The sequence below is a fragment of the Salvelinus alpinus genome, chromosome 30 (genome assembly GCF_045679555.1).
Source record: "Salvelinus alpinus chromosome 30, SLU_Salpinus.1, whole genome shotgun sequence".
In the NCBI taxonomy this organism is placed as follows: Eukaryota; Metazoa; Chordata; class Actinopteri; order Salmoniformes; family Salmonidae; genus Salvelinus; species Salvelinus alpinus.
Window position 1 is genome coordinate 41756794 of NC_092115.1, and position 63793 is coordinate 41820586.

At 41.8% G+C, this 63793-nt stretch overlaps 2 protein-coding genes across 3 annotated transcripts; one reads left to right on the plus strand and one right to left on the minus strand.

The window, feature by feature from the left end:
- Positions 1-26238: 26238 nt before the first annotated feature.
- On the minus strand, positions 26239-35558 carry LOC139559607 (E3 ubiquitin-protein ligase RNF114-like). The gene is made up of 6 exons (XM_071375751.1): positions 35246-35558; positions 34445-34595; positions 34177-34283; positions 31987-32101; positions 26743-26850; positions 26239-26637 (listed from the first exon to the last, which is right to left on the minus strand). Exons 1-6 carry the CDS (start codon positions 35380-35382, stop codon positions 26572-26574), a joined length of 684 nt encoding a protein of 227 aa, XP_071231852.1. The 5' UTR covers positions 35383-35558; the 3' UTR covers positions 26239-26571.
- Positions 35559-41031: 5473 nt separating this feature from the next.
- Positions 41032-46799, plus strand: LOC139559774 (spermatogenesis-associated protein 2-like). Of its 2 annotated transcripts, none has more exons than XM_071376123.1 (3): positions 41032-41145; positions 43580-44424; positions 44605-46799. In XM_071376123.1, exons 2-3 carry the CDS (start codon positions 44089-44091, stop codon positions 45940-45942), a joined length of 1674 nt encoding a protein of 557 aa, XP_071232224.1. In that variant the 5' UTR covers positions 41032-41145; positions 43580-44088; the 3' UTR covers positions 45943-46799. The 2 variants fall into 2 exon arrangements, with proteins under 2 accessions (XP_071232224.1, XP_071232226.1); XM_071376125.1 differs by having other exon boundaries at positions 41058-41145; positions 43971-44424.
- The last annotated feature ends 16994 nt before the right edge of the window (positions 46800-63793 follow it).

Below are 63793 nucleotides of genomic sequence, written 5' to 3' on the forward strand. Positions count from 1 at the left end.
GTCTTTTTTCACTTCAGTGGATAAGCTTATATATTTTTTTCTATGAGGTGGTGGGAATCCAAGAATACGTAAAGCATTCCTCCAGAGAGATAGAACACACGGAGGACTAGCCCTTCCTAACTTTATGTATTATTACTGGGCAGCGAATATACAAAATATTATTTACTGGCTTTGCACCCCAGAAACTGACTGGTGTCAAACAGAAGCCAACTCCTGTTTCTCCTCCTCTTTGTCCGCCTTAGTCACTTCCAATCTCCCTCTTTCTGCTTCGCGCTACACATCCAATCCAATTGTTGTCAATAGTCTAAAATGTGTACTCAATTCCGTCTACATTTTAAATTCTGTGATTTCTCTAGTCAAGGTCCTATATGTAATAGCCTGGTTCCTCTCTAAGTTTCTTCCTAGGTTCCTGCCTTTCTTGGGAGTTTTTCCTAGCCGCATTGCTTGCTGTTTGTGGTTTTAGGCAGGGTATAGTACTTTGTGACAATGGCTGATGTAAAAAGGGCTTTATAAATACATTTGATTGATAATAATCACCTCTTCCTTCCAAGCAAACTGGATTCAGCTTTCAGGCTGTGGCAGAGGAATGGCCTTACTAAGTTTATGTTGATGGCATCTTTGCCAATTTCGAAGACCTCGCTATCAAATTGAATCTACCCCATTCAAGTTTATTTAGGTATTTCCAAATCCGACAGTTTATTTCCACTCAAAGCCCAACCTTTTCAATTATATCACCCGGATCGGGTCTGGATGCCCTTTTGAAAACACCTTTTCAAATAAAGGGATTCATATCCCGTATTTTTTAGATAATCATGTCCCTTGATAACCCGTCACTCAATAAAATCTGATCTGAGTGTGAAAGGGAACTTGGTGGAGGGATCTCTGATGAAGTCTGGAATGGTGCCTTACTCTGGGTAAATGGAAGCTCCTCTTGTGCCCAACTCAGCCTAATACAGTTTAATGAACTTTACTGTATCCAATTCAGTAAGGCCAGATTGTGAAAATTCTACCCAAATATTGATGGTACATGTAACAGGTGTAAAGGCCCCTTGGCGGACCTGACCCACATGTTCTGGTCCTGTCTCTGTCTGGCCGATTATTGGTCAACTATATTTAAAACCCTTTCTGAAGAATTTGATATGAAGTTGCAGCCTAGTGCAGAAATTTGTGGAGTATCAAACAACAATTGTTCTCTTACCAATAGACAGCTGGATGCCATTGCCTTTGCCTCCCTGTTAGCCCACAGAAGGATTTCATTGAATTGGAAATCTATCAATCCTCCCTTCGCCTCTCTTTGGCTCAAAGATCTGATGCTGTTCCTAAAATTATAAAAAATTAAGTATACCATTTGATGGTCAACCAACTCATTTTATTCCACAGGGGACCAGATGATATCCTATTTTGAACAGCTCCAAACACTTCCTCCAGATTAGTACTCTTGGCCCCAACCCCACCCCTTGAGATTACTGCTGTAGGCCTATAGGATCACCTAATCACCAGAAATTGTTAGGCTATTACATGTTTGCTTGTATTGAAGTAACATTGTTGTATACTTTTGTTTTGTTTTCTGACATGTAACTCAATGTCTTTGCCTTTCTTTTAAAATGTGTAATGAGGCATTCTTGGGGGGGGGGGGGGGGTGATTCAACAGAATTGGCTGAATGAATACACCCCTGATCACGCGTAATCACAGTTCACTTTCGTAGCAGCCACGTTGTATTCCTTCTTGCATCTATGCTCTCTCCTCCTCTCACCTCTTCCCTTTGCTTGTGGACTTTAATGCACAACACATCAGCTGTATGTGAGCAGGCGAAAAAACCTTTCCAAGTCAAACCGCTACACACAACCTACATTGTTGTCACCATATTAGCTAAAGTGATGTCATAGTCAGAATAGCAACTAGAACTATTGGTTACTAAGGGGTACAATCATGCAGTGGCATTACAGTGTACAGTCAGCAAGCAGTTACAACGGCAGACCCCAGTGGCAATAAATTAGTAATACCAAAGCTTACCTTGACTTGGAAGAGTTCCAGTGTTGTGTTGGAAAGTCAGAGCTGCTAGCATCCTTCTGTTTGAGCAAGGTGTTTCAGTAGGCTAAACTTGCTAACTGCATTTGCTAGCTAAGTAAGTGAAACCAAAAAATTATAATAATCTCTCTTTCTCTCTTGCTTCTCCTTCATTTTGGAAGAAATTAATTTCTTCAAAACTGTTCAACTATTGTCTTTATCTTTGAGTTAACTACTCACCACATTTAATACACTGCAGTGCTAGCTATGCTTTCAGTACTAGGTTCATTATCTGATCCTTTGATTGGGTGTACAACATGTCAGTTCATGCAGCAAGAACTCTGATAGGCTGGAGGACGTCCTCCGGAAGTTGTCATGATTACTGTGTAAGTCTATGGAAGGGGGTGAGAACCATGAGCCTCCTAGATTTTGTATTGAAGTCAATGTACTCAGAGGAGGACGGAAGCTAGATGTCCTCCGGCTACACCGCGGTGCTACCCTACAGAGTGCTGTTTAGGCTACTGTAGACCTTCTTTGCAAAATAGTGTGTTATAATCCATTATTTGGTGACGTGATTATATTTACTATAGTTTTATCTAAAAAATGATCACTTTTTCAATGTTTTAAGTTTTTTATTTTTATGAAATTCACTGAGGAGGATGGTCCTCTACTTCCTCATCTGAGGAGCCTCCACTGATGAAGACATAAGTTATGTCAAGGCATCTGAGCTGTCATTAATCAAAAGAGAATACAGACTTTGTGCTGTTTAGGCACATACTGTACACACACACACAGACACACGCACATACAGAGCCCTGTCTTTTACGCTGACCACTTTCTTTGCTTTATTCTCTGATGACAAGGACATTCACAACTGGGGCTGCTGAAACTGATCCAGGTCCAGGTCAGGTCAGACAAAACCCTGCCAAGCCACATCAGTCCAAAAATGGCTTGAGCGTACACTCCTCTTTGCTAATATATGCGACCAATATCAAGAAAACAAAACAGATAACACACAAAGAACACAATTGAAGTGCAAATATTGTGTGTGTGTGTGTATGCACGTGCTTGCATGTGTATGAGTGTGTGTTTGAATTTGTGTTTGAGTTTTTGTTTGTGTGTCACAATAAGTTAGAGAATTCTCCATTGGGAAGCAGTGGGATAGCAAACAAGAATAGAAGGGGAAGAAGGGAAAAATGACAGAGAGAGAGAGAAGGAAAGGAAAAATATTATGATGCGTAATGAGCAACTCTTTTGAAAGCTAAATCGCTCCCCTTGTTGGACATTAAAGCAGTTGTAGTCCCCATTTGAGTCCCCCAAATCCTTGCTCATCCACCCTGTTTCCCACTTGCATGCCTGTGGAGGCTCGGTTTCAAATGGAAAAAGTAATAGCTCTCTTCCCTAGGGTGGCGTCTCACGTTGTCTACTGTAAGGAAGGGGGGAACAAAATGTAGTTCTATTCAAGAATGAGACCGGGAGGGGGACAAAGGTTCCGACACCGAGTCAAGACCGAGACCAGAAAAGTGTGAGTCCAATTCAAGACCATGAGTTTTTGTTTGGAAAGGAAAGGGTTAACGCTGAAGAGAAAAAACGATCCAATCAGGATTTTTCTTTGCTGGTCTCTGGGGAGATAAATCTATCTAGCTAAGTCAGCCATTGGCTAGGCCATCAGAAGCTAGATAAAGGCATCTGACATTCAACTGTAACAGGGCAAAATTTTGAAGTGACAGTGTAATCCAACAATCAGATTTTGACTTAAACTTCTTGTGGCTGCAGGGGCAGTATTGAGTAGCTTGGATGAAAGGTGCACAGAGGTGCCCAGAGTAAACGGCCTGCTCCTCAGTCATAGTTGCTAATATATGCATATTATTATTAGCATTGGATAGAAAACACTCCGAAGTTTCTAAGTTTGAATTATGTCTGTGAGTATAACATAACTCATATGGCAGGCAAAAACCTGAGAAAAAATCCAAACAGGAAGTGGAAATTATTAGGCTGGTCAATTTTCAACCAAGATTCAATTGAAATCACAGCGAGATATGAATGAGTTTTCCACTAGATGTCAACAGTCTGGAGAACTTTGTCTGATGCCTCTACTGTGAAAGGGGGCCAAATGAGAGAGGAATTAGTCAAGTCTGCCATGACTTGACCATGCTTTCACCATGCGCGTTCACATAAGAGGGAGCTCTGTTCCATCGCTCATCTGAAGTCAATGTAATTCTTCGGTTGGAACGTTATTCAAGATTTTATGTTAACAACATTCTAAAGATTGATTCAATACATCGTTTGACATGTTTCTACTGACTGTTACTGAACTTTTGGACATTTCGTCAGCTTTTAGGGAACACGCTTCGTGACTTTGGAATTGTTTACCAAACGCGCAAACAAAAGTAGCTAATTGGAGATAAATAACGGACATTATCGAACAAATCAAGCATTTATTGTGGACCTGGGATTCCTGGGAGTGCATTCTGATGAAGATCATCAAAGGTAAGGAAACATTTATCATGTAATTTCTGGTTTCTGTTGACTCCAACATGGCGGCTAATTTGACTATTGTTCTGAGCGCCGTCTCAGATTATTGCATGGTTTGCTTTTTCCATAACGTTTTTTGGAAATCTGACACAGCGGTTGCATTAAGGAGAGGTATATCTATAATTCCATGTGTATAACTTGTATTATCATCTACATTTATGATCAGTATTTCTGTTGAAACGATGTGGCTATGCAAAATCAATGGATGTTTTTGGAACTAGTGAATGTAACGCGCCAATGTAAACTCCGATTTTTTTATATAAATATGAACTTTATCAAACAAAACATACATGTATTGTGTAACATGAAGACATCTGATGAAGATCATCAAAGGTTAGTGACACATTTTATCTCTATTTGTGCTTTTTGTGACTCCTATCTTTGGCTGGAAAAATGTCTGTGCTTATTATGGTTTGGTGTGACCTAACATAATCGTTTGTGCTGCTTTCGCTGAAAAGCATATTTGAAATCGGACACTTTGGTGGGATTAACAACAAGATTACCTTTAAAATGGTATAAAACACATGTATGTCTGAGGAATTTTAATTATGAGATTTCAGTTTTTTTTATTTGGAGCCCTGCACTTTCACTGGCTGTTGTCATATCGATCCCGTTACCGGGATTGCAGCCCTAAGAAGTTTTAAACTTCTTATGGCTGCAAGGCAAAGTGTTGAGTAGCCAGTGAAATCGTGCCCATTTCAAACGGCCTCCTACTCAAATCTTGCTCGTACAATATGAATATTATTATTCTTTTTGGATAGAAAACACTTTCTAGTTTCTAAAAGAGTTGGAATTATTTCTCTGAGTGAAACAGAAGTCCTTCTGCAGCACTTTTCCTGACCAGGAAGTGAAATGTCAGAAATCGATGCTCTTTTCAACTTGATGCCTATACATGGTCTTAACACTTAGGAGTCTGCTGACACTCTATACTTCTTCCTATTGGTGTAAGGAGGATGTCAGAGAAGAAATTTTTGTGCTCCTCTTGGTCTGTGGTGGAAAAAAACCTATTTCTTTGACGTGACCGTCCACTTCCGGTACTCTGAAGGAAGTGGGATTGACTTCTGTTTTGCCTTGGTAACGAACGGCTAACGTCTCCGGCTCAATTTTTTTTTGATACATGTGACCATATCATCGTAATGTATGTTTTTTCAATATAGTTTAATCAGATTATTGAAACTTTATTCGGGAGTTTTGCCGTGTTCCGTCCTCTGACTGTGTTTACGTTGGAGAAATTTATGCCACTCGGCTAGTGCCAATGCTAATTGAAGAGGGAAATTTGCCATTCTGAATCGAAACAACGACTCATCTGGACAGAGGACACGTTCTTCAACATTCTGATGAAAGATCAGCAAAAGTAAGACCCATTTTATGATGTTATTTCATATATCTGTCGTGCATGTGAACTGGCCGTGGGCGCCCAATTATTTCTGTCTATTGTAGCTACGCTAATATAGCGATACATTTTGTTTTCGCTGTAAAACATTTAATAAATCGGAAATATTGTTTGGAATCACAAGATGCCTGTCTTTCAATTGCTGCAGACTATGTATTTTTCAGAAATGTTTTATGATGAGTAATTAGCTATTTGACGTTGGTGTCTGTAAATATTATGGCTGCTTTCGTTGCAATTTCGGATTGTAGCTGAAATGTAAACTATGGTTTATACATGAAATATGCAAATTTTTCGAACAAAACATATGCTATACAATAAATATGTTATCAGACTGTCATCTGATGAATTTGTTTCTTGGTTAGTGGCTATTTATATCTTTATTTGGTCAAATTTGTGATAGCACCTGATGGAGTAAGAAACTGATGGAGTTAGAAAAGTTGTGTCTTTTGCTAACGTGGTTAGCTAATAGATTTACATATTTTGTCTTCCCTGTAAAACATTTTAAAAATCAGACATGTTGGCTTGATTCACAAGATGTGCACCTTTCATCTGGTGTCTTGGACTTGTTAATGTGTGAAAGTTAAATATTTTTTAAAAATAGATTTTGAATTTCGCGCCCTGCACTTTGAGCTGGATGTTGTCATAAGTGTACCGGTGTCGGGCTGCCCCCGTAAAAGGTTAACAAGTCCAATACAGCAAATGAAAGATACACATCTTGTGAATCCAGGCAATATGTCCGATTTTTTTAATGTTTTACAGCGAAAACACCACGTATATTTATGTTAGTCCCCCACCAAATACAAAAAAGGACAGACATTTTTCACAGCACAGGTAGCATGCACAAAACCAACATAACTAACCAAGATCCAACCAAACTAACCAAGAAACAACTTCATCAGATGACAGTCCTATAACATGTTACACAATAAATCTATGTTTTGTTCGAAAAATTTGCATATTTGAGGTATAAATCAGTTTTACATTGCAGCTACCATCACAGCTACCGTCAAAAATAGCACCGAAGCAGCCAGAGTAATTATAGAGACCAACGTGAAATACCTAAATACTCGTCATAAAACATTTCTGAAAAATCGATGGTGTACAGCAAATTAAAGACAAACATCTTGTGAATCCAGCCAATATTTCCGATTTTTTAAAGTGTTTTACAGCGAAAACACAATATAGCATTATATTAGCTTACTACAATAGCCTACCACACTACCGCATTCATTCATCAAGGCACGTTAGCGATAGCAATAGGCACGTTAGCGATAGCGAATAAACCAGCAAAATATATTAATTTTCACTAACCTTCATAAACCTTCATCAGATGACAGTCCTATAACATCAGGTTATACATACACTTATGTTTTGTTCGAAAATGTGCATATTTAGAGCTGAAATCAGTGGTTATACATTGTGCTAACGTAGCATCTTTTTCCCAGAATGTGCGGATATTTTTCTAAAACTCACCTATTCTGACCAAATAACTATTCATAAACATGACTAAAAAATACATGTTGTATAGGAAATGATAGATACACTAGTTCTTAATGCAATCGCCGTGTTAGAATTCTAAAAATAACTTCATTACGACATCCAGCTTATGTTATAGCGAGAGCGTGCCCAAAATCTGGGCGCTACCTAATAGTACACATGTTCGACAGATATATGAAATAGCATCATAAAATGGGTCCTACTTTTGATGATCTTCCATCAGAATGTTGTACAAGGGGTCCTTTGTCGTGAACAATCGTGGTTTGGTTTTAGAACGTCCTCTTCTCCAGTCAATTAGCACGGAAAGCTAGCAAAGTAGCGCAAAGCTCTCCTTCCTGAACAAAGGCACACAACGCAACACGCCTAACGTCACGAAAAATGTTCAATAATCTAATAAAACTATATTGAAAAAACATACTTTACGATGATATTGTCACATTTATCAAATAAAATCAAAGCCGGAGATATTAGTGGTCTATAACGACAGCTTTCCAGAAGGCAATCCCAGGCTCCTTCTCGCACTTTCCAGAAAACAGGAAATGGGTGACACGTCATGCCAAGAGCTTTTATTCCACCTCAGACCAAGATAAACACTCAATTTCTTCTCTCACTGCCTATTGGCATCTAGTGGAAGGTGTATGACGTGCATGTATAGTAATACGTATCAAGCCCATTTATAGGCAAGCCTTAGAACAGAGCATCGTTTTCAGATTTTCCACTTCCTGATCAGGAAGTTTGCTGCAAAATGAGTTCTGTTTTACTCACAGATATAATTCAAACGGTTTTTAGAAACTAGAGAGTGTTTTCTATCCCATAGTAATAATAATATGCATATTGTACGAGCAAGAATTGAGTACAAGGCCGTTTAAACTGGGCACGATTTCCCCAAAGTGAAAACAGCGCCCTCTGTCCTCAACAGGTTAATCGGCACCTTATTCAGTCTCATCTGAACATCGTAAACTCTTGGTTATCTTCACGAACCCTGGCTAACAAGTTGAATCAGCAATACAAAATGCGGTTTAATTATTTATTTACCAAATACCTAAATAATCACACAGAATTACATATACATAGGATGGATCATACCGTGATTACTAATGAGGTCAAACAAAACTTCCCTAGCGGACGGAACAGATATGACGGCTGGTTCCACAAGGGAAGGGGGGTAGGGTGAAATTAAAGCGCGGGAAGACTGAGGAACCAAAGTTTTGGGTTTCTAATCGGACCTTGTGAAGCTATGCTATCGTAAATACAGAATCTTATACATTCTAAATAACCGCCCATTTGGACAAGGAAAATGCAAGAAATATTTACTCTGATCTGCGCTTCAATAGATCGGTCGTAGATGGAAGGCCGGGTTGCCCAGCAGGGATCTCTTGTCCTCTGAAGAATGTCTGGTGGTGGAGTGGATACATTGTAGTACAGTCGTCGTGTGGTAGAATAGGTACTTTGTCCGTCCTTTCCTAGCCCACGTTTACAGCTGCTGCTGCTAACTCAACGGCTAGGAGGTATCACTTCTTTAGTGAATAAGAGTTCAAAGTTAGAAGGACGGAGACACCGAATGCCTGAGCTGGACAGGAGGGGGAGCAAAAGCTAAGACTGGTGTGACAAGCTCCTTAACCACCAACTGTTGGTACTGCACGTCTCCTGGAAAGACATGGTTGTCTTCTTAGCATTTTAGACTTTTTGTGGAAGGCGACACAGCTTTGTTGGCAAAGGTATCAACCGAATGGGATCGGCTAGCGTATTGTTAACCTCTAACGAGTCACAAACCCGGATCCGGGATCCCCCCCATCAAAAAAGCTGACTAGCATAGCCTAGCCTAAAGCCACAGGGATATCATATAATAAAATGTTCATGAAATCACAAGTCCAAGACACCAAATGAAGGATACACATCTTGTGAATCCAGCCATCATTTCTGATTTTTAAAATGTTTTACAGGGAAGACACAATATGTATTTCTATTAGCTAACCACCATAGCAAAAGACAACTTTTTTTTCCCACCATTTTTTTTCTGCATAGGTAGCTATCACAAATTCGACCAAATAAAGATATAAATAGTCACTAACCAAGAAACAACTTCATCAGATGACAGTCTGATAACATATTTATTGTATATTTATTGTATATTTCAGGTATAAATCATAGTTTTACATTGCAGCCACCATCACAACTCTCACCAAAGCAACTAGAATAACTACAGAGAGCAACGTGAATTACCTAAATACTCATCATAAAACATTTATGAAAAATACACAGCGTACAGCAAATGAAAGACAAAGATCTTGTGAATCCAGCCAATATTTCAGATTCTTTAAGTGTTTTACAGCGAAAACACAATTTAGCATTATATTAGCTTACTACAATAGCCAACCACACAGCAGCATTGATTCATGCACGTTAGCGAAAGCGAATAAACCAGCAAAAGATATTAAATTTTTCACTAACCTTCTCAAAACTTCATCAGATGACAGTCCTATAACATCATATTACACAATACATATATTGTTTGTTCGAAAATGTGCATATTTAGCGGCATAAAATCAGAGCCGGATATATCTCAGGCCTATAACGAGAGCTTTTCAGAATGCCATCCTGAGGTCTGTCTTGCGCCATGACGAACGTTGAAAAGAGTGCACCCCCGGTTCCAAGAGCCTTTATACGGCCTCACATCTACCTAGCAACACCATTCCAATTCTCACTGCTTATTGACATCTAGGGGAAATCGTATGCAGTGCATGTCGACTCATAGATTACATGCAAATTAATAAACTGACCCTGGAACAGAGTGCCCGATTTCAGATTTCTCACTTCCTGACAGGAAGTTAGCTGCAACTTGAGTTCTGTTTTACTCACAGATATAATTCAAACGGTTTTAGAAACTAGAGAGTGTTTTCCATCCAATAGTAATAATAATATGCATATTGTACGAGCAAGAATTGAGTACGAGGCAGTTTAATTTGGGAACGAATTTTTACAAAGTGAAAACAGCACCCCCATATTGACAAGAAGTTTTAAGGGACAATGAGGGGACATTGGGAGCTGCTTTTGAGAGAAAAGATCAGTCAACAATGGGAATGGGCTAGGGGGCTAAAGAAGGTGTGAAAGGTCTTAGGAAGGCAGTTCTTACACAGTATAAATTGTTGTGTATGTAAGATTGAGGAGAAATGGCACCTCAATCACTCTCATACACAACAATACATTTACTTTCTAAGTAAATCCTGCACAACCAAAAACCCTTCCTCATCTCAAAGTACTGTCTGTAACCCTCCCTCGGCCCCTTGACCTTGATCATTCTTGTCATTAGTAGTTCTTTGCAGGGGAATTTTGTAGACATGTCTTTGTATTGTGTTTGGAGAATCTGCAGAGAGAATAATGCAGTGGTTTTGTCATTACTGTTGTAGTCTTGATTTTATATGTTTCAGTGTCCCTTGCTGGTTTCTATCCCACAATCTTGTTGTGCTCCAAAACCGAAAGGTGTGTTAGCTCCCTCAAGCTTGTGTACCCACAGCAGGGCACTGTGGAATGACTCCAGATAACCTGAGTTTTACAAAAAGAAAAGGCAAAAAGAGAGGGGTAGACTAAATTGTTTACATGGTCTGGAAGATACTCTGTGGTCCTCAGGCTACCTCTAACCCACTGTAACCCCATAACACAAACAAACATACAAACACTACCCAATTAAAGTTTATACCATGCTTACTGTAAATTGTAAATATTTTGTGTGTATATATATATATATATATATATTTATTTATTTATTTACCTTCACCTTGTGCAGAGCTAGGGGTTGGAAGCACACGTTAGTGAAATCATATTCTGTACCACATACAACAAAATACACAACAATACACAATTTAACCATGCCACTAATTGTATTGATCTCTATTAGACTGGCTAGCTAAGCATGCCTAACATGGACATGTCAATATTGTCAGCTTGGTGTTAGCTAAGTAGCGTCACTAAATTGGCAGCAAGATTGCTAGCCAGCTTAGACTGGTTGAGAACTAACTAACCAACCATAGACGATTTATACATGTTCATCATTGCTACCAACCCACAAACAGAGAGTGAGTTAGCTATATAGACAATTCTATTTTTAGTAACTGAGTGTTTTCCAGACAAGGGTGGAATAGATGGCTACCAAATTTGGTAACATTCGCTAGCTTATGTTAGCTAATGTCAGTCTAAGATAGAACGAACAAACAAACATGTTTACTCTGCTGAAGATTGCTACTAGTCTAGCAGTGACTACAATGGCATAGGCTAAATTTATTCACAGTGTGTATACCAAAAGATAGCTACATGATTTAGCTGATGGCTTTCAAAGTTCCATATAGGACTGAAACGTTAATTACACCGCTAGGCTAGCAAGCTAGCTAATGTTAGGTTACCTCTAATTGAGAATCTTAAGTTTTGTTGTGAAAGAAAAAAATATATGTTATCGTATCACTTCTCAGCTGTCGTCGAAATGGATTCCCCCATCATTTCAGCCAGAAATTCCCTCTGATAATCTTTGGTCACGCATCAATCTTGATAGCTGCAAAGCACTGGCAGAATCGGGGTGAATCTCTTGCCTAAGAGAATATGTGAGATTACTGTGTTGGCCGTTCGAAGTAAACAACGCCATTATTCTAGTTTGTGGGCACGGCCCATTTACTGTACCTAGGGGGCTGTATCAGCATTCACTATGAATACCGGACTTTATGGTTCACTATGAGCAGTCAAATACACAGGGAGTCAAAACTTCCCCATTCTACCAGTAAAATTAAAATGGGCAAGTTCTAGCTTGTGGTTTGGATAATTGTGATGTTTATGATAAAAACAGAACGTTGTTTATATAGTAAAGACTATATACCGTGGCAGAGCCAGGGTGAAAGCCCCCCTTAAAGTACATTTCCTGCAATTATACACATTTTTCCAAGGGGCAGAGAGAACATTTTGTAATTTTATAACTAACTTCATGCAATCCTACTCATTTTGCAATGGGGCGGAGAGATACATTTGCAGTTTCACAGTTCATTTCCTGTAATTTTACGCATTTTGACGTGGGATGGGGCCCGGGGACGTCCTAGCGGCCAGGGTCCCTAAGCGACCGCTTATGCCCAGGGTCGGCCCTGTTTACAAGTATGCACAGTACTAGACATAAAGAATCCAGGCTCGTGATACTGCTGCCTGCTTAGACTTGCTCTCTAAACACATAATAGGTGGAGGATGACATAAAGGACCAGCGAAATAGAGCACATGATGAAACGTAAGGCCATCTTTGACTTTGGCCCTGCTTGCCAAACCACCCCCTTGAAGTGGCTTACACATTACACAGTGCTACAGACAGAGGTGACACCTCAGGTGAACACTACGTTTTTCAAGTCTCTTATCACAGGTTGAAATCTTTTTAGAAAATAAAAGAACGAGAGAAAATGGAGGAGAGGTAAAATAAAAGGAAATTGGGTGGAAGTGCGTCTGGGGCGGCAAGTGATGTTGCGACACAATTCTGAAATAAACCAACGCCCTCTCTCTCTCCTCCTCTTTTGCAGTGTGCCCGCGGGACATTTTAACATGAACGACTGCCTCTACACAGCCCTAGACTGCCACACACAATCCAATGCTCGCATTAAAGAAACCATGCGCACAACTTTCTGAAATTTGTATTCAATATGTTCACTTCTCTTCCCTTAAATTCCTATTCCCCACCTTGGCCTCTCTCTCCCTTTCCACTGCTACCAAACGGACAAGAAAGAGTCTCCCTGACACGTTTCCAGCTCCAGCTTCCTTCCTGCCCAGAAGCGCTGCCGGCGTATCTCGTTAGTTCTCACACAGCCAACTTCTCCTCGCCTCTCTGCCAGGAGAAAAGGGGATAAAAGGAGATAAAGGAAATAGAAGAAGAGAGGGGAGGAGAAGAAAGGAGGGCAGGGAAATGAGAAAGTTAGGCTTAACTAATTGCATCCATGAGAAAGGCGATGCGGAGAAGGACACAAAGGAAAAAGGAGATATGAGAGGGTTATTCGCTCCCTATGGACAGAGTCAATACGTGCTGTGCTACAAGGCTGTTTCATCATGCTGACTGTTTTATTTGGATCCACAATGGAACATTGTGACTCTTAAATAACCTATTCTAATCTACTATATTTATGCTTTTTGTAGGACAAGAGTCCATATGAGTACTTGATACAACAATCTCTTCAGTGTTCCTTGTCTTCACATACATTAGCCTAGGTTCTTAGCAATTATAGGTTTTCGCTTAAAGCACAACTACCCCCCATAAAAAAAACTACTAATTTAGAAAAGAGCCTATGTCACAAGCATTTATTCTGTCAAAATTAATTTTGGTCATGAAGTCAGTCTCATCCAAAACTGAGTTTTGTACCTGAATATCTCACAACTAAGGTTTGGTTTACTTCAATCCTGCCCACAGCTGGTAGCACACAAGTAATCATCAATCCTGAGTGCAGCTGCACGTGATCTGATCGTAATGCCCGTGTTAAATGTGGTTTCACTTTGGATATCCGTATGGGGCTAGTTGGTAAATTGGTAAATTACACAGTGTAAGTGAGACAATATGTTAAAATTCCAATAACTTCAAATTTCAATTACTTGAAAACCTCAAACCAACTACAAATTCATATACAAACATTGAAAGATTTTAATAAGAAAACTAAAAGGTGTGCAACATGTACATGTTGTCTCCTTTACATTGTGTAATTTATTGACGGTCCCTAACTAACCCCGGCGCTAGGCTATCCAATGTAAAACTAACTTTGCCACGTTCGCCCACCAGCCGGCTGAAGCTAATGGGCTAAATAACTTTTCCCACTTGCGAACTTCCCACCTGCGAACACCCACATCAAACAACACCCCGAAACCAACTAACATTTTAATTCAGTCATGGCCGCTAGAATTTCTTAATTAACCAAATCTGAAGTGAGGCCAAATCAGGAAGTGAAGTTGTCCTTTAAACTATCCAGATTTGACTATCATCTCTCTTCCCTTTGTGGATGCCTTACAAGTTACCACTTTACTTCAAATCTCCCACCTCAAGTAAAGACAGTCGGGCACAATAATTGTTGGTCCCAAGATTGATGTACCTTACATACAACGCCTTCACACCTCTTAACTTTTTCTACATTTTGTTGTATTACAGCCTGAATTGAAAATGGTTTAAATAGAACAATTGTGTCATTGGCCTACACACAATACCCCATAATGTCAAAGTGAAATTTCCCTCAGTCGAGCAGTGAAATTCAAACACAGATTCAACCACAAAGACCAGGGAGCTTTTCCAATGCCTTGCAAAGAAGGGCAGCTATTGGTAGATGGATAAAAATAGAAAAAAAGCAGACATTGGATATCCCTTTAAGCATGGTGAAGTTATTAATTACCCTTTGGGTGGTGTAACAATACACCTAGTCACTACAAAGATACAGTCGTCCTTCCTAACTCAGCTGCCGAAGAAGAAGGTAACCACTCAGGGATTTAACCATGAGGCCAATGGTGACTTTAAAACATCTAATGGCTGTGATAAAAAAAAACTGAGGATGGATCAACAACATTGTAGTTACTCCACAATACTGAAAAGAAGGAAGACTGTACAGAAAATAAATATTCAAAAAAATGCATCCTGTTTGCAATAAGGCACTAAAGTAAAACTACAAAAAAGGTGGCAAAGAAATTAACTTTATGTCCTGAATACAAAGCGTTATGTTTGGGGCAAATCCAACACAACACCTCACTGAGTACACTCTTCATATTTTCAAGCATGGTGGTGGCTGCATCATGTTATGGATATGCTTGTCATCGGCAAGGACTAGGGAGTTTTTTTAGATAAAAAAAATTCGGAATAGAGCTAAGCACAGGTAAAATCCTAGAGGAAAACCTGCTTCAGTCTGCTTTCCAACAGACACTGGAAGACAAATTCACCTTTCAGCAGGACAATAACCCAAAACAGAAGGCCAAATATACACTGGAATTGCTTACCAAGACAACATTGAATGTTCCTGAGTGGTCTAGTTCCAGTTTTGATGTCTGTCTAGCAATGATCAACAACCAACTTGACAGAGCTTGAATAATGTTTTCAAGACTAATGCACAAAACTGTACAATCCATGTGTGCAAAGCTCTAAGAGACTTACCCAGGAAGACTCACAGCTGTAAACGCTACCAAAGATGATTCTAACATGGGTGTGAATACTTATGTAGTTGAGATATTTCTGTTTTTAATTTTCATTACATTTGTAAAAATGTGAAACAACATGTTTTCACTTTGTCATCATTATGGGGTATTGTGTGTAGATGGGTCCAAAAAATGTATTTTAATCCATTTTGAATTCAGGCTGTAACACAACAAAATGTGGAATAAGTCAAGGGGTATGAATACTCTCTGAAGATATGGTATTACCAACTCCTCTCTCACTATAACACATACACACTGACACACATGTAGTCATCCATCAGAGCACTGTGTTGTTTCTGCCCCAAATCACACACTTAGTTATATATCAAAAAGGCTGACTTCAGGGTTCAGTGTTTAAATAATTTAATACTTTCATTTATCAGGATCTAGCACCTTCAGACAGCACATCTGACAGAGAGAGAGAGAGAGAGAGAGAGAGAGAGAGATAGAAAGCGGGCAAAAATGCTAATCAAAAATGGGATAGGGGAAGAGGGATAAAAAAAGATCCTCAAATAGTTACCAGAGAAAATATTTAGAGACAACAAAAAAAAACAAGACGTCCAAATTTATCACACGTGTAAAAGGTTTTTGGGATGAAATATTTAAAAAAATACGGTATAAAGTACTACTATGAAAAAACATATTTAGGCTTTGAACCAGTGCTACCTCAGCTGAGCATGATTTATCCTAACTTCCACAGGTTAGTAATAACCAGGAGTGCAACTTTCACTGCGGACGAGGGGGAGATGACGCCCCCACATTCTGAAATTGCATTTTTGTCCCCCCAGTTTTATCATTGCACTGTGATACCAAAAGAGGCATCATAGCGGTCGGGTAGGCTGTTTGGCGGGTTCAGCTGGCTGGATTTAGGACCGCACAGCCACCACATGCTGTGTGAAGGTAAATCATCTGAAAGGCTGGCTTCACTTATAGCACTGGCAAGGCGGGTCACAAAAGAAGGAAACATTTAAGAAAGTGGAACATATGAATAAATATGGAGTGGGGGATTGCACAAGCCTAAAGGAAAACCTGGTAAAATAAGTAGGCAGATAAGGAACAAATTTGAAAAGTGTCAAATGTTTTAAGGGAATATGGAATGGAGGATCACACAGAACTTTTGGAAGAGCTCGAGAAGGAAAGTGAACGTGATGAGTGAGGGTGAATGAATTGTGGTGGCAGGTGCAGTGATGACCGCTGAGAAGGAGCTGAGTGTAGAGGGAAGGGCTGGGATGAGGAGGGTTGGAGTCGAGTGCAAAAAAGAGGGGTACGTGCTCTAGTAGCTCAGTGATGGAACCTCATGAGAGTATGAATGTAGTACCTGCGGTGAGTACCTCTAAATTCGGGCCTAATCCCAAGGAGGAAAAGGATGATTCTGATCCAGTGGGTGTGAGATTTGTGGAGTGAATGGATCATTGCATTTGACTGATCCATATGTGGTGTCAGGTTGGTTGGAGAAGAGGTTGGGGACTGTTGAGTTGGTGAAAGTAACTTGGAAGTGAACTAGTGTGATTTATTGTGTTTCTTCAGTCCAGAGGGAGCGGGCACTTCGGATCACGCGATTAAGGAGAAGAAATGTGACTTGCTTTGCTCTCCGGAGCAGGGCGCCATTGAAAGTAGTGATAACAGGGGTGGCATTAAGTGTTGAGGAGGATCCTTTGAAATTGAAGATTCCCGGTGTCTGTGATGCCCGCCGTTTGGTGCGACGCAGATCCGGTGGAGAGCGTGGGGAAACGGAAAAGACATTGTCTGTCCTGCTGAGTTTTGAGGGAGAGTCTTTGCCCGACAAGGTCAAGTTAGGAAGTGTAAGTTATCCCTTGAGAACTTTTGTTGTGAAAATACTACTGTGTTTTAGGTCACAAGTTGCAGCAGTATGTAGGAGGAAGATTCTTAGATGTGAGAAGTGTGCAGGAGGGCATGAGACAAAGGAATGTGTAGTATCGGTGGAGAAAGTTGTGTGTGTTAGATGTGGGGGTGCCCATGGGACTGGAGATCAGAGGTGTCTGGTGAGAGAGGCACAGCTTGAGGTTGCCAGGGTTAGATTGGTACAGAAAGTGTCAGTATGCCAAAGCAGTGAAGAGAATGGTAGGGTGTGTACAGGGTAAGGGATACTGAGAGTATTCCTGTGAGTAGGCAGAGACCAAGAGAGTGATGGGAAGAATACTGCATGTGCTTCAGTAAGGTGGGCTTTTTAGCATTCATAGCCATGGTTGTCAATTGTCTGCAGAAATGGATCGGAAGTCACAGAAAATAGTTGTGGTGGCAGCGGCAGAGAAGTACTTGGGATTGCGAGGATTTATTGCAGAACAGCTGCAGAGGGTGTTGAGTGGTAATGTTCTATCCTCTCAGACAATACCGACAACCGCCGAAGCATCTATGAGAACATTCTATGAGAACATTTCCGAATGGTACTCTGAAGTATCCATTCTAACCGCCTACAACTACGACAGACTGTGACTTCTGGGGAACACAACCAGAGACTTTTCTGTTGACTCTCTCCAGCAGATGGACCGGCGACCACAGAGAGAAACAACAAGACATACACTCGTAAATATGTCAATTGCAATTTATTTTCTAATGAGCTGTCGTTCATGTAAAGTATTAGCAATTTCTATGAGTGTAGTTATCAGCTATGATACTAACTCCCTTTGTCTACCAAGCCGTCATATCGGCTTAGCCCACTAGTGACTTTTCTATCATTGTTAGTAACCAATATCTACTGTTTGTTTGTTCTGTAATTCTGTGTGATTATTTAGTTAGTAAATAAATAATTAAGCCAATCTGTATATTGCTGATTCATTATGGAAACTAGACGTTCGTGCAGATAACCAAGAATTGTACGACGTTTTGAATGAGACTGACAGAAGTTAACAATTAATAACCATTAATTGAAGACTAATTGATAAGATATAAATATATCTGAATAGTCGATTCGAGAAATAGAGACTCTATAAAAAAAAATCTGTGGTGCCCCGAATTCCTAGTTAATTAAGGTTTACATGATTAGTTTAATTACGTGATAATAATTACACATAGAGAATTGATTTGATGAAATAAGTCTTCACGTTTACTGATACTAAAGACACGACACGATACATAGCTGTACATTTCGATGAAACATGGTGAAGCCCCAAAATTGCCCTCCCTGGAAGCCTGTGTTTCTGACATAATGAAGTGGACGGCGTCAAATTGTTTACTTTTAAACTCGGATAGAGATGCTGGTTCTAGGTCCCAAGAAACAAAGAGATCTTCTGTTGGCTCTGACAATTAATCTGGATGGTTGTACAGTCATCTCAAATAAAACTGACGGACCTTGGCATTACTCTGGACCCTGATCTCTCTTCTGAAGAACATATCAAGACTGTTTCAAGGACAGCATTTTTCCATCTACGTAACATTGCAAAAATCAGAAACTTTCTGTCCAAAAGTGATGCAGAAAAATGACTCCATGCTTTTTTCACTTCTAGATTAGACTACTGCAATGCTCTACTTTCCTGCTACCTGGATAAAGCACTAAATAAACTTCAGTTAGTGCTTAACACGGCTGCTAGAATCTTGACTAGAACCAAAACATTTGATCATATTACTCCAGTGCTAGCCTCTCTACACTGTCTTCCTGTTAAGGCAAGGGCTGATTTCAAGGTTTTACTGCTAACCTACAAAGCATTACATGGGCTTGCTCCTACCTATCGTTCCGATTTGGTCCTGCCGTACATACCTACACGTACGCTACGGTCACAAGACGCAGGCCTCCTTACTGTCCTTAGAATTTCTAAGCAAACAGCTGGAGGCAGGGCTTTCTCCTATAGAGCTTAATTTTTATGGAATAGTTTGCCTAACAATGTGAGAGACGCAGACTCGTTCTCAACCTTTAAATCTTTATTGAAGACTCATCTCTTCAGTAGGTCCTATGATTGACCATAGTCTGGCCCAGGGGTGTGAAGGTGAACGGAAAGGCACTGGAGCGACAAACCGCCCTTGATGTCTCTTCCTGGCCAGTTCCCCTCTCTCCATTGGGATTCTCTGCCTCTAACCCTATTATGGGGGCTGAGTCACTGGCTTACTGGTGCTCGTCCATGCCATCCCTGCGAGGGGTGCGTCACTTGAGTGGGCCGAGTCACTGACGTGATTTTCCTGTCCAGGTTGGCGCCCCCCCTTGTTCGTGCCGTGGGGGAGATCTTTGTGGGCTATACTCGGCCTTGTCTCAGGATGGTAAGTTGGTGATTGAAGATATCCCTCTAGTGGTGTAGGGGCTGTGCTTTGGCAAAGTGGGTGGGGTTATATCCTACCTGGTTGGTCCTGTCCGGGGGTATCGTCGGATGGGGCCACAGTGTCTCCTGACCCCTCCTGTCTCAGCCTCCAGTATTTATGCTGCAATAGTTTGTGTTGGGGGGCTAGGGTCAGTCTGTTATATGTTTAGTATTTCTACTGTCTTATCCATTGTCCTGTGTGAATTTTAGTATGCTCCCTCTAAGTTCTCTCTCTCTCTTCTCTCTTTCTCTCTTTCTCTCGGAGGACCTAAAGCCCTAGGACCATGCCTCAGGACTACCTCGCCTGATGACTCCTTGCTGTCCCCAGTCCACCTGGTCGTGCTGCTGCTCCAGTTTCAACTGTTCTGCCTGCGGCTATGGAAACCTGACCTTTTCACCGGACGTGCTACCTTGTCCCAGGCCTGCTGTTTTCGACTCTCTCTTTCTCTACTGCACCTGCTGTCTCTAACTGAATGATCGGCTATGAAAAGCCAAATTACATTTTCTCCTGAGGTGCTGACCTGTTGCACCCTCTACAACCAATGTAAATATTATTATTTGACCCTGCTGGTCATCTATGAATGTTTGAACATCTTGGCCATGTACTGTTATAATCTCCCCCCGGCACAGACAGAAGAGGACAGGCAACCGCTCGTAGCCTGGTTCCTCTCTAGGTTTCTTCCTAGGTTCCTGCCTTTCGATGGAGTTTTTCCTAGCCACCGTGCTTCTACATCTGCATTGCTTGCTGTTTGGGGTTTTAGGCTGTTTCTGTATAGCACTTTGTGACATCGGCTGATGTAAAAAAGGCTTCATAAATACATTTGATTGATTGAAGAAGTAGAAATGCTTCACTGTCCCAATAATCACGGAGGGCACTGTATATGACGGTTGTGCTGTTTCTGCATGTCAATGTATATGTGTAGTTGTTTGTGTGTTTTTGATCAAACTTTTGTTTTCCAAAACTTTCCCTTGAGACATAAAAAAAAAAGTAGAAAGTAAAATGTGTTGGGGAGAGTTGCGTTATTGACCAGACTGGTGGGGGTTGGGCGTGTAGGCAGCTCGGGTTGGCTGGGTGGTGGGCTGAAATTTGATATAGAGGATTTTTTAATAAAGACAAGTCTTTGTACATTGTTATGAAAAGTTAATTTGTTAGGCAATTGGTTTAAGGCGCAACAATATTGATTATTGAATTATCTTTGATCTAGTTCAGTCTTATCAATCACTTAAAAGATACTTAATAATGATATTTTACATAGCTTGATAACTGTGGGCATTTTTGCTTTTTGTTGTTCTAGAGATGGCTAGAAGGGCCATGGGTCATATTAGATTGTACTTTTTGTTGTTCTAGAGATGGCTAGCAGGGCCATGGGTCATATTAGATTGTACTTTTTGTTGTTCTAGAGATGGCTAGAAGGGCCATGGGTCATATTAGATTGTACTTTGTGTTGTTCTAGAGATGGCTAGAAGGGCCATGGGTCATATTAGATTGTACTTTGTGTTGTTCTAGAGATGGCTAGAAGGGCCATAGGTCATATTAGATTGTACTTTGTGTTGTTCTAGTGATGGCTAGAAGGGCCATGGGTCATATTAGATTGTACTTTGTGTTGTTCTAGAGATGGCTAGAAGGGCCATGGGTCATATTAGATTGTACTTTTTGTTGTTCTAGGGATGGCTAGAAGGGCCATGGGTCATATTAGATTGTACTTTTTGTTGTTCTAGGGATGGCTAGAAGGGCCATGGGTCATATTAGATTGTACTTTTTGTTGTTCTAGAGATGGCTAGAAGGGCCATGGGTCATATTAGATTGTACTTTGTGTTGTTCTAGAGATGGCTAGAAGGGCCATGGGTCATATTAGATTGTGTTGTTCTAGAGATGGCTAGAAGGGCCATATTAGATTGTACTTTTTGTTGTTCTAGAGATGGCTAGAAGGGCCATGGGTCATATTAGATTGTACTTTGTGTTGTTCTAGAGATGGCTAGAAGGGCCATATTAGATTGTACTTTTTGTTGTTCTAGAGATGGCTAGAAGGACCATGGCTCATATTAGAGTGTACTTTTTGTTGTTCTAGAGATGGCTAGAAGGGCCATGGGTCATATTAGAGTGTACTTTTTGTTGTTCTAGAGATGGCTAGAAGGGCCATGGGTCATATTAGATTGTACTTTTTGTTGTTCTAGGGATGGCTAGAAGGGCCATGGGTCATATTAGATTGTACTTTTTGTTGTTCTAGGGATGGCTAGAAGGGCCATGGGTCATATTAGATTGTACTTTTTGTTGTTCTAGGGATGGCTAGAAGGGCCATGGGTCATATTAGATTGTACTTTTTGTTGTTCTAGAGATGGCTAGAAGGGCCATGGGTCATATTAGATTGTACTTTGTGTTGTTCTAGAGATGGCTAGAAGGGCCATGGGTCATATTAGATTGTGTTGTTCTAGAGATGGCTAGAAGGGCCATATTAGATTGTACTTTTTGTTGTTCTAGAGATGGCTAGAAGGGCCATGGGTCATATTAGATTGTACTTTGTGTTGTTCTAGAGATGGCTAGAAGGGCCATATTAGATTGTACTTTTTGTTGTTCTAGAGATGGCTAGAAGGACCATGGCTCATATTAGAGTGTACTTTTTGTTGTTCTAGAGATGGCTAGAAGGGCCATGGGTCATATTAGAGTGTACTTTTTGTTGTTCTAGAGATGGCTAGAAGGACCATGGCTCATATTAGAGTGTACTTTTTGTTGTTCTAGAGATGGCTAGAAGGGCCATGGGTCATATTAGATTGTACGTTTTATTGTTCTAGAGATGGCTAGAAGGGCCATGGGTCATATTAGATTGTACGTTTTATTGTTCTAGAGATGGCTAGAAGGGCCATGGGTCATATTAGATTGTACGTTTTATTGTTCTAGGGATGGCTAGAAGGGCCATGGGTCATATTAGATTGTACGTTTTATTGTTCTAGAGATGGCTAGAAGGGCCATGGGTCATATTAGATTGTACGTTTTATTGTTCTAGAGATGGCTAGAAGGGCCATGGGTCATATTAGATTGTACGTTTTATTGTTCTAGAGATGGCTAGAAGGGCCATGGGTCATATTAGATTGTACGTTTTATTGTTCTAGAGATGGCTAGAAGGGCCATGGGTCATATTAGATTGTACGTTTTATTGTTCTAGAGATGGCTAGAAGGGCCATGGGTCATATTAGATTGTACGTTTTATTGTTCTAGAGATGGCTAGAAGGGCCATGGGTCATATTAGATTGTACGTTTTATTGTTCTAGAGATGGCTAGAAGGGCCATGGGTCATATTAGATTGTACGTTTTATTGTTCTAGAGATGGCTAGAAGGGCCATGGGTCATATTAGATTGTGCGTTTTATTGTTCTAGAGATGGCTAGAAGGGCCATGGGTCATATTAGATTGTACGTTTTATTGTTCTAGAGATGGCTAGAAGGGCCATGGGTCATATTAGATTGTACGTTTTATTGTTCTAGAGATGGCTAGAAGGGCCATGGGTCATATTAGATTGTGTAGAAATGCAGGAAATTAGCCTTAGATGATCACCACCAGGTTATGTCCCCCCCACTTCTAAAACCAGTTGCACCCATGGAAACAACACATTCACTACACTACGGATACATTTATTATTTTTTGTTTTTTAAACAACAAATTGACATGCTTGGTAGTGCGATTATCTGAAATGTATATTATTTTTCATTTTTGAAACAACTAATTGACAGATGTCGGTTCAATAATTTGAATTCCATTTCGTAATTTTTTTCTGTGAGCTGAAGGTCACATTGCACAGTTTCTCTAGAGATAAATCAGATCAAGCCCGAACTGTGCGATGTAGTCGGGAGTTGTAGTTTCCAACAGGCCAATATTCTACATATTTTAGCACAGAACACGTGGTAATTGACTACAATGATCATAATCCATTGTCCGGTCTGTCTGTTTCTTTTATGCCTGCTACTTTAGGTTAATGTGGGACAGACACAGAGAGAGGCGATATAAGAATGCGCGAGAGGGATAGAGAGCAGTTGGTTCATGAGGCATCTCTACCTGAAAATACATGATCTATGTGATTGATTGTTGGTATTCAGCCAGTCATAAAAGTATGCCTTATTTACTTTGAAAAAAACAACATTCTGATTTTGTCAGGCAGCAGCTCTATGGAGATGAGATGACTTAGAATGAAATAAAGTAATCAAATAAAACAAATGTAATATATACAACCGTGAATAAATGGTTAATAAATTATAAGCAGTAATGGGCAGTCACTACCATCATGGGACTTTAATTGTTTTATTCTATTCAGCATTCAACCCACAAATGCATAGTACATTTAATGTGGGGGGTTTTATTATCGAAAACTGATCATTTTTTTCTATAATCGAACCAAAACTGACCTCAAAAAGAACTAAATGCTCAGCTCTATTCCTTGGCCATTCATAACTGAAAGCACTGTAAACGTGGAAGATATAGTATCTCTACAAAGGCAGAGCAAATAATTTATTAAGGAAATATAATTTCACAAATAAAGACCATTCTTTAGTGATCCATCTGAATCTTACTAAATGTCCTAATCAAATGTTCACCATCAATATTAAATGGTCATGTTCAGGAGTACCAGATAGGAGAAAACATTTTGAAAAGAAAAATGTTCTTATTGAACAAATTAGTGCCCTCCCCTTTTCTAAATATGTTATATTTTGCTGCTATTGAAAGCCACCCAGCTCTGACAAAGCAAGGGTGTAACCATGGAGTACAAGGTATGCAGGCTTTTGTTTCATCCCAGTGCTACACCTAATCTAGTTTATCGTGGTCCATATTAAAGACTATGATTAGTTGATTATTCAAAGCATGTGTGTGTGTGTGTGTGTATGTAAGTGCTGGACTGGAACACAAGCCTGCACTCACAATAGCAAGACTAGATTTGAAGACCACTGCTCTAGATTCTGGAAATGAGACCGTGCCTCCAAGGTTGGATGGGTGGTGTGGCTCTACTGCCCTCCTCTGGCCAAACATGGGTAACTACAGCCTACAGGGAGCACGTAGCAGTGCATCAAATCCAATTGTCCAATTATAAACAACATATATACTGCCTGGCTGTATTAGGTTCTTATTTAATATCTTAACTTATCAACGCTATATAAGTTAGATTCTCAAATTAACGTCATCTACCAGCAAGAGGGTGTAGCATGCGCATCGGAAACCATGAGAGGTTACACAGAGGGATGCCACATTCAAATAATAGGGCTCCTTTGACACATGCATGGAAGTCCAACACTTAGACTGGAGCCTCCACCAGCATAGTCTCTCACAAGTGCGGTCTCCAAGGCACACACAAGACCCATGTCTCTACTTTGGAGAAAATCAAGAAGTATACAGGAAAAAAGACAAAAACACTAGCTTAGTGCAGTCAAAAACTTGATTTTCATGTTTTATATATTTCCAGCTTGGAATAATATTGTGAAAATGATAACGCCCTTTCAGTGAAAGAGCGGTTTGAAAAGACCACCTGAAATTGCAGCCTGTTTTGGTGGGAGGACTTTTGGCCTGCCTGGTGACATCACCAGGCGGTAAATTAGTTAATAAACCAATAAGTTAGAGCCTTCGATCCTCTCTGCCAAACCCAGCTAGTTTTCCCCTCCACACTCCGACAGTCCTAGGAAAATTCTTGCTTGAAATTGCTCTTTGCTAAGAAGCCATTTTTTAACCCTTTTAATTTAAAACAATCACAGTAAGGTACTTAATTGTTACCCAGAAATGATTTGGTATTAAGATAAAAACAGCTGTGAGTAAACAATGTCAATCTACAGGGAACACATCTATTCTCATCAGCAGAAGTAATTCATCTTGGAGTACACATCTTATCCACGCATTCCTCCCACAATAATAGTTACTGGCAGTTTACACTTTACAATGATTTCTTGCATTGAAGAGCAATGTCTCACCTATAGGGAATGACAGAGGACTTTAGTGGCCAAAAGGCCGCATTAGCATGGCAGTGCCATTAAGGGCTTCCACCATTTTAATATAGTCAACTGGGTGGGACTTCCAACTTCATCAGCCAATCCTTCCTGGTGACCCTGTTGGAGTCATGTCCAACTGATTCATCAGGAGGGATCAGCCAATCGCGAAGAAGAAAACTGACTACTTTCAAAATGGAAGCCTCAAAAAAGGCACTGCCCATGCTGTCAGATTCTAAAATGGCACAGATAGAGATAGAAAGATGAGTCCTCTATGTTATCGTCGCATTTTGTTGGCAAAAGGTAGCCACCTAGTGGTTTAAACCTCTTATTGCAGAATCAAGTCATAACAGTAGAAAACAAATAACTTTGGAAGTCTCAGGTAGAGTAAGCCTAGATGACAATACTAACAATGAACAGACCAAATAATTATGATTCAGCAGATTTATGAACGGTCTAACAGTACAACACTTCTTTGGAGAGAGATACAGGGACATCACTCCACTTCTATACCAGAAAGCACATGAGCTGTTTGTTTAACTTGTATTGTTTTATTTATGTTTGAATGATAATTTGTAAAGTGATAAGAGGAGTTGCTTGGTTGGCCTCAAAGCTTCCTGGTTATGCAGTCAGGAAGTTGCCACCCACCCTTACTAATCTTTCTCCTATGGTTACACCACTAGCCCAGTTCAAGGATGGTGCAGTGCAATTCTATTTTCCCTCAAAGCCACCTTTTCCTCCTTCCTCAAGACAGACACCACCTCAGTTCTCCATGAGGGAGCGTTGTAGAGCCTCCTGGATCATAGTGTGTTCGTCTGTGGAGTAGTCCTGGAGAGAAGGAAAAGCAAGGCATTAATAAATAAGATTTTTTTTTAAAGGAGGTCCCGAAAACAATAACTGAATTGTGACTACTGTGTCTTAAGGCCCACGTACCACAAAGGTGTCATAAGAGAAGGTGTGTCTAATCTTTAGGTGCTGGAAGAAGTCAGCGCTCCTGTAGTTGGGGTCCCCCCAAGGCATAGAGGCACAGACAGGACACACCTGCAAGACAACAGAAAATAACTTCTGTGTTCATCTGTGGACACAGATGGGCCTTTAGCTTGCCTTCACAAGTAACATGAAGCAGTAATAGACAAAACATCACACACTGTTAAAGCAGCAATAAACATGCACACTCACGCCGTCAAATGTCCAGACAGATTTTTACTGGCCTTATCCCAATAGAAACCCTTTTGAATGCGGTCCCATGAAAGCTAAAGGTGCGTAGAGCTATGCCTGGTTTTGGGGTGGAGACACATGTTTTGTAGTAACGTGCACATTTTGTAACCTGATAACTCTCCACAGTGTTCTTAGACCCCTCAATAGCCACATACAGAAAGTGATGCTAGGTTTGTTTTACATTACCACATTTTATGCCTGCCAGTTGGCTGTAGGATACTCCGCTAGCAGCTTGCTGGCTAAAAACAGTAAGCAAGCTAGCCATTTAGGTTTCCCACGTGAAATAATCTGAATTAGAATTAAATAATATTCTTAACTTGCCAGTGTAATATACATTATCCAGTTTAACATGCTGTTTGAATGTAGGGTGCTTATTTAATGCCAAGCTAAAACAAGACAGCAATCTTGAAGTTTAAGTGATTATCTTCCCATTTCGAAATAGCCCGATTTATAATAAAATAATATGCCCTGTTAAATATTGTTATACTTGCCAGTGTAACCTACAGCGTTATCCCAGTCTGATCAACTATTGTTCTACTTGCCAGTGTAACCTAGAGTTATCCAAGTCTGATCAGCTACTTCAATGTATTCACTCCCATATCAGCTAAAATTAGAATGTCATGTTTTGGTCGTGGAGAAAAAGCACACATCTCGTAGCTGTTTTTAACTAATAGCCTGGAATTTAAATAGCCTTCCTTCTAAAGAAAATACATTTTGGGGGGATTCTAATAAGGCTACAATATTGTTTGAACAGTCGCTGAGAATATATTTGCTTATCAATGCAAAATAGGCTACTTTGATGCATAGCCTATTGAGCTATGCAAGGTAAAGGAATAATAGCCCATCAGGTGAACGTTGGCTCCTTGCACATCTCCCTCTATCCTGTCACTTAATTTTTTTGTCTGTGCCTTCAGCCTTGGTACAGTAGCTAGCTAGTTTGATTTGCACTGTTTTTAGCATTTACGATAGCTACTCAACCAGGCATTAGATTAGAGCAGGGGTCTCCAACCTTTTCTAGCAAAAAAATACATAAAAATGGCAAACTATTCATTATTCCTAGCTTTTGAATATCTTCTCTTATCCTCTACCATGCAACTCTTCCCTGGGTCCTTTGTGTACAAGAGATGTGTTTCTCAATATACTGTACCTTGTCAAATAATGGTTAATAAACAACTAAGGGGCCCCGTAAAATTATATTTTGGGGTATTTTCCAGTTTTAGCGATGTTCCTGCTGTTAGGCCTACTGTTGCAGCACGTCATGGCAGAGTTTACAAAACAATGGCCAGTCAATTGACACAAATAATCATGACATCTTCAGGTAAACCCACATAAATTCTGTAGATTGCACCGTATTATGGGTAAAATATAGGAAAATACTGGTATTAACTGTAATTGGAAGCCTCTTGTAAAAATTACTCTGTATAACACTTTCTTTACAGTAATAACGTATGCATACTGTAGATTCAAATGATCCGTTTCAGGCGCCAACCTCATGCTGACTATTTTAGTAAATATCTTCTTGAAGCGGCTGTGAAGTGGAATAATATTTTCAGCAACTGTTGGGTAGGCACCTGGACTTGTATATAAGTATCTTTATTGCTAGCCAATTGAATTACTGCAAGTTTTATTAGCTAACCTAGCTAGCTAATGTTTGCTAGCTCAAGTCGACACAAGACATTTCAGTCTGCTCTAAATTGCTGGTAAATTTCTTGCTGTGCGACCTAGAAAAATCCAGAAAATTAAAGATGAACATGGGTTTCCCTGTGCTGAAGCAGCTGAGTGACAGAATACACAGAGTGCAGAAATGCCTTCTGGAACATGGGAACTTTCATGTGCTTTAATAACAAACTTGTATTCCATCCGTAAATACAAATAAAATTGTTAAATTACGAGCCTAGTTGGTTTAGACACGGGAAAAAGACCGGGAGATGAGTTCTGATTGGTCTGCCATGTAGCCTGCTTCTGTCTATAACGTGAGCTGGTCAGTATGTCTTTATTTTCCTTTCGACCACATCGTTTTGAAAGTTATCACAATAGCCATCGAGAACGACAAAAAGTTGTGTTTCTTTTCTCAACAACATTGATGCACTGAATTTAGCAGGCGCTATTGACAGATCAGTTGGGGAAAAGTGATGTCTTTAGCTACCTGCAGATTAATACTAAAGCTATGACAATGTTTGTATTGGTAGTAGTAGTATGAGTTGGGATTATGCCGGTTCATTGTTTACCTACCTGAACAAAAGACTCCACTTTGCCAGATGATTACATGACCCATCATGTTAGCCAGGTGTGAATACGGCGATCTATTGTATTTCATGAACATGTGTAGAACAGTAACCCATCCACTTAGCTAGATATGGCTGGTGGGTGGTTATAGGATTTCCTTCACATGACCCATCAATTTAGACAAGTGTGTCAGATAAGCGTCATCTAATATTTATAAAATATTTTTATTTGGACACTTTGTTTTTGACATCAACCATTTCACCGTTCACACCTTCTGTATCCTGTGCATGTGACAAACTTAGATTTGATATACTGTGTGTTTACCAGAACAACATAACCAGCACAGAAGTCAGATTAGGATATAGTTCTTCCTTATTGTAGGCTACTACTTACCACTTTGTCATTTACTAAACTACTTTGTTTAGCACATGACCTCACATGTGAATCCTTAAAGAGATGGGTGGGGCTAAGACTTAAGGGTGTGAATGATACTGAATGGGTGTCGACAAAGAAGAGCTCTCCAGTAGGTGTACCAAAACATTTAAAGGCCATTTTCTCAAAAGTGAGTTCATCAAAAGTTTATTAATGTTCAAAGCAGATTTACTTTCCCATTGTTCCTCAACTGTAGTGTATGATATACCATTTTCTAGCTCAGAGTCTCTACTTTTATCCAATGTAAAAAATACCATTTCAAATGTTGCTACATAAGACCGAATCAAGGTGGTTGGTCACATTTGGTGGCAGAGAAAGAAAGGAAAATGTTGGGAGTCTGGTAAAATAATCAGTGGTATTGAGTAAGTTATAGCAATGTTTAATTAGTTATCTAGTGTTAGAAGTGGGTGTATTTAGCCATCGTATTAAACATTTGTTCAATGGCTAAATTGATATAAGACTATATTGGATACAGTGCATTCGGAAAGTAGTCAGACCCCTTCATTTCCCCCACATTTTGTTACATTACAGCCTTATTCTAAAATACATTAAATTAATAGTTTTCCTCATCAATCTACACACAACACCCCATAATGAAAAAGTGAAAACAGGTTATTTAAAAATAAACAAAACTACCTTATTTACATAAGTATTCTGACCCTTTGCTATGAGACCCGAAACTGAGCTCAGGTGCATCCTGTTTCCATTGATCATTCTTGATGTTTTTACAACTTTGGCTGCCCGGAAAAACTGAGCAATCAGGGGTGAAGGGCTGTGGTCAGGGAGGTGACCAAGAACTCGATAGTCACTCTGACAGAGTTCCAAAGTTGCTCTGTGGAGATGGGAGAACCTTCCAGAAGGACAACCATGTCTGCAGCACTCCAACAATCAGGCCTTTATGATAGAGTGGCCAGACGGACGCCACTCCTCAGTAAAAGAAACAAGACATCCCGCTTGGAGTTTACCTAAAGGACTCTCAGACCATAAGAACAAAAATTATCTGGTCTGACGAAACCAAGATTGAACTCTTTGGCCTGAATGCTAAGAGTCACATCTGGAGGAAACCTTGGACCATCCCTAAGGCTAAGCATAGTGCTGGCAGCATCATGCTGTGGGGATGTTTTTCAGCGGTAGGGAGTGGGCGACTAGTCAGGATTGAGAGACAAATGAACGGAGAAAAGTACAGCGAGATCCTTGATGAAAACCCGCTCCAGAGCGCTCAAAACCTCAGATTGGGGCGAAGGTTCACCTTCCAACAGGACAACGGTCCTAAGCACACAGCCAAGACAAGGCTTTGGGACAAGTCTCTGAATGTCTTTGAGTGGCCAAGCCAGAGCCCGGACTTGAACCTGATCGAACATCTCTGGAGCTACCTGAAAATAGCTGTGCAGCAATGCTCCTCATCCAACCTGACAGAGCTTGAGAGGATCTGCAGAGAAGAATGGGAGAAACTCCCCAAATACAGGTGTGCCAAGCTTATAGCGTCACACCCAAGAAGACTCGAGGCTGTAATCGCTGCCGAAGGTGCTTCAACAAAGTACTGAGTAAAGCATCTGAATATTTACGGAAATGTGATATTTCCGTTTATGATTCTTTTATGCATTTGCAAAGATAAAAAAAAAAAATCTGTTTAAGCTTTGTCATTATGGGGTATTGATGAGGGGGGGAACTATTTAATCAACCACTGTATATGGCTGTACAGGTTCCTGGTTTGAATCAACCCAAGATGATTAACCCTGAAGATGGGATGATATGCCATGAATATATACAAATACTTGAACACTTCTCAGTTGGTCACGGGCCGGTACCAGTTGACACCTTTACAAGTTGATGTATTTTATCAGCCAAAAACCGTCACCTACCTACTGACGGGTCAATTACCGGCTAACGGAAATACTGTTACAGAACTAGACATTCTCATGCCCTCCAACCTCCACCACCTCCCTCCTCCGTGTTTCTTGGAAGCCGCTATCTATGACCATAACACTGTGGCAGGTACATAATGAAGGATGAGCACAGTGGAGCAGCGCAATATACTCTTTCACAGGGCCCCGAGTACCTGATTTTACAAGCCATCCCCATTTAATTTCACCTCTTGACTTTCTGTGAAGCTCATGCTTATTTCTCTCCCTCTCTGCAACCACATCTCATGTTACACTCCTGGCTGAGGCAAGCCGTCATAGACATAGCATGCATTAACAGTAACACACCATCTTTGTCCTCACATTTCAAACAATGAATGAAAAATGCTTGAGGGAAACTAATTGGCAGGCGAGTCATGTTTCACTGAAGACCCCTTACCACGTGGCGCGTGTCCCGGGCATGCTGGGAAGTGCAGTGCTCCACCAGGCCGTCCTGGTCCAGGTTCTGGTAGTTACAGTAGGGGCATGAGAAAGTGAAGCGATTCGGCATAGGGCTGGGGAGACAGAGGAGAAGTGGAATGAGGACATGTCACTGGATATGTTTAGATAGTGCCTCTTTTGTATGTATTACAGTGAGGGAAAAAAGTATTTGATCCCCTGCTGATTTTGTACGTTTGCCCACTGACAAAGAAATTATCAGTCTATAATTTTAATGGTAGGTTTATTTGAACAGTGAGAGACAGAATAACAACAAAATCCCGAAAAACGCATGTCAAAAATGTTATATATTGATTTGCATTTTAATGAGGGAAATAAGTATTTGACCCCTCTGCAAAACATGACTTAGTACTTGGTGGCAAAACCCTTGTTGGCAATCACAGAGGTCTGACGTTTCTTGTAGTTGGCCATCAGGTTTGCACACATCTCAGGAGGGATTTTGTCCCCCTCCTCTATGCAGATCTTCTACAAGTCATTAAGGTTTCGAGGCTGACGTTTGGCAACTCGAACCTTCAGCTCCCTCCACAGATTTTCTATGGGATTAAGGTCTGGAGACTGCCTAGGCCACTCCAGGACCTTAATGTGCTTCTTCTTGAGCCACTCCTTTGTTGCCTTGGCCGTGTGTTTTGGGTCATTGTCATGCTGGAATACCCATCCACGACCCATTTTCAATGCCCTGGCTGAGGGAAGGAGGTTCTCACCCAAGATTTGACGGTACATGGCCCCGTCCATCGTCCCTTTGATGCGGTGAAGTTGTCCTGTCCCCTTAGCAGAAAAACACCACTAAAGCATAATGTTTCCACCTCCATGTTTGACGGTGGGGATGGTGTTCTTGGGGTCATAGGCAGCATTCCTCCTCCTCCAAACACGGCGAGTTGAGTTGATGCCAAAGAGCTCCATTTTGGTCTCATCTGACCACAACACTTTCACCCAGTTGTCCTCTGAATCATTCAGATGTTCATTGGCCCAAACTTCAGACGGGAATGTATATGTGCTTTCTTGAGCAGGGGGACCTTGCGGGCGCTGCAGGATTTCAGTCCTTCACGGCGTAGTGTGTTACGCCGTGTTTTCTTGGTGACTATGGTCCCAGTGTAACAGTTTAACTTTAGTCCGTCCCCTCGCCCCGACCCGGGCGCGAACCAGGGACCCTCTGCACACATTAACAACAGTCACCCACGAAGCATCGTTACCCATCGCTCCACAAAAGCCGCGGCCCTTGCAGAGCAAGGGGAACCACTACTTCAAGGTCTCAAAGCGAGTGAAGTAACCGATTGAAACGCTATTAGCGCGCACCACCGCTAACTAGCTAGCCATTTCACATCCGTTACACCAGCTGCCTTGAGATCATTGACAAGATCCTCCCGTGTAGTTCTTTTGTGTTTCTTCCATTTGCGAATAATCGCACCAACTGTTGTCACCTTCTCACCAAGCTGCTTGGCGATGGTCTTGTAGCCCATTCCAGCCTTGTGTAGGTCTACAGTCTTGTCCCTGACATCCTTGGAGAGCTCTTTGGTCTTGGCCATGGTGGAGAGTTTGGAATCGGATTGATTGATTGCTTCTGTGGACAGGTGTCTTTTATACAGGTAAGAAACTGAGATTAGGAGCACTCCCTTTAAGAGTGTGCTCCTAATCTCAGCTCGTTACCTGTATAAAAGATACCTGGGAGCCAGAAATCTTTCTGATTGAGAGGGGGTCAAATACTTATTTCCCTCATTAAAATGCAAATCAATTTCTAACATTTTTAACATGCTTTTTCTGGATTTTGTTGTTGTTATTCTGTCTCTGTGTTCAAATAAACCTACCATTAAAATTATAGACTGATCATTTCTTTGTCAGTGGGCAAACGTACAAAATCAGCAGGGGATCAAATACTTTTCCCCCTCACTGTATATAACCATGATCCCTTCTGGGTTTGTGTCATTCCCATGAAACCCAATCACAGCGTTTATGCAAAAGTCAAAGCCACCAGTCAATAAATACGTTAGGATATTGAGAGCCATTACAAAGTTGAGAACCTATAAAGATGGGTTGATCAACACATACGGAGAGGCAGAGAATATTACACTATGACCATATATGGATAATTGCACAGCATATCAAAGCTGCTGTACCACCACCCTCCACTTCTCACCCAATAATGTTAGGCTGGGTCTGGGCAGTGGTCCTGACCCCCTCCTCAATATACTCCTGGTACTTGGAGCATGCTGCCGTGTGGCCTCTCATCTGGGACAGGCCCACCTGAAAGTCGAGAAAACACAAGGCATCAATGCTAATGGTAGTGCACTTTATTTAAAAACATAGACTTATCCACATTTATAATAGATCGTTCACTCACTTCTCTTAATTCCTTTGACTATTCACACAGTTTTACAAACTGACAAACTGCTAGACACACACACCTGTGCTCCACAGCCCTTGCAGGCCGCCATTGAGGTGTGTATGAGGGCCTCTAGGTCAGTGGCTTTGGCCCAGTGGCCCAGTGCTGCCCTACAAACGGCACACACTGGCTTCTGGGGCCGCAGGCACTCCTGCAGACAACTTTGACAAAACCTGGGTGGAGGGAAAGGAGATCGAGATGTTGCAAGTCATTCATAGGCTAAAATGAAAGCAAACATATAGCCATCGTATTACAGGAGGAAAACGAAAGTTAGACGTCTGGTATGACAAAACCAAACAATGATGCTGATTATTGAACCACTATGTTCCTCACTGACAATTGCTTTCTTTACTTTGTGAAATGTGAAATTAGAGGACGGTACGAGTAGAATTGTTTTTATTGATAAATTCACTTCCTGATACAAACGAAAGACCTGTCCGTTGAGGACGTTGGGCTTTGTAGTTCTTTACATATCTACGGAATGCATTTCTAATATCATTTAACTACAAAGGCCACAATTCAAATGGGCTTCAATTCTTGATGTAAACAAAACTGAAAGTAAAGCATAGATTTATGAACTTGCAAATATATTACCAACATATAACATTGAAAGCCAAAAGGAAACATTAAATGGCAAGTTAAATATGATTTCCTGTCAGTAGTTAACTTGCCGGATCACATACATGTTCAATCCCTTAGCTAGCCAGCTCACAACACAGGTATCTTGCTGGTTAACGCCAGACAGCTCGTTAGCTTGAACTTGGATGATGTCTAGCTAGCAACGTTTATAGACAAAATGAGATATTTGTGTAAAGATACTCACGTATGTCCACATTGTGTTGTGACAGGGCTATCGAAAATCTCGAGACAAACCGGACATACGAACTCTGTCCCGTCCCTGTCGCCGCCAGAAATATTTTTATTCTGCTGTGCGGAGCTAAAAGATCCTAGCATCGCCATTTCTTCTCCGCTGTCGGGTGGTGAAAAGGAGGGGCATCCTTAGCTTTTTTCGCTGTTGAAGTTTGACAGATTTGGTCATCTTGAGCTGTGTTCAACAGGGGTGTATTCACTAGAAACCAAAGAGAAACAAACGGAACGAAACAGGGCGGGACCTTCCTGGATTTCTCCAATAGAAACTCTCTTTTTGTTGCAAAACTTTTTTCGTTGCAAAACCTTTTCGAAACTGTTTTGCTACGGGTGTGTACAGTACTTAAATGGTAATGCCGGAGAAGCAAGTGTTTGCAGGATATATTGGCACGGGTGTTGTTAGTCCAGAGAAGTCGTGCCAGCAAACCCTGTCAATATATACTCCAAACACCGGCTTCGAGGGAATTATAACTTTTATACAACGGGTTACCAATATATTTAAATAATGATTGACATATTTTCATTAACGTTATTTTGATTAATTTATTCATACTATTTCATCCTTCCACAAAATATAGTCCCAACACAAATCTAGGGTTGCTAGAGACACAACCCAGTCGTTCAGTCTTGTTGTTCTGTATCTATGGACGCGACCCAGTCGTTCGTTCTAAATGTTCCATTGCCATCCTGCCTGGCAACATTCGTATCCCTTGTTTGGTAGCTAGCCAACTACGGCTAACTTACAGTCAAGTCAAAAAGAATAACAACAGTAGCTGCATTTGTTTAAATTGTTTGCTAGTGACACTTATTTGGATAGAGCCATAACAATGAGCCAATAAGGCGCAATTTCGCCTGCCATAGAAAATGTGCTCTCTTGTCAAGACACTGTAGTTCAGGAGAGCTAACCGAAAACACAGCTAACACAATCACTTCAAACACGGAAGCTGTAAAGACTGCAAACTAGCTGCACTTCGTTTCGTTTTACCTTTTGTAAATTGACATGTCTTTGTATATATCCATAAAAATTATGTCATCTGATAAATGATTTCGACTGGCTGAGAAACGCTGCCTGTCTGTCTCCTACCCAACTCCTACATGTTCATTTCTACGGGACAGCTAGAGATCGAATTTGAAAATTGAAACAATGTAGCAAGTGTTGGAGACAGACAGCAAGGTTTATACAAATATCCACTGTTGAAAACTAAATGTTAGTCTAAAAGAAATGTGAAATAATGTCTAGATGCTTTTTATAGTGGAGAACAAGTTCCTACCCTGCCTTTCTAAGGTCTTCGAAAGCCAAGTTAACAAACAAATCACCGACCATTTCGAACCCCACCGTACCTTCTCCGCTATGTAAGCTGGCTTCCGAGCTGGTCATGGGTGCACCTCAGCCACGCTCAAGGTCCTAAACGATATCATAACTGCCATCGATAAGAGACAATACTGTGCAGCCGTATTCATCGACCTGGCCAAGGCTTTCGACTCTGTCAATCACCACATTCTTATCGGCAGACTCAACAGCCTTGGTTTCTCAAATGACTGCCTCGCCTGGTTCACCAACTACTTCTCTGATAGAGTTCAGTGTGTCAAATCGGAGGGCCTGTTGTCCGGACCTCTGGCAGTCTCTATGGGGGTGCCACAGAGTTCAATTCTCGGGCCGACTCTCTTCTCTGTATACATCAATGATGTTGCTCTTGCTGCGGGTGATTCCCTGATCCACCTCTACGCAGACGACACCATTCTGTTTACTTCTGGCCCTTCTTTGGACACTGTGCTAACTAACCTCCAGACGAGCTTCAATGCCATACAACTCTCCTTCCGTGGCCTCCAACTGCTCTTAAATGCAAGTGAAACTAAATGCATGCTCTTCAACAGATTGCTGCCCGCACCTGCCCGTCCATCCAGCATCACTACTCTGGACGGTTCTGACCTAGAATATGTGGACAACTACAAATACCTAGGTGTCTGGTTAGACTGTAAACTCTCCTTCCAGACCCACATTAAGCATCTCCAATCCTAAATTAAATCTAGAATCGGCTTCCTATTTTGCAACAAAGCATCCTTCACTCATGCTGCCAAACATACCCTTGTAAAACTGACCATCCTACCAATCCTCGACTTCGGTGATGTCATTTACAAAATAGCCTCCAAAACCCTACTCAGCAAACTGGATGCAGTCTATCACAGTGCCATCCGTTTTGTTACCAAATCACCTTATACTACCCACCACTGCGACCTGTATGCTCTAGTCGGCTGGCCCTCGCTACATATTCGTCGCCAAACCCACTGGCTCCAGGTCATCTACAAAACCCTGCTAGGTGAAGTCCCCCCTTATCTCAGCTCGCTGGTCACCATAGCAGCACCTACCTGTAGCACGCGTTCCAGCAGGTATATCTCTCTGGTCACCCCCAAAACCAATTCTTCCTTTGGCCGCCTCTCCTTCCAGTTCTCTGCTGCCAAAGACTGGAACGAACTACGAAAATCTCTGAAACTGGAAACACTTATCTCCCTCACTAGCTTTAAGCACCAGCTGTCAGAGCAGCTCATAGATTACTGCACCTGTACATAGCCCATCTATAATTCAGCCCAAACAACTACCTCTTTACCTACTGTATTTATTTATTTATTTTGCTCCTTTGCACCCCATTATTTCTATCTCTACTTTGCACTTTCTTCCACTGCAAACCAACCATTCCAGTGTTTTTTACTTGCTATATTGTATTTACTTCGCCACCATGGCCTTTTTTATATTTTTATTTATTTATATATATATTTTGTTTGCCTTCACCTCCCTTATCTCACCTCACTTGCTCACATTGTATATAGACTTATTTTTCACTGTATTATTGACTGTATGTTTGTTTTACTCCATGTGTAACTATGTGTTGTTGTATGTGTCGAACTGCTTTGCTTTATCTTGGCCAGGTCGCAATTGTAAATGAGAACGTGTTCTCAATTTGCCTACCTGGTTAAATAAAGGTGAAATAAAAATAAATAAATAAAACTCTGTGGTCCAACTCATCCCAATCCATCTCAATTCAGTTGAGGTCGGGTGATTGTGGCGGCCAGGTCAAATCACTCAATCAAATTTATTTATGAAGCCCATTTTACATCAGCCGATGTCACAAAGTGCTATACAGAAACTCAGCATAAAACCCCAAAAAGCAAGCAATGCAGAGGTAGAAACACGTGGCTAGGAAAAACTCCCTAGAAAGGCAGGAACCTGGGAAGAAACTTAAAGAGGAACCAGGCTCTGAAGGGTGGCCAGTCCTCTTCTGGCTGTGCCGGGTGGAGATTATAACAGTACATGGCCAAGATGTTCAAACATTCATAGATGACCAGCAAGGTCAAATAATAATAATCACAGTGGTTGTAGAGGGTGCAACAGGTCAGCACCTCAGGAGAAAATGTCATTTGGCTTTTCATAGTCGATCATTTAGAGTTAGAGACAGCAGGTGCGGTAGAGAGAGAGAGAGTCGAAAACAGCAGGTCCGGGACAAGATAGCACATCCGGTGAACAGGTCAGCGCTCCATAGCCGCAGGCAGAACAGTTAAAACTGGAGCAGCAGCAGGTGGACTGGGGTGGCCTGGGGACAGAAGGAGTCATCAGGCCAGGTAGTCCTGAGGTATGGTCCTAGGGCTCAGGTCCACCCGAGAGAAGAGAGAAAAGAGAGAAAGAGAGAGTTAGAGGGAGCACACTTAAATTCACACAGGACACCGGATAAATTCTACTTGAATTGAAGTAACAATAAGAAATACTCCAGATATAACAGATTGACCCTAGCCCCCCGACACAAACCATTGCAGCATAAATACTGGAGGCTGAGATAGGAGGGGTCGGAAGACACCGTGACCCCGTCCGACAATACCCTCGGACAGGGCCAACCAGGCAGGATTTAACCCCACCCACTTTTCCAAAGCACAGCCCCCACACTACTAGAGGCATATCTTCAAACCACCAACTTACTACCCTGAGACAAGGCCGAGTATAGCCCACGAAGATCTCCCCCACGGCATCTCCCTCACAGCACTCCATCACTCTCCTTCATGGTCAAATAGCCCTTAGAATGCCAATAGTGTTCAAAGCTGTCATCAAGGCAAAGGGTGGCTACTTTGAAGAATCTAAAATATATTTTGATGTGTTTAACACTTTTTTGGTTACTACATGACTCTATATGTTTAATTTCATAGTTTTGACGTCTTCACTATTATTCTACAATGTAGAAAATAGTAAAAATGAAGAAAAACCCTTGAATGAGTAGGTGTGTATATCTTTTTTTTCATTACACCACACTCATTAAAACCCACCACCTTATTATACTACTTACCATATGACTTTATTAAAAGCTATCTGTCCATAGGGTCTTGAAGTGTGAGTACTTTCTCTATAGTCCTTGTGGATATTGCCTGAGCCTGCTGGCCATTGATACTGGTATTACCCTTTCCTTATTGAAATGGTGAATAAAGGAAGACTATGCTTTAATTCTCAATTAAAACACAATGAAGGCATTGTTAGATTGAATGTATGCTTTTATACTGCCTATCTCTGTATTACAGCAAATCAAATAAAGATTTGTTCAAACTGGATGTGTGAATTCTTTTCCAAATGATTTCCTAAGGCTGAGTTACCTCGTCAGTTATAATTTATTTCATACCAACGCTAGATGAGGCTGAATGGCGACAACACCACACACAACTACAATGCAACTAATTCATCTCATTGGTACATGATTGTTCAATCTGTTGAATATTTCATTAATGAAAATATGGATTATATCTCTATTTGAGTTAAATATGTAGTTTTGTTGTGATCACAATACAATCCTAACAATTCAATAAAGAGACCCACAGTCAGGCAGACCAATCTGAATGTTCTATCATAAAGTGATAACAATTAGTTTCCCTGGCTGATATGGCTTCTACTTATAAATACTATAAGAGTACATTAATAGATGACATTCACTGCTATAAACCTGTCTCCAATATAATCGGATAATTTACACAGACCCACTGCGGCCCTTCGTGTGAAAAGGCGTTCCATGGTCTGTTTTGCCAACGAGCTCAGTGTTTTCCAAAAACAGATGATCCCAATAATTTAGGTAGCCTAGTAAACGTTACTCCCTCTGTCATGTTCTACTGCGAACTGTCTGGGACACGTTGTTTCCCTGTTTACTACTCAAAGAGATTTTACTTATTAAGTCGAAGACTAAATGTACTGCAATACACTAATCTCAAATATATTAGCATAACTAGGCTATACAGAACCATGGCGGACTCACTGTAAAAGTAGTATTTTTATTGTTTTTAAAACGTGTTCCCGTCCAACTTGTCTAGCTCTGCCCAGTGGGGCGTGGCTTACGGAGCGCTCTCTTCAATAAGCGCTCGTATGGTCGTATTGTAGTTCTCATCACACCGGCTCACACTGTTTAAACGTGACAACAATATTCCTCCATTTACCCCCTCCCTTGTTATTGCTTGTTTCAACAGATTCAAACCCATCCTCTGCCTCCCTCAGTCTGTTCAACCTCCTCTCTCTTTCCCTCCAATCCTCCTCCCTTATCCAACTCCTTCTGAAAACGTTCAACTTTTCCCTCCCTAATGTATTCTTAGCCTCCTCGAGAGAGAGAGAGAGAGCCCTGTACTCCCTCCACTTTAAAGTGGAGCCTCACCACAGCAATCAACCAGTCTTTATTCCGGCTGAATGGTTGTTCTACTGTAGAGTCTCCAGGCGCGTTCTTGAACATGGCCAAGCCCCTCTCCGGAGAGTGCCCGTGCGCCAGCTGATACTGGTGAACTGTCATAACCGGGAGCCTGCGCACTGAGGCGATGGGGATTTCCAGCAGTAGAACGGAAAAGGTAAGGTACTCAATGTCCGTGGCGTTTCTCTCTGGTAAAAAAAGGTTTTTACAATAGCAGAACATTAAACATGCATAGCTCGCCTTTGACTCCACTGTCTGGACATATGTGAAGAGCGTCCATCGCACGCTAGCTTCGCAGAGATGGGCGTTCTCTGTGCGGCTGGGGGCCCATGCCATCAAACAGACACACAGTTACTAGCTAACGTTAGTTAGCTACTGTGGCTAACGGCCATTAGCATCACAGCTTGCCAGCTCTGGCTTGTACATGCCAATTTCATTGAGTACCCAGCTGATAATTGTTAACGTTGATGTGTGGCGCGGTGTTCAATTTACCACACATCTAACTATAGCCAGAGTAGTAAGCTAACGTCAATTAGTATCACTGCTTGCTAACTCTGTCTTGTACATGATACTTTCACTGCGTAACCAGCTGATCATTGTTGCTAACGTTGCAAGGCGTTATTGTTCAATTTGATGTATAATAACGTTTTAGTCGTGGTTAACTGGTGGGAACAATGCATAGTTGGCAAGCTAACCCAGGTGGTTATGTATTTTCAGATGCTAACTAGTTAGCTAGCTTGCTAAGCGGAATACTAGAAGTTCGTCCCTTGCGCAGCCGGTCCTTTGCCTTCAATTTCGATCACCAAGTAGCTTAGCCAGGTCAAACACATTTTCACGATTTCACTAATATCATCAATCAATAAATCATAGCACGTTTTTGGGTTCATTCAGTGGTTTCATGTCAAATAATTATCTTTTGAAGTACCATTTTTATATTCCTAGAACACAAGTTGAAAATGATAATGTTGCTGCTTCCTGTTATTTTTATATATAATTTATAGCAGTGAGTGTCGAAACAACGGTTTTAAAATGTCCCAATTCATAATCATTATTCTGAAATATGTTGAAGACCAATGCTTAAAAAATACTCCCTATAAACACCTGTCACACTTGTGTTCAGATGAATTGTATTTTGCCAAATGAGTAGCTTTAAACTGCTCATGCAGTTTAACATTTACCAAGCGGTACTCCAGACTACAATTGATTAGGTTGTTCTACTATAATCAATAGCGCACGCAGATTAATCACTCATGTCAAGAGTGTATGGAAATCAATGGAACTAGGATAATTCGCTGCCGCTACGTGCCATTTGCGCTCTTTTAAAAAAACAAACCACAACACACTTGGGTCTACCTGTCGATAGATTAGAACATTTATCAACTCATCTCCTTGTGGGACAATGTTTACGGTAGATGGCCAATACGTAAAAGGACAGTAGCAGTGATTTGCCAATACGAAACAGGGCAGTAGTATTGATTTGCTGATTCCCTTTTCAATTCAAATATAGCAATCGCTTAGTTATGCCTTTCGATTTTGAAATTGTTGCATGTTGATCATTTTATTTACAGCGATCTGGATGAAAGGAATTGCAGAATTAGCAAGTGTCGGGATGATAAAAGTTTTGTGAAAGTAGTTAGTATCGTGGGAAGGAAACGACACAAAGCAGGTTTAATTTCTTTAGGAAAACAGGCCTAATGTTGGAAACAAACATTATGTTGTCATCCAGAGTCACACGTATTTATTTCCCAAGCTATAGTGCACAACATTTTACATACAGCAGGTTTTTTTACAGGACAAAAGAGTTTGGTCTGCTTTGTTTTCAGTTTTGGCATGGATTTGTTTTGGTGGGGGAAAAACTCCGTGAACTTCATTGCCCTAGAATTTGCCAGCATATTTGCAGCCCTATAGTTAGCCAAACCTTACACTGACGCAAACCCTAATGTGGATGTCAAAAGGATATTGCTGTGAAATGCAGATTTGACATGTATACATTTTTTAATTTAGGTCAGATTGCATGGTCAAACATTGTCAATTATATTTCTCTATTTTGAAATCAATACAATTATGCAGGTAAAATAGGTAACTTCAGAGCTAGCTATATTCATGAATCAGCATACCACGTAGGCATCTGCATTTTGAGCTGTTACTTTTTTGTTGTTGATCATTCATGCAAGGTGGATGCGAGTGCAGTTTTTGACTAAATGCTTAGCTAGCTATTTAGTGCACTGTGGGGAAAAAACATCCATCCATCTATGCTACACACTGCACATTTAGTGTCAGTAACAGAGGGGGTGTGTCACTCACTAGGATACATATTCCCTTCCCCTCAATCACGCACACACACACACTGAGATCGATGCTCTCTACCCCCTTTGTTTCAATGGGCCATTTAGCATGTTTGGAACATATTTGGCTGCTTCCGAATCACCTGATGTCAGCGTTGCATTCTCTTTGCTTGCTGGATGAATGCAGAGAAAGAAGGGAAGTGTCCCAAGCTCAATACGTCATCGTTATTGGCACAGTGAAGTGTGTGTGGTGTGCGCTTATGTGTGTTCAATATCCTACCGCATATCCCTCTTTTGTCGTTGCAGCTTGGAGTTTGTTCAAAAAAAAATGCACAGCATCATGATCGTGACCTTCTCTGCCTGGTGACCTTGAATTCACTACTTTTGACAGGGCAGAGGCTAGAGCTCCGGATGCAACTCAGGACCCCCAAACTGTGAACCACCAGCCCCCTCTGGCCTTATTTTATTTCCCACATTTGCCCTGCAGAGCACACATAGACTGCCAGCTAATAAAATATCCAGAGATGCCCAAAAGCAGAGGGTGGTCTTAACAGGCAAAAGCCTAACCACCCCAATTACCCTAAACCAGGAAGCAGTTAAGTTCAATACTACTACCGATCCCCTTTCGTCTTTAGAATGGTGACGGCTTCCTGATTGAGGCCAGAGGCGTGTTCTTGTGCATTTCTCAAATCCTCAGCGGAGTCTATTTGTGTGTGTGTCCTGGGATGGCGGCAGAGAGGGGCTGCTGAGTTTCGTCCCGGTCCTTGGCATGAGAGAGGAGTGTCACGGCTGAGCAGTTCACTGCTGCGCCGCCAATGGATGCTAAACTGCAAGAGGACCTGTTCCGGAGGTACGTGGCATGCCTGGAGAGGCGGCTGGAGGACGGAGGGGGGAATGCGGGCCCTGGGAGAGGCACCTCACAGAGGGGCAGCGAGGCCCTACTCTCCACGGCCACGGCCCTGCTGGGGGCCTACCAGCCAGACCCTGGCCAGAGGTTCCGCATGGTGCGCTTCTATGAGGTGGTGGAGAATGCCATGCGCTGCCTGAGAGGCTGCAGTCTGCGTGGCCTGGAGAGAGCCTTCCTCACCCTGGAGACGGTCTGCACCAACCTGCTGCTCTTCCCCTGGAAGAAAGAGTTCCGCTGCATCAAGGTACCATCATCTAAAGCTTCTGGAATGGACGTGTTTCTCTCATCTGACTGTTCTGATGGCAGGATTGTTGTAGTATATTCATTTGATGCCTGAGGTTAAACATTGTATTGTATGCGTTTCAATGAATTTGCTGGAACAGTCCTTAATAATTGTGTCCTCCTTTGTGTCTCTCCCTTCTAGACCTTCACGGGCCCGTATGTCTACCACCTTCAGGCTGTCATGTGCGACGCCGATCTCCATTCCCTCCTGCGTTCCATGGGCTACTCCCATGACCACGAGCTCCAGTTCCACGTCCGGGACCACCCTGGTGGCCCGGCCCACCTCCGGCAGCTAGCCTTTGAGCTCTTCCTGGCCCAGGCAGAGTGTCGTCTCCTTGGGGAGGTGGTGGCTCTGGCCCGGGGCTCAGCCTCTGAGCTGGAGGCCCTGGAGCAACGGAGGGGCTGCCGGGACGACGCAGCCGGCTGTGCCGAGGTCCTCCGGCGGCGGGACAGCCTCGGGGCTGACATGGCCCGGCTCTCTGTGCGACCAGTGGACATAGGTCACCCTCACCATCTGAGGAGAGGGGGAAGGCCGTCCAAGTCAGTGGATGTGACGGATGGAGCTGGGCATTGGCACGCAGCCAGTAAGCCTATCCTGAAAGCCTCTCTGAGCCTGAGGAAGGAACCTCTGTTTGTGGATGCAGAGGAGGACATGAAGGATGAGATCATCAGGCCCAGCACCTCCACATCTATGTTTTCTGTGGCTGCCCCGCCTTCTTACAGCCCCTTGGCTGACTTCTTCCCTATTCAATCACCGCCCTCGGTTGATGCCTACTCCTCCTACCACCTCTCCTCATTGGATGAGATTGATCTGTACACAGAGAGAGGTGGGCCTGGGGTTGGAGGTCGACAGACACCTTCCAGACCTTCATCCAGGGAGCCCTGGGATGCCAGGGATGGCTGGGCGCTCAAAGCCCACGGCGGGTTCTCTTCTCTGGGGGTGAAGTGTCAGGGTTGTGGCCTGGGCTGCTCCAGCCTGGCCTCCTGCCCTAGGTGTGAAATGATCCTGTGCCCGGCCTGTCGCGACATCGACCCCTCCCCCTGTTGTGGCCTGCAGGAGTACCCAACCCCCAAATCACCCCGCCCCATGGATGGCTACCTCCCCGTCAAGGAGAAGCTGTCAGTATACTCCAACACCCACTCTCCTCACCCCCACATGCACCCTCATCCCCTCACCCTCACCCACCAGCACACCCACCCCCACCCCCAGATGGTGGAGAAACCCCTCATGGCCACCAAGCTGTTTCCCAGCAAGGTAACCAATGCTGACCGAGCAAGTCTGGGGGGGTCGCGGTGCGGGTTCTGTAACAAGCCGGGCGCATCTCACACCTGTGTGAACTGCTCCAAGGTATCGTGTGACTCGTGCATAAGCCTGTACGGCAAAGACTTGTGCACACGTAAAAACCCCCAGCACAGCTTTGTCCCCAACCATCAGCTCAACTTTAAGTCTGGAACCATATCACACCTGGTGTACCGATGAGCCAGGAACAGGGAGTGAACTCTCTCACTTTCCTCTCACCCTTCCCTTGTACTCTTGCACTCTCCCCTGCCCTTTCTTTCCTCCCCTCCCTCGTCTCTATCAGATGTATGGATAACATGCATTACACATGTTCATAGGGAGTCCTATCTCTCTCTGCCTTGTAGAAGATCATGCTTTTTTTTAACTGGTTCCTCTTCTTCCTTACTGCTCCACCCACTCTAGCTTAGTCATGTGACGTCGTAGGGCTTCCCAATCCCTTAAATCTATTCCTCCTTCAAACAAAACTCGCCGGACGGCTCGAAGGAAACCCGTCCAAACAAAACACAAACGCTGACATAACTTGTCCGCCGAGGAGACTCCGGTAGATGTGTGTCGTACAGAACACTTCTGAAACTGGATTGTGTGCGCTGATTAACTTTTTAACCTTGAAAACCAATAGGAAAGAACACTGAACTTACACTGGAATTAAATAGTATATATTTTCAATGGTTCATTCCGTAGATCAATGTGAGCCTGTTAGTTGGGTGGTGAAAGAGGCGGGAGTGAACATTTGGTGTGGGGTTTGATGCTTTAAAGGGATATTTTGAGACAGACTATTATGGCAACTGACCACTATTTAAAGAACAATCACTTGTACATTTACCCATAAATATTTAAAGTGTATGGCTGAGGTTTACATGCTGCTGTGGAAATTGGAGATAACCTGTTTTGTTGTATCAGTTTCTCTATCATATCACTCACATATTCACAACACACCTAAATCCTCAATCTCTTTGCTCTCATGCTGATATGTCACGCAGCTTCTTGGAGGTGGCTGTTGTTTTGAGTAATCCAATAAACTGGAGGACCCTAAGAAATTAAGTCTAAAGCCAGTGACCGTCCTGAAAGTGTTTAAGAACTTCACTCTTTGCTACACTGGCATTTAGACACTACAGGTCGACGTGACAGGTAACAGGTAGAAGTTTCTGTTTTATGACAGGTAGACGTTTCTGTTCTATGACGGGTAGACGTTTCTGTTCTATGACGGGTAGACGTTTCTGTTCTATGACGGGTAGACGTTTCTGTTCTATGACGGGTAGACGTTTCTGTTCTATGACGGGTAGACGTTTCTGTTCTATGACGGGTAGACGTTTCTGTTCTATGACGGGTAGACGTTTCTGTTCTATGACGGGTAGACGTTTCTGTTCTATGACGGGTAGACGTTTCTGTTCTATGACGGGTAGACGTTTCTGTTCTATGACGGGTAGACGTTTCTGTTCTATGACGGGTAGACGTTTCTGTTCTATGACGGGTAGACGTTTCTGTTCTATGACGGGTAGACGTTTCTGTTCTATGACGGGTAGACGTTTCTGTTCTATGACGGGTAGACGTTTCTGTTCTATGACGGGTAGACGTTTCTGTTCTATGACGGGTAGACGTTTCTGTTCTATGACGGGTAGACGTTTCTGTTCTATGACGGGTAGACGTTTCTGTTCTATGACGGGTAGACGTTTCTGTTCTATGACGGGTAGACGTTTCTGTTCTATGACGGGTAGACGTTTCTGTTCTATGACGGGTAGACGTTTCTGTTCTATGACGGGTAGACGTTTCTGTTCTATGACGGGTAGACGTTTCTGTTCTATGACGGGTAGACGTTTCTGTTCTATGACGGGTAGACGTTTCTGTTCTATGACGGGTAGACGTTTCTGTTCTATGACGGGTAGACGTTTCTGTTCTATGACGGGTAGACGTTTCTGTTCTATGACGGGTAGACGTTTCTGTTCTATGACGGGTAGACGTTTCTGTTCTATGACGGGTAGACGTTTCTGTTCTATGACGGGTAGACGTTTCTGTTCTATGACGGGTAGACGTTTCTGTTCTATGACGGGTAGACGTTTCTGTTCTATGACGGGTAGACGTTTCTGTTCTATGACGGGTAGACGTTTCTGTTCTATGACGGGTAGACGTTTCTGTTCTATGACGGGTAGACGTTTCTGTTCTATGACGGGTAGACGTTTCTGTTCTATGACGGGTAGACGTTTCTGTTCTATGACAGCTTACCCAGATGGTAATTTTCCCAACTGATCTTCGGTTAGTGTTTGACAACTTGTTCCTTCTCCTATTTACAGTGGGGTTTGAAATTATTGACACCCTTGATAAAGAAAAGCAAAAAAATAAATCAAATACTGAGCTATATTGTATGCTGAAAAGAATGTGCATACCTATTTTCATGTCAATGAGCTAATGTAAACACTTGGCGTTTACTAAATGACATTGGCATTTGGATTGTACCTGCTGCTTTGGTCAGAGGTGAAAATAAATATCTTTGGCCACGCACACCAGTGGTGGGTTTGGCATTGGAATGCAGAAAATAACCCCATACCTACTGTAAAATATGGTGGTGGATCTTTGATGTTATGGGGCTATTTTGCTTCCACTGGTCCTGGGGCCCTTAAGGTGGGGGCGGCAGGTAGCCTAGTGGTTAGAGCGTTGGACTAGTAGCCGGAAGCATTTCGCTACACTCGCATTAACATCTGCTAACCATGTGTATGTGACCAATAACATTTGATTCGGAAGGTTGCAAGATCGAATCCCCGAGCTGACAAGGTAAAAATCTGTCGTTCTGCACCTGACCAAGGCAGTTAACCCACTGTTCCTAGGCCGTCATTGTAAATAAGAATTTGTTCTCAACTGACTTGCCTAGTTAAATGAAGGTTAACTAAAAAGGTCAACAGCATCATGAACTCAGGACATTTTTAGCCCCAACATTTTCTGAACGTGACTCTTTCAGCAAGACAATAATCCCAAGTACACATCAAAATTCACAAAGAAATTGCCAATGCTAAATGTTGATTTTTGTCAATTAACAATCTGTCTCAGGACTTGAATCCTAATGAAAACCTGTGGTTTGAATTGAAGAGGACAGTCCATAAGCAGAGACAAAGGATTTCAAGGATCTCGAAGGGTTCTGTATAGAGGAATGGTCTATCATCCCTTTGAACGTGTTCTCCGACTCATGAAACATTTTTGGGATGTTTATTTCTCTAAACAGTTATTAGTATAATATAATTTCCCCAATTTATTTGTAGCATACAATATAGCTCAGTATTTCAATTTATTTAATACAGTAATTTTTGCTAATATTTATAAAGGTTGTACATTTTTTTTACCCCACTGTATAACCTGACCCACAGTTCAGTCCATTTACTTAATATGGGCAAGCAGTAGCTGCAGGGGTGATTTAGACTCTGCTAAACATAGATCTACCTCTGGGCAATGGCACTTCACACTTACAAAGTTAAACGTTCTGGCCATGCTGAAATCCTTATGTGGCGAGTGATGAAGTCACAAAGTCTTTGCAAGGAACACAGGACTGTAAAATTCACAGTTTAATAAAGAGACTTGTGGATAAGGTTATGGGTTAGAAAAATACACAACACAGCACGAAAAGGGAAGTGTTTTGTTTCTGACTGATGAACCCAATTGGCCACTTTCAACAACAGCTCTAGCTAGAGAAGCGTGATTTTTGTCAGCGTCTATGCACTATTGGGGCGGCAGGTAGCCTAGTGGTTAGAGCGTTGGGCCAGTAACCCGAAAGGTTGCTAGATTGAATCCCAGAGCTGACAAGGTAAAAGTCTGTCGTTCTGCCCCTGAACAAGGCAGTTAACCCACTGTTCCCAGGCCGTCATCGTAAATAAGGATTAGTTAAATAAAGGTGAAATTCCAAGTCAACCTCTAGGTGCTTAGCCTTGTCTCAGCTCTCTGCTTTAGGGATGTCGAATGAATATCATTGCCATGCCATACGCATAACGAAAGTCAGAGAAGTTGGAAATAAGACATGGGCTGTGTTTAGAAAATCTGGCTTGTCTACTACTTACTTAAACTGCATACTGTGCACTAATTGTACTACATACTATTAATAATGTACTGTGTTGTAAAAACAAATGCAGTAAGCAACATATCAGGATACTAGGCTCATCCTACTGTGAATGCGTCATCTAATGTGCAATTGTGTTATTGGCCGCCATCCGTTCATTTTGGTGAAGTGATGATTATCAGATGATTATCAGCTTCCGTAAGACAGGTGGATCTCAAAAGACGATTCTCTTCCTCGCGCGCAGCGAATTCTACTAGATAAAAAGAAGAAATGAGTATGACATCCTGTATACAAAAAATGTCAGCTCTACGGATCCCCAATGGAGTCCGTTTTAAAAAGGCCAACTGAAATCCTTTCCTCATTGTTGTACTGTAATTGCTTGTTCTATTACTTGGTGAAGGCTATATAGAGGAATGCATTACATTCGTCATTACCTCAAGGAAGGGTGCTACATCATGTTTTAAAACTTGGTTCGAAATCTCTTTCCAGAGTGGCCTTAAGGAGCAGTGCAATTCACTTTTGACCTCTTCTCCTCGTTCATCTAGTGACGTTTCCGAAAGGGCCAAAGAGATGGCCTAATGGATATGTTCCAATACTTATCATTCTTCTTCTTTCCAGGAGCACCAGTGCTCTGAGAAGGCCAGGTGAGGTGATGTTCATTTGGCTCTCACCTCCCGCTGAGTGTGTTTCTGTCAGACACAGCTTCTGTGCAGAGTATCATATCTTTACAATGTCTGGCTAGAAACATGTTAACATCTCAGGAACCAATAGGACACAATTAAAATCTCTGCAGAATCCGTACTGAATATGCATGAAAGAAACACCCATTGTCTTCACAGACCGAAAGGAACATAGAGAGAAGAGGCCATTGGGCATAACCTACTCTATATTCTAGCCAGTAGAGAAATAGAAACGAATGACGAACTAGTAGTCACAGTGAGCCCATGACAAAATGTCATTGAGCTGCTTTGATGCCGCCAATCTGATTCGCTGCCATTTGTATATATTCTTTCACACATGAAACTTCCTATGTAACAGAGAAATCAATCATCCCTCTTCTCTCTTTGTGGTTATCTTACCAGTATGAAAAGTGGTGGTGTTTCCCCGACCCACAAACCCTCTCCTCACCTGGCATGTTATGTAGATCCAGCCCGGAACCTTATCTTTACCCCCTCTCCTCCCCCTCCACCCGTTGACACTGAGGAGCATTGCAGAATGTCTGTGTAGAGGGGTTCAACTCCCACTATCACTACACGGCCATACAGGGGGAGAGGAGGGGGAAAATAGCCAACATTGTAAATTGGTGAAAAGTATGTACAGTTGAAGTCGGAAGTTTACATAAACCTTAGCCCAATACATTTAAACTCAGTTTTTCACCATTCCTGACATTTAATCCTCGTAAAAAATCCCTGTCTTAGGTCGGTTAGGATCACAACTTTATTTTAAGAATGTGAAATGTCAGAATAATAGTACAGTCGTGGCCAAAAGTTTTGAGAATGACACAAATATTAATTTTCAAAGTCTGCTGCCTCAGTTTGTTTGATGGCAATTTGCAGAATGTTATGAAGAGTGATCAGATGAATTGCAATTCACTGCAAAGTCCCTCTTTGCCATGCAAATGATCTGAATCCCCAAAAAACATTTCCACTGCATTTCAGCCCTGCCACAAAAGGACTAGCTGACATGTCAGTGATTCTCTCGTTAACACAGGTGTGAGTGTTGACGAGGACAAGGCTGGAGATCACTCTGTCATGCTGATTGAGTTCGAATAACAGACTAGAAGCTTCAAAAGGAGGGTGGTGCTTGAAATCATTGTTCTTCCTCTGTCAATCATGGTTACCTGCAAGGAAACATGCCGTCATCATTGCTTTGCACAAAAAGGGCTTCACAAGCAAGGATATTGCTGCCAGTAAGATTGCACCTAAATAAACCATTTATCGGATCATCAAGAACTTCAAGGAGAGCGTTTCAATTGTTGTGAAGAAGGCTTCAGGGTGCCCAAGAAAGTCCAGCAAGCGCCAGGACCGTCTCCTAAAATTGATTTGGCTGCGGGATCGGGGCACCACCAGTACAGAGCTTGCTCAGGAATGGCAGCAGGCAGGTGTGAGTGCATCTGTACGCACAGTGAGGCAAAGACTTTTGGAGGATGGTCTGGTGTCAAGAAGAGCAGCAAAGAAGCCACCTCTCCAGGAAAAACATCAGGGACAGACTGATATTCTGCAAAAGGTACAGAGATCGGACTGCTGAGGACTGGGGTAAAGTAATTTTCTCTGATGAATCCCCTTTCCGATTGTTTGGGGTATCCGGAAAAAAGCTTGTCCGGAGAAGACAAGGTGAGCGCTACCATCAGTCCTGTGTCATGCCAACAGTAAAGCATCCTGAAACCATTCATGTGTGGGGTTGCTTCTCAGCCAAGGGAGTGGGCTCACTCACAACTTTGCCTAAGAACACAGCCATGAATAAAGAATGGTACCAACACATCCTCCGAGAGCAACTACTCACAACCATCCAGAAACAGTTTGGTGATGAACAATGCCTTTTCCAGCATGATGGAGCACCTTGCCTTAAGGCAAAAGTGATAAATAAGTGGCTTAGGGAACAAAACTTCAATATTTTGGGTCCATGGCCAGGAAACTCCCCAGAATTGAATCCCATTGAGAACTTGTGGTCAATCCTCAAGAGGCGGGTGGACAAAAAAAAACACATTTTGACAAACTCCAAGCATTGATTATGCAAGAATGGGCAGCCATCAGTCAGGATGTGTCCCAGAAGTTAATTGACAGCATGCCAGGGCGGATTGCAGAGGTCTTGAAAAAGAAGGGTCAACACTGCAAATAGTGACTCTTTGCATCAACTTCATGTAATTGTCAATTAAAGCCTTTGACACTTATGAAATGCTTATAATTATACTTCAGTATTCCATAGTAACATCTGACAAAAATATCTAAAGACACTGAAGCAGAAAACCTTGTGAAAATGTATATTTGTCATTCTCAACTTTTGGCCACGACTGTAGAGTGATTTATTTGAGCTTTTATTTCTTTCAACACATTCCCAGTGGGTCAGAAGTTTACATACACTCAATTAGTATTTGGTTGCATTGCCTTTAAATTGTTTTACTTGTGTCAAACATTTTCGGTAGCCTTCCACAACCTTCCCAGAATAAGTTGGGTGAATTTTGGCCCAATCCTCCTGACAGAGCTAGTGTAACTGAGTCAGGTTTGTAGGCCTCCTTGCTCGCACACACTTTTTCAGTTCTGCCCAGAACTTTTCTATGGGATTGAGGTCAGGGCTTTGTGATGGCCACTCCAATACCTTGACTTTGTTGTCCTTAAGCCATTTTTCCGCAACTTTGGAAGTATGCTTGGGGTCATTGTCCATTTGGAAGACCCATTTGCGACCAAGCTTTAACTTCCTGACTGATGTTGCTTCAATATATCCACATAATTGTCCTTCCTCGTGATGCCATCTATTTTGTGAAGTGCACCAGTCCCTCCTGCAGCAAAGCACCGCCACAACATGAGGCTGCCACCCCCGTGCTTCACGGTTTGGATGGTGTTTTTCGGCTTGCAAGCCTCCCCCTTTTTCCTCCAAACATAACTATGGTCATTATGGCCAAATAGTTCTATCTTTGTTTCATCAGACCAGAGAACATTTATCCAAAAAGTACAATCTTTGTCCCCATGTGCAATTGCAAACCGTAGTATGGTTTTTTGATGGCGGTTTTGGAGCAGTGGCTTCTTCCTTCCCGATTGGCCTTTCAGGTTATGTCGATTATAGGACTCGTTTTACTGTGGATATAGATACTTTTGTACCTGTTTCCTCCAGCATCTTCAAAAGGCCATTTGCTGTTGTTCTGGGACTGATTTGCACTTTTCGCACCAAATTCCGTTCATCTCTAGGAGACAGAATGGGTCTCCTTCCTGAGCGGTATGACGGCTGCGTGGTCCCATGGTGTTTATAGTTGCGTACTATTGTTTGTACAGATGAATGTGGTACCTTCAGGCGTTTGGAAATTGCTCCCAAGAATGAACCAGACTTGTGGAGGTCTACAATTTTTTTTTCTGAGGTCTTGGCTAATTTCTTTTGATTTTCCCATGATGCTAAGCAAAAAGGCACTGAGATTTGAAGGTAGGCCTTGAAATACATCCACAGGTACACCTCCAATTGACTCAAATAGTGTCAATTAGCCTATCAGAAGCTTCTAAAGCCATGACATCATTTTCTGGAATTTTAAAAGCTGTTCAAAGGCACAGTCAACTTAGTGCATGTTAACTTCTGACCCACTGGAGTTGTGATACAGTGAAAAATTCTGTCTATAAATAATTGTTGGTAAAATTACTTGTCATGCACAAAGTAGATGTCCTAACCGACTTGCCAAAACTTTAGTTTGTTAACAAGAAATTTGTGGAGTGTTTGAAAAATTAATTTTAATTACTCCAACCTAAGTGTATGTAAACTTCCGACTTCAACTGTATGTTTTTATGGAAAAGTACATTTCTAAGTGGCTCCAAACTTTTGAACGGTAGCGTGTGTGTGTGTGTATATATACGCGCACACAGTACCAGTAAAAATGTTGGACACACCTACTCATTCAAGGGTTTTTCTTTATTTTTACTATTTTCTACATTGTAGAATAATAGTGAAGACAACAAAACTATGAAATTACACATAGAATCATGAAGTAACCAAAATCGTTTTAAACAAATCAAAATATATCTTATATTTGAGATTCTTCAGAATAGCCACCCTTTGCCTTTGACATCTTTGCACACTTGGCATTCTCTCAACCAGCTTCATGAGGTAGTCACCTGGAATGCATTTCAATGAACAGGTGTGCCTTGTTAAAAGTTAATTTGTGGAATTTCTTTCCTTAATGTGTTTGAGGCAATCAGTTGTGTTGTGACAAGGTAGGGTGGTTTACAGAAGATAGCCCTATTTGGTAAAATACCAAGTCCATATTATGTCAAAAACCGCTCAAATAAGCAAAATGAAACGACAGTCCATTACTTTAAAAGACATGAAGTTCAGTCAATCCGGAGAATTTCAAGAACTTTTAAAGTTTCTTCAAGTGCAGTCGCAAATACCATGAAGCGATATGATGAAACTGGCTCTCATGAGGACCGCCACAGGAAAGGGAGACCCATAGTTACCTCTGGTGCAGAGGATAAGTTCATTAGAGTTACCAGCCTCAGAAATTGCAGCCCAATTTAAATGCTCACAGAGTTCAAGTAACAGACACATCTCAACATCAACTGTTCAGAGGAGACTGTGAATCAGGCCTTCATGGTCGAATTGCTGCAAAGAAACCACTACTAAAGGACACCAATTAGAAGACGAGACTTGCTTGGGCCAAGAAACATGAGCAATGGACATTAGACTGGTGGAAATCTGTCCTTTGGTCTGATGAGGTAAATTTTTTGATTTTTGGTTCCAACCGCTGTGTCTTTGTGAGACGCAAAATAGGTGAACAGATGATCTCTGCATGTGTTGTTCCCACCGTGAAGCATGGAGGACGTGTGATGGTGTGGGGTGCTTTGCTGGTGACACCGTCTGTAATTTATTTAGAATTGAAGGCACACTTAACCAGCATGACTACCACAGCATTTTGCAGCGATACGCACTCCCATCTGGTTTTCGTTTAGTGGTACTATCATTTGTTTTCAACAGGACAATGACCCAAAACACACCTCCAGGCTGTGTTAGGGCTATTTGACCAAGAAGAAGAGTGATGGAGTGCTGCATCAGATGACCTGGCCTCCACAATCCCTTGACCTCAACCCAATTGAGATGGTAAAATTTCTAAGAATAATGAAAAATACAACACTAATATATCTTGATTACGTAAGTATTCAACCCACTGAGTCAATACATGTTAGAATGACATTTGGAAATGATTACAGCTGTGAGTTTTTATGGGTAAATCCTGCAAGCGCTTTCCAGACCTGGAATGTGCAACATTTGCCCATTTTTATTATTAAAAAAAATCTTCAAACTCTGTCAATTTGGTTGTTGATTATTGCTAGGCAACCATTTTATGGCCTTGCCATATATTTTCAAGCAGATTTAAGTCAAAACTGTAACTCAGCCACTCAGGGACATTAGCTTTCTTCTCGTTAAGAAACTCGTGTAGATTTGGACTTGTGTTTTAGGTTATTGTCCTGCTAAAAGGTGAATTAATCTCCCAGTGTCTGGTGGAAAGCAGACTGAACCAGGTTTTCCTTTAGGATTTTACCAGTGCTTAGCTCCATTCTATTTATTTTTCATCCTTAAACTCCCCAGTCCTTAAGAATTACAAGCATACCCACAACATGATGCAGCCACCACTATGCTTGAAAATACACAGAATTGTTAAAAATCACTGAGAATAAAAAAAAAAAATGGATTTGCCCCAAACATAACACTTTGTGTTCAGGTCAAAACATTTATTTTTTCTCTCAGTATTACTTTAGTGCCTTGTTGCAAACAGGATGCATGTTTTAGACTGTTTTTTATAATGTAAAGTCTTCCATCTTTTAACTCTGTCAGTTAGGTCAGTATTGTGGAGTTAACTGCAATGTTGTTGACCCATCCTCAGTTGTCTCCTATCACAGCCATTAAACTCAAACTGCTTTAAATTCACAGTTGGCCTCGTGGTGAAATCCCTTAGTGGTTGCCTTCCAACTAATGAGTTAGGAAGGACGCCTGTGTCTTTGTAGTGACTGGGTGTATTGATGCATCCTCCAAAGTGTAATTAATAACTTCACCATGCTCAAAGGGATATTCTGTCTGCTTTTCTAATTTGTACCCATCCACCAATAGGTGCCCTTCTTTGTGAGGCATTGGGAAAACCTCCCTGGTCTTTGTGGTTGAATCTGTGTTTGAAATTCACTGCTCAACTGAGGGACCTTACATGTATGTGTGGGGTACAGAGATGATCATGTTAAACACAATTATTGGACACATAGTGTTAAGAGAGAGCGTTAACAAGATGTTAAGTGACTTGTTAAGCAAATGTTTACTCCTGAATTTATTTAGTTTTGCCATAACAACGGGGTTGAATACTTACTGAAGACATTTCAGCTTTACATTTTGTATACATTTGTAGAAATTGCATGTAGGCCTGTGACAAAGAAAAATCTAAATGTAATACATTTTAAATTCAGGCTGTAGCACAAAATGTGGACAAAGTCAAGGGGTCTGAATACTTTCTGAAGGCACTGTGTGTATATATATATGAAAACGTAAAAGAAATTGGATTTGATAAAATAACTTAATAAAAATAAATAACACTTGTGTCCCAATGTTGTGTACTTTTTGTTCATACTGCACTGTGAAGTAACGTGTCTCACAGCCTTCATTGCTAAAAGTTTTGTGGTGCATAACATTTTGCTACAGTTTGCACTAATACATACAGGGCCTTGCAAAAGTATTCATCCCCCTTGGCGTTTTTCCTATTATGTTGCATTACTACCTCTAATTTAAATTGATTTTTGGGGGGGATTTCATGTAATGGACATACACAAAGTAGTCCAAATTGGTGAAATGAAATGAAAAAAATGACTTTAAAAAGATATATATATATGGAAAAGTTGTATTCAGTTGCATATGTATTCAACCCCTTTGCTATGAATCCCCTAAATAAGATCTGGTGCAACCAATTACCTTCAGAAGTCACATAATTAGTTAGATTGCACACAGGTGGACTTTAAGTGTCACATGATCTGTCACATGATCTCAGTATATATACACCTGTTCTGAAAGGCCCCAGAGTCTGCAACACCACTAAGCAAGGGGCACCACCAAACAAGTGGCACCATGAAGACCAAGGAGCTCTCCAAACAGGTCAGGAGCAAAGTTGTGGATAAGTACAGATCAGGGTTGGGTTATAAAAAAATATCAGAAACTTTGAACATCCCACGGAGCACCATTAAATCCATTATTTAAAAAATGGAAAGAATATGGCAACACAACAAACCTGCCAAGAGAGGGCCGCCCACCAAAACTCCCGGACCAGGCAAGGAGGGCATTATTTAGAGAGGCAACAAAGAGACCAAAGATAACCCTGAAGGAGCTGCAAAGTTACACAGCGGAGATTGGAGTGTCTGTCCATAGGACCACTTTAAGCCGCACCCTCCACAGAGCTGGGCTTTACAGAAGAGTGGCCAGAAAAAAGCCATTGCTTAAAGAAAAAACTAAGCAAACACGTTTGGTGTTCGCCAAAAGGCATGTGGGAGACTACCCAATCTTATGGAAGAAGGTACTATGCTCAGATGAGACTAAAATGGAGCTTGCTGGCCATCAAGGACAACGCTATGTCTGGCGCATACCCAACCCCTCTCATCTTCCCGAGAACACCATCCAGGGATGTTTTTCATCGGCAGAGACATGGAAACTAGTCAGAATTGAAGGAATGGTGGATGGCGCTAAATACAGGGAAATTCTTGAGGGAAACCTGTTTCAGTCTTCCAGAGATTTGAGACTGGGACGGAGGTTCATCTTCCAGCAGGACAATGACCCTAAGCATACTGCTAAAGCAACACTGCAGTGGTTTAAGGGGAAACATGTAAATGTCTTGGAATGGCCTAGTCAAAGCTCAGAGCTCAATCCAATTGAGAATCTGTTGTATAACTTAAAGATTGCTGTACACCAGCGGAACCCATCCCACTTGAAGGAGCTGGAGCAGTTTTGCCTTGAAGAATGGGAAAAAATCCCAGTGGCTAGATGTGCCAAGCTTTTAGAGACATACCCCAAGAGACTTGCAGCTGTAATTGCTGCAAAAGGTGGCTCTACATAGTATTGACTTTGGGGGGGTGAATAGTTGTTCACGCTCAAGTTTTCAGTTTTTTTGTCTTATTTCTTGTTTGTTTCACAATAAAAAAATATTTTGCATCTTCAAAGTGGTAGGCATGTTGTGTAAATCAAATTAAAACAAACGGCCAAAAAAATTATTTTAATTCCAGGTTGTAAGGCAACAAATTAGGAAAAATGCCAAGGGGGATGAATACCCCTTTTGGTAACTCTCCTACCTGGATTGGGTCATACCAGCTCAATTAGCCAGAAAGGCGACCTTATCTCTCTAAACTAAATCACAGTAGTTGCTTGCATAATAAATGGAATCATATTCCTAAATTAATTAGAATAGAGGAATTTACCCATTATAATTCATCACCTCAAAATAATTTTGCTCACGTTTATATTATTAATATAACAAACAGGGGGAGACTAAACCTCCACAGGAAGCGGCCGAAGTGCACGTGACGTCAGAAGCGCAGAAAGTTTGAAACTATGAGCTGGCGATTTCTAAAGTAAGTAATAAATTACTTTTAATTACAGCAAAAATGTAACCGGACCTTACAAATTAAATACTGAATAAAGTTTAATCAACGAAATCCTTGTTTAATGGGAATTGCCGGTGAAATCAACAAACAGTAGCAAGGTAAACGAAGAAAATATCTCAAAACACCATAAAGACTGATATTTGTTCTGAAATGATGATAATGTTAATAATGTAATGTTAAAAATACTAGTGTAATCCAACAGCATAATAGGTAGGCTAGGTTTGGGCATAAATTTGGCAGCAGGTAGTGTAACGTAGTGTAACTAGACCTGATGCGCCAGATACTCAACTAGTCTAAAGAAGGCCAGTTTTATTGCTTCTTTTATCAGAACAACAGTTTTCAGCTGTGCTAACACAATTGTAAAAGGGTTTTCTAATGATCAATTAGCCTTTTGAAATGATAAACTTAGATTAGCTAACACAACGTGCCATTGGAACACAGGAGTGATGGTTGCTGATAATGGGCCTCTGTACGCCAATGTAGCTATTCCATGAAAAATCTGCCGTTTCCAGCTACAATAGTCATTTACAACATTAACAATGTCTACTGTATTTCTGATCATTTTGATGTTATTTTAATGGACAAAAAAACAAGGACATTTCTAAGTGACCCAAAACTTTTGAACGGTAGTGTGTATATATATATAACACAATGTGTGGACAACCCTTCAAATTAGTAGATTAGGCTATTTCAGCCACACTCGTTGCTGACAGGTGTATAAAATTGAGCACACAGCCATGCAATCTCCATAGGTAACATTGGCAGTGCAATGGCCTTACTGAAGAGCTCAGTGACTTAACGTGGTACCGTCATAGAATTCCACCTTTCCAACAGTTCGTCAAATGTTTGCCCTGCTAGTGCTGCCCCGGTCAACTGTAAGTGCTGTTATTGTGAAGTGGGAATGTCTAGGAGCAACAATGGCTCAGCTGTGAAGTGGTAGGCCACACAAGCTCACAGAATGGGACCGCTGAGTGCTGAAGCGTGTAAAACTCAGCACAGTAACTGTTCATCGGGAGTTTCATGAAATGTGTTTCCATGGCCGAGTGCACAATGCCAAGCGGCGGCTGGAGTGGTGTAAAGTTTACCATAAGGGTAGGATAGTTACCCCATCAAATGAATGCTTTGGTGGGAGAAAAAGGGGGATTGTGAATTAAGTTAATTAAAAGTTTTCACAATTCTGTGCTGGCGCAACACTTAATCATCACATTGTAGTTTTTCCTTAATTTATGGCAAGTAGGAATACATTTACTTTTTAGTTTTTCTAATTTCAGACGAGTAGGCCATAGTGCTACGGCTATGTAGCCTACCTGTGATATCTACGCTCACCTTGAACGGAACTGCAATCTGTCCTTGTGACCAGCAGAGGGTGGTAGGTACCTACAGACCACAGCTTGTTGGACTTAACCTCTGACAAAATAAGTACTAAATATAAGGCATCCTATTTGTCTTTAAATAATATTGCATTTTAAATTATAGTAGCGTATGGGTGACTAATACATAATATACATACAGTATTGTCAGCATGGCAACAAAATATTTGATAAATCAAATAATTTGTCATATGATCTGATTTAGTCTGAACAATGAAGTACAGCAGTCTGGTTGGTTATTGAGACATGGATGATACAGGGTTGCCATAACAATACACAGGCATACAATACAGCAGTCTGGTTGGTTATTGACAAATGGATGTGCATTGATACAGGGTTGCCATAACAATACACAGGAATACAATACAGCAGTTGAGTATAAATTGATGTAACCTTTAGGGGTAGATTTGGGATGGAACATTACTCTACCATAGGGTGGAGCTTTCATCCTGTTAATTACACCAATTAATTATTTTGTCATTTAAGAAGTGCAGCTAAGTGACTGCTCTGTGTGCAGAGTGTTTTGTGTGCAGCAAATGGGTGTGCGTGTGCAATGGGTGTGTGCCTTTGCAGCGTGTGTATGCATTTGTGGTGTGTGTATGTGTGCCTTTGCAGCAGTGTGTGCCTTTGCAGCGTGTGTGTGTGCCTGTGCAGTGTGTGTGTCCGTGCAGTGTGTGTATGTGCCGGTGATGCGTGCTGCACCTTGTGCCGTTGGTTTCCCTCAGAGACAGTGGACTCACAGCACCCCTCATCACCCAGCATCACCAGGACATTCTGGGCTATATTTAGACTGGGATAACAGCTAGACCCATGGTATGCTAAATTTGGACCTGGTTCAAAGTGAACACCATAGCAGCCTAAATTAAACACCATATGTGACCGACTGCCTCGATTCAGTCTTTTTTATTTTTTTTTACATTGGATAAAAGTAAAGACTCAGGGCTAGAAATTGTATATAATACCCTGCAATTGAGGAACAATGTCAAAGTAATTTTGCTTTGAAAGTTGATCAACTTGTAAACCCCACTTTTGAGAAAATGGCCTGTGAATGTTTTGGTACACCTATTGGAGAGCTCTTCCTTCTCTACAACCATTTAGCATCGTTAACACCCTCTTAAGCTTTAGCCTCACCCATCTCTTTAAAAACTGTTTCACCGACTCGTGGCTGAACGACGACATGAATAACATAGAGCTGGCGGGTTTTATGCTTTTTTGGCAGGATAGAATGGCTGCCTCTGGAAAGACAAGGGGTGGCGGTCTGTGCATATTTGTAAACAACAGCCGGTTCACGAAATCTAAGGAAGTCTTGAGGTTTTAATCACCTGAGGTAGAGTATCTCATGATAAGCTGTAGACCACACTATTTACCAAGAGAGTTTTCATCTATATTTTTCGTAGCTGTCTATTTGTCACCACAAACCGACGCTGGCAGTAGGGCCACATTCAATGAGCTGTATACGGCCATAAGCAAACAGGAAAACGCTCATCCAGAGGCGGCGCTCCTAGTGGCTGGGGACTTTAATGCAGGGAATCTTAAATCAGTTTTACCTCATTTCTATCAGCATGTTAAATGTGCAACCAGAGGGAAAAAACTCTGGACCACCTTTACTCCACACACAGAGACATGTACAAAGCTCTCCCTCCATTCGACAAATCTGACCATAATTATATCCTCCTGATTCCTGCTTACAAGCAAAAATAAAGCAGGAAGCACCAGTGACTCGGTCAATAAAAAAGTGGCCAGATGAAGCAGATGCTAAACTACAGGACTGTTTTGCTAGCACAGACTAAAATATGTTCCGGGATTCTTCCGATGTACACCAGTCACTGGCTTCATCAATAAGTGCATCGATGACGTCGTCCCCACAGTGGTACCCCACAGACATACCCCAACCAGAAGCCATGGATAACAGGCAGCATCCACACTGAGATAAGGGGTAGAGCTGCCGCTTTCAAGGAGCGGGACTCTAACCCGGAAGCTTAAAATATGCCCTCTGACGAACCATCAAACAGGCAAAGCATCAATCGGGGACTAAGATTGAATCATACTACACCGGCTCTGACGCTTGTCGGATGTGGCAGGGCTTGCAAACTATTACAGACTACAAAGGGAAGCACAGCCACGAGCTGCTCAGTGACAATAGTCTACCAGATGAGCTAATTTACTTCTATGCTCACTTCGAGGCAAGTAACACTGGCAAGTGACTTCACTGACATTTTCAACCTCTCCCTGACTGAGTCTGTAATACCAACATGTTTCAAGCAGACCACCACAGTCCCTGTGCCCAAGACCACTAAGGTAACCTGCCAAAATGACAACCGACCCATAGCACACACATCTGTAGCCATGATGTGCTTTGAAAGGCTGGTCATGGCTCACATCAACACCATTATCCCAGAAACCCAAGACCCACTCCAATTTGCATACCGCCCCAACAGATCCATAAATGATGCAATCTCTATTTTACTCCACACTGCCCTTTCCCACCTGGACAAAATGAAGCCCTATGTTAGAATGCTATTCATTGGCTACAGCGAGGGCGTTCAACAACACAGTGCCCTCAAAGCTCATCACTAAGCTAAGAACCCCGGGACAAAACACCTCCCTCTGCAACTGTATTCTGGACTTCCTTGAAGGGCCACCCCCAGGTGGTAAGGGTAGGTAACAACACATCCGCCACACTGATCCTCAACACGGGGGCCCCTCTGGGGTGAGTGCTCAGTCCCCTCCTGTACTCCCTGTTCACTCATGACTGCATGGTCAGGCACAACTCCAACACCATCATTAAGTTTGCCAATGACACAACAGTGGTAGGAATGATCACCGACAACGATGAGACAGCCTATAGGGAGGAGGTCAGAGATCTGGCCGTGTGGTGCCAGGACAACAACCTCTCCCTTTCAGGAAAAGGAGGACCGAGCACACCCCCATTCTCATTGACGGGGCTGTAGTGAGAGCTTAAGTTCCTTGGTGTCCACATCTCCAACAAACTATCATGGTCCAAACACACCAAGACAGTCATGAAGAGAGCACGGGAAAGCCTATTCCCCCTCAAGAGACTGAAAAGATTTGGCATGGGTATCCAGATCTCAAAAGGTTCTACAGCTGCACCATCGAGAGCATTCTGACTGGTTGCATCACTGCCTGGTATGGCTACTGCTCGGCCTCAGACCGCGAGGGTAGTGCGAACGGCCCAGTACATCACTGGGGCCAAGCTTCCTGCCATCCAGGACTTCTATACCAGGCGGTGTCAGAGGAAGGCCCTAAAAATTGCAAAGACCGCAGCCACCCTAGTCATAGGGTCA

Coding starts and splice junctions, on each gene's coding strand:
- LOC139559607 (XM_071375751.1), bottom strand. CDS start 35,382: ATGGCGATGCTAGGATCTTTTAGCTCCGCACAGCAGAATAAAAATATT. Junction 26,851..31,986: donor CCCGGGACACGCGCCACGTG/GTAAGGGGTCTT, acceptor GTTGTCTTGCAG/GTGTGTCCTGTCTGTGCCTC. Junction 26,638..26,742: donor TCTCTTATGACACCTTTGTG/GTACGTGGGCCT, acceptor CCTTCTCTCCAG/GACTACTCCACAGACGAACA.
- LOC139559774 (XM_071376123.1), top strand. CDS start 44,089: ATGGATGCTAAACTGCAAGAGGACCTGTTCCGGAGGTACGTGGCATGC. Junction 44,425..44,604: donor AAGAGTTCCGCTGCATCAAG/GTACCATCATCT, acceptor TCTCCCTTCTAG/ACCTTCACGGGCCCGTATGT.